Genomic DNA, 72,089 nt, shown 5'->3' with positions numbered 1-72,089 from the left:
AACAAATGTGAGCCAGTATGTACACTGTATAGATCAGATAGTGAAGGCATAAATGGCAGGCAGCGCATAAACACTGCGTAGCTGGACAGTGTAGCAGGCTGGTTATGTCTGCAACAGTGTCTCTGACTGCTACGTCTTACACTGTGCTGGCACTAGATACAATGTGTATCATTTACCCTTGTAGCGAGTCTATCGCTTAGATCCCCTCCCCTAGAGACACAGACTCTGAAAGTCGAGGCTGGACAAAGCATTCCAGCGAAACGTACGTCGGCAAGAGACGTACTGACGTCACAGGTGACGCCTCTCGAGACTCTCCGGTCCGTCACTTCCGCATACCGCTGCAAACTTTAGTATTCCTTCCCGTGTGAAGGACTCGTTCGGCACACAGACTTTCAGAGTCTGTGTCTCTAGGGGAGGGAAACTAAGCGATAGACTCGCTACAAGGGTAAATGATACACTTTGTATCTAGTGCCAGCACAGTGTAAGACGTTGCAGTCAGAGACACTGTTGCAGACATAACCAGCCTGCTACACTGTCCAGCTACGCAGTGTTTATGCGCTGCCTGCCATTTATGCCTTCACTATCTGATCTATTACAGTGTACATACTGGCTCACATTTGTTGTTACGATTATGACTTTATAGTACTAGATAGGGCTCCGGGCACAAGACGTTGTCATTAGACACCTTGGCAGACACTTATTGCCTGCCAATCTGTCTGACTCGCAGCACTGGATTTAGAATATCTATTCAGCTCCAGGTTTTTTTCCATCAGTTAACATGTGTGCAAAATTAGTTCATGTACTCTGTCTGACTCTTTGAGTCACTAGAATTGTTGTGGGTGTTTATGTAGACTTTACCTATGGTCTGCTAACGAAGTGTGTAGAAATTATCACAGCACCACTACTTTTCCCACTTACCTTTGGGACTACTATTGTGAACTTACCTTAGATAGTGAAGCCATTTAGGGAGCACCTATTATACTAATAGGACTTATTATTCCCACCCCGCTCCCATATTTTAACTGCGCCATTTGTTTAGGATCACCTCACATAGAGGATTATCCATATAACTTTATTTTATTTGAGGATTTCTCCAATTAAAATTGTTTTTTAAGTTACCCATCATTACATGTTACGATTGTCTCTACCAGGTTCATTAGTTACCAGTATCACCAGCCGCTGAGTGCTCTCATCAAAGGGGTCCTTTTCTCCCCAATTGTTCAGTCATTTCCCCTGATTGTAGCACCTGTGCCTAGGCAGTAGCGAGGGTTCCCCCTTCCCGTCCCCCTTCCCACCTACCCTGGTTTAAATATGTTTGTGTGTGATATGTATAAATACTCTTCTTTACAGATCAAAGAATCTATTGTTGGAGATATCAGACGAGAGATTGTAAGTGGACTTCTTGCAGCAGTTTCTTCTCCAGTTTGGTCCTTGGATGGAAAACCTGACGGAAAACTTTAAAGGAGGTAAGGATTTAACAATGGCAACAGTGGAAGAGCTAGGTACCTCCAACACCTTCACATAGTGAATCAATGTAAATAAAACACAACCTTTCTTATGACTGCAAATTGGAACTGCTCTGCTTTCTATAATGTGGACAACAAATACTGTTGAAGTTGGTTAAAATAGTCCTGTATTGGAACACGTGGAAGATTAAAAGGCATTGTTTTATTTAACAAATCTAATTTGATCCTTTTTTTTTGTTTGTGTTTTTACTTTTTTTTTTTTTACTGGATTTGGTAATGGTAATATCAAACAATGTAAAAGTAATAACAAATATTAAAGTCCTGGAACATTTGTGTAACAGTGATCATAACATGGTCTCATTTGAAATAAATGATCAACTAATAGATTACTTGGGTTCAACAAAGACCTTAAACTTTAGAAAGGCAGATTTTAATATACTGAGGATTAATCTACAAGTAATACATTGGGATGATGTTTTTGCAGGGAAAAATGTAGAAGATAAATGGACAGTCTTTAAGACATTGTTAGAAAAGCACACTTATCAGTGTACACCCTTGGGTAATAAGTATAAAAGAAATAAGTCAAAACCAATGTGGCTAAATAAACAGGTAGAGGAGGAAATGGACAAGAAGAGGAAGGCATTTAGATTCTTTAAGTCAAAAGGGACAGAGACATTGTATCAGAATTATAAGCAATGTAACAAAAATTGCAAAAGGGCAATCAAATTAGCAAAAATTGTTAATGAAAAAAGGATTGCAATAGAAAGTAAGATCAACCCTAAAAAGTTCTTTACCTTGATAACAAAAAAATGAGGAAAGAAAATATAGGACCCTTTCAGTGTGAGATGGGCAGGCAAATTATTGGAGATAAGGAAAAAGCAGAGGTATTAAACAAATTCTTTGCCTCTGTGTTTACCAGGGAAGAATCAATTTCAATAGTAGTGCCGAAGGAGGAAGCCACAACCTCCATATTAAGGAACAATTGGTTAACTGAGGAAGTTCATAAGCATCTTGAAAAAATATAGTAAATAAGGCACCTGGCCCCGATGGTATACAGATATCCAGAAAGGAGAATTGGAGCACAGCTACATGAAAAATATGCTAGAGAGTGTTTCCCAAAACAAGAGGTTTATTATGGTCAGAGCATGGTAACAGACCCCCACCGACATGTTTCGAGCGTGCGCTCTTTACATCCAAGAGTTCTCAAGGAGTTAAGTTCAGTAATAGCCAAACCATTACATTTAATATTCAAGGACTCCATTTCCACAGGCTCAGTACCACAAGATTGGTGTAAAGCAGATGTGGTACCTATATTTTAAAAGGAGCTAGATCACAACCGGGCAATTACAGACCTGTAAGCCTGACTTCAGTAGTGGGGAAACCACTTGAAGGTTTAATACGGGATAATATTCAGAAATACCTAATGGAAAACAAAATCAATAGTAATAGTCAGCATGGATTTATGAAGGATAGATCATGCCAAACTAACCTTATTTGTTTCTTTGAGGAAGCAAGTAGGAATTTAGACCAGGGTAATGTAGTTGATGTGGTCTACTTAGATTTAGCAAAAGCTTTTGATACGGTTCCACACGAGGTTGGTGTACAAAATAAAGCAAATTGTACTCAGTAATGTATGCACCTGGATTGAAAACTGGTTGAAGGACAGACTTGAGGGTGGTCATAAATGGAACTTTTTCAGGTTGGGCTAAAGTCGTGAGTGGAGTACCTCAGGGATCGGTACTGGGACCCCTGCTTTTTAACTTTTTATAAATGACCTTGAGGTTGGCATCAAGAGCGAAGTCTCCATCTTTGCTGATAATACTAAATTGTGTAAGGTAGTAGAATAAGAGCAGGATGTAATTTCTCTCCAGAAGGACTTGGAGAGACTGGAAATATGGGTAGGTAAATGGCAGATGAGGTTTAATACAGATAAATGTAAGGTTATGCATTTGGGATGCAAGAATAAACTGGCGACTTACACATTAAATGGGCATAAATTGGGGGAATCCTTGAAGGAGAAGGATTTAGGAGTGCTTGTAGATAGCAGGTGTAGCAATAGTGCCCAAATTCATGCAGTAGCTGCAAAGGCAAACAAGATCTTATCTTGCATTAAACGGGCAATGGATGGAAGGGAAGTAAACATAATTATGCCCCTTTACAATGTATTCGTAAGACCACACCTTGAATATGGAGTACAATTTTGGGCACCACTCCTTAGAAAAGACATTCTGGGACTAGAGAGAGTGCAGAGAAGAGCCACCAAATTAATAAAGGGGATGGACAATCTATCTTTTGAGGAGAGGCTAGCTAAATTAGATTTATTTACATTAGAAAAGAGGCGTCTAAGAGGGGATATGATAACTATATACAAATATATTCGGGGACAGTACAAGGAGCTTTCAAATGACCTACAGTAGAGGCAACGTTTATTCTAACATTTGCCGTAAACTAGCCGGGTTACATTCTGGGTATGTTCTGGGCTAGTTTGAGGCACGTTTAAGGCATTTCTGCATTGACTAACGACCCATAGGATTAACACAGCAGGGATCCCTGGCATTCCAATTCAGTTTGAATGGGACTGCCAGGGACCCCCGCTGTTAATCTGATAGGCCATTAATCAATGCAGAAATGCTGGGGCTAGTTTAAGGAAAGTTTAAGGCATGTATTCAGAATGTACCTGGGTGTTTCCTGGGTTTTTTGGGGAATTGCCACTGGTTTTTTTTCGAATAAGAGTTGCCTCTACTGTATTCATCCCAAGGGCAGTGCAAAGGACTCTGGGGCATCCCTTTAGGTTGGAGGAAAGGAGATTTCACCAGCAACAAAGGAAATGGTTATTTACTGTAAGGGCAGTTGAAATGTGGAATTCATTACCCATGGAGACTATGATGGCAGATACAATAGATTTGTTCAAAAAAGGTTGGACATCTTTTTAGAAAGGAAGGGGTATACAGGGATATACCAAATAAGTATACATGGGAAGAATGTTGATCCAGGGATTAATCCGATTGCCAATTCTTGGAGTCAGGAAGGAATTTATTTTTCCCCTTATGAGACATCATTGGATGAAATAACACTGAGGATTTTGTTTGCCTTCCTCTGGATCAATAAGGAAGTATAAATATAGGATAAAGTATCTGTTGTCTAAATTTAGCATGGGTTGAACTTGATGGACGTACTTTTCAACCTCATCTCCTGTAACTATGTAACCCAGATACAATTTTTTTTATTAGAGATTTGTGGACAACCTTTGGCTGTTTCAGCTCCCTTTACCATTGCCAATAACCAATGTTTTTTGTAGACTTGTGTGTATATTTAAAAAAAAAATATTATTATTTTTTTGCCGGAAAAACGAGACAGCACACAAAGGCAGTAGTTCAAAAAACTGTATTGAAATACGTGGCACACACCGACGTTTCGGTCCTCTCAGAGGGACCATTCTCAGTGTAGTCCCACTCGAGCTTCCAGTGAAAATATTTAATTATTCTTGAATTCATTACAGCAGAATCCATGTGTACATTGTATGAAAATGGAAGCGAAATAAATAAATACTTGCACAGTATGCTCCATGACGGGTAACCCAACAGGAAACTTATTGTGGACATACATGAACAAACTTTGCATTTTCAAAACGCCTTATACCAGCCATGTCTCTCTACCTCTTTTCTTTCCATTTTGGGGTTTAAAGTAGTTTTTTTATATTTAAAATCAAGACTGCAAATCTCAGAATGAATTTTGATAGATTAAATCCAGGACTGGACAAAACAGCACAGTAATTTGAATGCTGTTAAGTGATGGCTATAATTGGAATTCTGGTGTGAGGGGTGGGATTTCTTTTTATTTTTCAAATAAAAGGCTAGTTCGTCATTATTTTGCATTAAATGTGGTTTCCACAGATTACTAGTTGGAAACAGCACGTTCTATATTTTTGTTTCTACAAACAAGAAGGCAGTATGTGCTAAAATTCAGTATTCCCCCCCCCCCCCCCCCCCCCCTAGTATCTTTTTACCAAATTGCTAATCCCCATTCCTCTGGATACATTTTATTTTGTACTGTACATGCGCTGCATAATCTCAAAGCATCTTATTATTGTATATACACGGTTTACATACATACTGTATACATACAAAATATAGTCATACATTTTATTTTTTTAATATATTTCTTTTTTTTCCCCAAAGGTAGACGGAAGTCTGTATGAACCGGTTTCATTTTTGCCAACCCAAAATAATGGATAAACCTGGTCTTCGTGTAAAGTTAAAACTTCAGGAGAGAGAGATGCTGCTGAAATGATCGGTCTTATTTTACCATGCCTATATTCTTTGACCAATGTGTGTGATTTTAGGCACTTTGCTTAGCTTTTTGCCAGTAAAAGAACTGTGGAGGTTTGAAACCATATTTATTTTCGTCTACTGTTTTTTCCAGTTTAAAGATGTATTTTTGAAACTTGAAGATTTTTTCTTTTCTGTAAAATTTGACCCTTTCACTACTGAAGGGAGCGTAAAAATGTTGCAAAGTAATGTATTGTCAGGGGTGACGTAGCTAATTATAGCATCTGTCTAGCTTTAAAACACTGACCTCTATGAGGTACTGTATAGACTGCAATAAGTGATTAACTTAGAGCTTGCAGTTGCAACAAACGTTGTTATTTTTTTTCTACTGCTGTGTAGTGCCACTTTAAGCAACCCTTCAAAAAAATTGCTTATATTAACGTCAAAGCTGCTGTTTATTTGTGTTTGTTTTTTTTTACTTGTGTGGTAGATTCCATACGCTTACCTAAAACTACTTTTTAAGTTCTTACACTGAAAGCTGTATCATCGTACACAAAATAATTTAAGAATTTTATTTGCTTTCCCATAACTCCGCCTTTTTCGTGTGCCATATTTTAACACTATATAACTTTTTGTTGATCATATTTCCCTGGTGTTTAAGAACCTGTTTTCATTGTGTTTTTATGTCATAAGTGTTGACTGGATGGGAGCATGTGTTTTTTTTTTTTTTTTTGTGTGTGTGTAGCTTTGACCAGTCACAATTCTATTGTTTCTTCTTAAACACCATTTGAACCCAAACTAAATATATTTTTGTGGGCGATATGTTCAAACGAGGCATGTAATGGCACATTTATGGTTGGTGGTAATTGATGTTAAACCTGAGTGGTTTTGATCATTTGGAAATTTTTGTTTTGTTTGGCTGTACTTCAATCAGAAGAATGGTTGAATATAAATGTTATGTGGAAAGTCTATCAAACAAACTGTGTACAATTGTGTTATTCCATACACGAGCTGATTTCTAAAATATATATAAAACAATAAAGTATTTATTTTGTATATAAACCTTTCCTGTGTTCGCTTATTTAATGTGTGTTCTACAAAAGAGGGAGATTTACTGGATACTGAATCAATATTTGGGTGAGTAGTATGTAAAATGTGCAATTCCAATGGACATTGGGCATACTGACAAATCACAGTATCTTTCACATTTTCTTTCAGACATTAGACAGTTTAATTATGATATACAGGGTGTTGGTCCCTTGATTATTGACCATATTTCTTTTTATGATGAACACACCAGTTTTATTAGTGTAACTTCCCATAACGGCATTTATTAAAGCTGACCATATGAGAGGACCCAAAGGTTAGATGAGGTTATGTACAAAAATTACATTTACAATTACATTTGAAGACACTCCTGCAACAAATACTGTAAGACTGTTTTGCTGACTCTGTAGCAGCTCCGGATGTAACCTATTAATCAAAATACCATATTTACTGGTTAGCACAGTCAGTCATTATCTGATGGCAAGTCTTCACATATTAAATTGCATGTGTTAAATTGGTTAACAGATCATTATGACCTTTTTGTACCAGTTCGTTAATCTCCAAATGGTGTATTGTTCCACAAGTCTTTTTTTTATTTAGATTTAGAGAATCAAAGCTTGGAAAATATCAGGTGACTGTTTGTATGATTTCAATAGGGATAACTAACTGCACTTCACCCACAATATCCTTACATTAATAAGCAAGCTCTTGTTCTGATTTGTGGTATTGTGGTCTTGGCATTTAATGTCGCTTTGCTAGAAGCTATAGTTTGACATATGGGGAAAGCAAACAAATCTGTTTATTCACGCAGTGCATTGCTAATAAGATTAACCCTTTTTGGTGCCCCCCTTACATAGTCCGTACGTCATGGGGTCTGGCGCTCTAAGATGTAGTGCCTACTTCATGTCCAAAAAGTGCTTTATTTTCCTTCCACATCCTCTATTGCAGTCCGTAATAATAATGGTTTACTCCTTCAACCAGTTGAGGTAGGACAAGCACTTAAAATTTGCCCTATGTAACAAGGCATTTCAGGTCCGTTGTTATTGTACTACCTAGTTTTCTTTGTGTTTTTCACTTGGGCTGCTTTTATGCCATCCTGTTGGAAGCAGGATCTGCCATCTCTCTTTACCTTACCTGAATTATCACCGCCATGGTATGCTGCGTGCAATGCTGAGGCATCTTCCCCCTGGATCTTCTTTCTCTGCGGGCTGCTGGGAGTTCAGAGGCCAAAGTCACGACGCTGCTCGTGGACGCGGCAGGGATGTAACCACGAAGCGTGAGTTTTGGCTCCAAATCTATTATCAAACCTCTGCGTTGCTGCCAAGGTCCTATTCCAGGGAGGAAACTGAATCTGGATACCAGGTGTTCAAAGGGGCGCTTTAAGGGGGATATTGTTCCCTAGTGAGGTGAGTCACAGTATCTCAGCTCCATCTGTAGTTAGAAGGGACCTTAAAGCTGACCAGCCTCCAAGATGCTCAGGTTAAGCCTGGGGAAACTGCCTCAAGTCAAATTTTGCGCAGACTGCGAGGTCAAGCTAGCAGCCACTTACCCCAGGAAATTTTGCGCTGATTGTATTTTTTTTTTTTTAATGGATGAGGAAATCTCTGCACAAATGACTGCTTTCATTGACTCGATGAAGACTTTGCACTGTCAAGTGTATGGATAAGGAGTTTCCAGATTCTTTAAAGAGGCTTAGGTCACAGACTTCACTAGATCTACAGCCTGAAAGTATTGTTGATTTACTCAAAACAAGCATCCGTGAGACTTCCGGTGACGTCAACGGAGATGGTTGTATGAGAAGGAAGCTCCCGACACCTTCCCTGAAGCAGGCGCAATGCTGCCAAAGAACAAGCGAACCCAAAACTCGGTAACTAAGTTCTTTGCGCCCGCACAACGCCAGATGGAGCTGGCCGCCGAAATCCAAGATGGCGACGCGGACCCCGACCACACCGTGATAAGTGCGGAGCAGACCCAGTTTGAACTACCCGAACACGGACTACACAAAGATTTCTTTGAGGCCCTATTTAACAAGATAAGAAGGAGGTTCCAGGATTTGGCTTCAGCCATAGAAGGCCTCAGATCTGACGTCGATAACCTTGCCGCACGTGCTGACACCCTGGAGGCAAAGGTAGAGGCAGTCTGCCACACCCAATCGACCAGAGAGGACGAGGTGAACGGGCTTGGTCACCTCGTGAATGAGCTGAGGGATGCCCTCGACGACCAGGAAAATAGACAGAGGAGGCAAAACATCCACATCAGGAATGTGCCTGAAACAATCCTGCCGGATTCAATACAGACTTACCTGAGCAATATTTTCCTGAAGCTGGTGCCCGACCTACAAGAACATGAGCTGCTGATGGACCGTGCCCATCGGGCCCTAGGTCCCAAATCCCCAGATCCCAACCGCCGCAGAGATATCATAGTCAAACTGCATACCTACGCCACAAAAGAGAGAATCATGGCGGCTAGCAGAGGGGCGGGAGACATCCAAATAGGAGAAGACACTCTGCAGATCTTTGCTGACCTGTCCGCTTTCACAATCAACAAACGCAAAGACATGAAACCCTTAACTACAATACTGAGGGCTCAAGGCATTCGTTATAGGTGGGGATTCCCCTTCAAATTGGTGGTCCCCAGAAATGGCCGCTACTTAACCATTTCGGATCCAGATGATTCCCAAGAATTCCTTAAGGCTCTTGGAATACCCTCTCCACAAGCCCAACAGCCACCCCCCAGAGCTGCCAACAAACCTACCTCCACTGAGACTCCCCGTGCCTCGGAACAGCTGCCGAGCCAGAAGCAACACTAGACCTAACTAGCCTCATCTTCCATTATGGGCCGTCAAAGTCAACTCCCCCCCGAAACCCGCCTACAGCTCAAACTGCTGCGACAGACCTACGGAGGGCCGACAGTGACCTGAGGGAGGAAAGCTGCTAGAGGAACCCTCCCGATGAGAGCCCAGGATCACCCACCTACCTGATGTTTCTGCTCCCTTCAATCTCTGCAATTGGCGCCGCAGCACCGCATCCCCTGCGGAGAAACGCTGAGACGATCAGCGACAGATCACCCAGTGCACTGCCGACCAGATCTCCGCTAAGCCTTCCTTCCGCTAGTCCCCATCCCCCCCCCACCACCACCACAACCCTTCCCTCCCTTCACCCCCCCCTGCCCTTACCCCTGTCATCCCACCCCCCTCCCTATCCTCCCCCCTAGAATCCCCCCCCCCAACCTGCCTCTCCTGACCCTCCCCCCTTCCCTCTACCACTTACCAGAGCCGGGGACCCTCCTGAATGTTGAATATGCTACTAAAATGTGAAAACGCAGCCATAAAGCAAAACAGCCTCCCCTTTTCTCCCCTACCCCCCCACTCAAAGAGGCAAAGGAATATGTCAATGCTGAGTTCCGTAGAAGGTATTATTGTAATATGTGAAACTATTGAGGGACCAGGAAGACGCTGAAATGTATAGAACAAAAACCTGTTTAGATTATGTCCAAAAAATAACAAATGTAGAAAGAATTGTTTCATATGACTGCATACTGAGATCTGAAGAGTATAAGAAAGCTATCCCCCTTTTCTCCCCTTCCCCCCCACCCCCAGTCAGTCCCAAGCCCCTCGGCCCTACAAGACCCAAAGTCCACAAAGCGCCGCAAATTTAGATGAGAAACAGCTCTCCCCCCCCCCCACTAGGTCTCAAACAAATCCAGTATGTTTGTTTACACGGAGGGTGTCGGGCCATATACCCGGTTCCCTCTCCCACTCCAGGCTTGGTGTCCTGGAAGGATCTCCAGGGGTGTTTGACCCCGTCACCTTTCTCACTCTCGTGATTAAGGTTATTCTCCTTGGGCCTGACAAAAGCCCGTCTGCTCTTCTCTTCCCCATTGTGTCCACCCTCCCCCTCACTCCGCCGCCCTGAGACACCCTATCCCTTTCCCTCCACACTGACACTATGGACTTACGTCCTATGTCCGAAAAAGGAACTCTTGACATGGGAAATCCAAGAGCATCAGAGCCTGGAGCTCTGAGAATGCCCCCCATGGTACAATGTCTTCCATCAAATTAATCTCACTTAACGTCGAAGGCCTCAATTCAGTAACAAAGAGGAAGCTAGTCCTTCAGGACCTAAGGAAATCAAAGGGCGACATTGTTCTCATCCAAGAGACCCACTTCAATTCCCCAACCCCACCCAATACATTCAAAAGCGTATTCCCCCAGGCATACTTCGCATCCTCGCCAAGCAAAAAAAGAGGAGTAGCCATCCTTATAAGAAACGGTGTCTCTTTTGTTCTAGCCAAGTTACTCCCAGACCCGGATGATCGGTTCCTGGTACTCCAGGGCACCCTGTCTGGCACTCCAATCACACTTGTAAACGTATACGCCCCCAATGACAACCAACTCCCCTTCCTAAGAACCCTCCTGGAATCTCTAGAAAAGCAATCTTTATCATCCCTGATTATTGGAGGAGACTTTAACATGGTGGCCTCACACGCACTAGACAAATCAAACCCCGCCCCCACCCTCCTTATATCCTCTCCCACTCCATACACCATCCAATCCCAAAAGAAAGGTAAGAAATTTAGAGACATCATTGAGCAATACTCACTAGTGGATATATGGAGGGCTCAGCACCAGGGTCAGAGGGACTATACCTTTTTCTCCACCCCTCATCAGTCCTACTCGAGGATCGATTATTTTCTAGGTACTAGTAACAACTTCCAGGCGTCCTCCCAGTCAAACATAGGTCCAATCACCTGATCCGACCACGCACCAATTGAACTTAATCTATCCCTACCCTTTGTGAAAAGCACCCAATACAAATGGAAATTAAATGACTATGTTGAACTGTCCTGATACAGAAATATACGTCAATATACGTCAAAAGCTATCAATGTTTTTTCAAACAAGCTCCCAAAACCTCAATCTGCACGACAATAAAAGAAAATATCTATAAAATTTTATTCCATTGGTACCTGACCCCGGCACATTAGACCTGTGCTGGAGGGGATGTGGTCAAAAGGGGGAAATGGCCCACATTTGGTGGTCATGTCCGGAAATCCAGAGGTACTGGACCATGATCCAGAAAAAAGGGAATATCGGCGCCAATAATTGATTGTCATTTAAAGAAAATCCAAACCATGACAGAGTGCAGTCCAACTGAAGTCCTTAAATAGGTTGATGGTAAGGAAGTGAGCTGACAAATCTCATCAAAATGCAGTGAAATATAAAAAGGGAAAAGAAAAGAAACAGAATATGGTGCAGTATGTCAATGCAAACATAAAAACATGAACAGACTAACAACACATGACAAACAGAACAGATAAAAACAACACTAGCAAGGCTAAATAATGATTAAAAAAGCTATTTATTAAACAACTACTATAGCTGGGTGTGGGAGGGTGGCTGGCACACACCAATCCGGAGGGGAAAAATTGTAACCCTACTCACACGATGTTAGATGTATACAGGCAGTGGAACTGGATTCACATAGATGTTATGCCAAAGATGGCGACCGGAGCTCTCTCACGGGTGTCTCTACGTGGAGGGAATGGTGGGTTGGAGCGCACGAGTCACTCGAACTCCAGGGCTTCCGGGCGGATGTGACGTCACGCCCTAAGGTACTCCCGATGTCCCTCTCACTTCTCGTCCCCCACGGCTCAAACTGCTGCTGTGCAACGTCCTCCACAGACCAAAACTCAGCTTCTAAGATACAAAGAATCTTCCCGGCGCGTTTCGTGCGCATGCGCGCACTTCTTCAAAGGATGTGACTACCCCTAGCATGTTTGTAAGAAATACAGCAATTTCCATGAAGGATGGATCATCTTTTAAGGATCCTATGTATCTTAGAATAAAAGGGTCCTGCACAAGCAATATTTAGCTATTGGCAAGACATTGAAGCCAGCAACTGCAATGGCCTGTATCTCAAGAACAGTAAGAAATTGGATTTCTAACCTTGAAGATAGGATTGAGGACGAAATATCAAGACAGAAGTTTCTAAAGGACTTCTTGAATTTGAAAAAAAATCTTTTTTTTTTCTTGACACCTCAATGGATATTATTAGACTATTGGCAAGATTGTTTGCATAGTCCATATCTGTAAGAAGAGCGTTATGGCTGAAACCTTGGGCGGCAGATTCCTTATCTAAAAGTATGCTAGTTTCATTGCCTTTTTTGCATACCAGTTTGGTGAACCATTAGACAACATCTCCAAGAGGACTGGAAGAAAGGGTAATTTCCTTTCCTAGCAGTGATGAGTTCATTCGTCCTTATCAGACAACCAGGATGAGTTTTTCCAGGCTACAAGATCCTATAACTGCAGTGGGGTAGAAGGGCACAAACACACCAATCTATGGTGCAGATAATGTATTAATACAGTTAAGTCAAGTAGAGTTCCTTTCAGCAGGCAAATTTGTTCGTGCTTCTATCTCTGCCATCTCTCCATCTGAGACCGCTGCGGATGCAACTACTAGATGCACTGATCCTTCTGGGTATTCAGTGATTACTTCATGGAGATACCTCGGCGTCTCCTCTAGACACGCCCTATGTCTACAGGTATTGCAGATCCACTGTCCGCTTTCTCAGAGGCATGTGTATACGCCCAAGGGCTGGTAAGATACTATAACTGGAATTGGGTTTCTCTCCAATCGCACTCCTGTGGTAAGGGACAACCTCCCAGTAGGGGGACTACCAAGAAGCAAAATCACTGGGTCCCAATCCAGAGAACAGCATGGGTCAGTAGCAGGCTGGTGTAGTTTCTGTATCACAGGGCCCAGACCACAGCGGATTCCTGGATTCTACAGATTATAGCCCAAAGATATTCCTTGCAGTTCCTGAGGATACTAGGTCATTTCAGAGAATCCTATCGCTCAATCTGTAAAAGAATCAAACCTTAAATCAGGCGGATCAAGATCTGCTGGCCATTGCTGCAATTCAGCAGGTACCACTATCTCAAACGCAAAGGATTTTTTTCGGTTCCGTTTCTAGCGCCGAAAGCATCCGGTGGATTCAGAGCAGTCCTACATCTGAAGGAAGTCAATACCCTTCTCAATTTAAGCCACTTCAAGATGGACAAAAGACAAAAATACCCAATGCTACATAAAATGTGACAAAATGCATAGTTAAATACTTCAATGTTCGTATTCTCATGAGTAAGGGTCATTTTGGTTAAACCCTTTGGCCAAAGAGTTATAACCTGCAACCACTTCATGACATGACCAGTATGCAGGTTAATGCATGCTGGAATTGTGGGTTTATTAATTTTAATTAATCAACTGGCATCAGTAGTTGGAGGTTAGTGGCCCCTCCTCCCTCGGTATAGGCCTGCCGTACCCCACTTTTTAAGTAGCTGGTTTTTCCATGTACCTGTGCATTACAGGTCCACTGAGGGCATTTTCCCTCCAGCAGAGGTAAATGAGAATTTTCACAGGTAGTGTTTGGACCTGCATACTGGTTATGCTGTGAACTGGCTGCATGCTTATAACGCTTTGGCCAAAGGGTTCAACTTAGTGACACTTATGAGAATACTAACATTGAAGTATTTAACTATGCATTTTGTCACATTGGATGTAGCATTACGAAGCCAACTTTCAGCAGCTGTTCAATACAGCATGGGAGCTCAGCCAAGAACTGTTCAACCAGTTAGTTTGAAAATGGAGTCAACCAGACATAGACCTCATGGCATCAGCGGTCAACAAGAAGGTGCAGATGTACAGACAAAGATGGCACGATCTGAGGACTGTGGCCTGGGACGTATTCCCAATAATTTGGGACTTTCATCTTGGCTACATTTTCCATACATTCCCACTTCTACAGTGGGTAATAAACAAAATAAAGCGAGACAAAGCTTGAGTTCTTCTAATAGCCCTGTGTATTGGCCCAGAAGAACTTGGTTTGCAGACTTAATAAATTTTTCACTACAGGAGCCATGGGTTCTTCGACATCACCACCATTTTTGACTCAAGGTCCCGTTTGTTTCACTAATCGGTGCATTTTTTTTAAACTTATGGTGTGGTGCTTTAAAGGATGTCTTTGAGATATCAGGAATTTGCCAATTAATTTATATCAACTAATGCCTTCCCCAGAAAACATGTGACTTCTAAGATCTATTACTGAATCTGGAGGACATTTATACTATGGTATAAATTTAAGAAGGGTGGAACCTTTGCAACTGGAAATCCCTAGTATACTGGACTTCTTTTAACAAGGATTTCAAAAAGGTTTGAAACCAGCATCTGAGACCACTCTGTTATTAAAATTAACATTAAAACGGCTTCATTACCATAGGAGCTAGCCGCTAAGGCAATGAAGGGGTTAAGCCAGAGTACATGGTTTATTGGCAGTAGAGGGGGTGGGTGGTGGCTAGTTGCCTCAGGGTTAAGCATACCAGGAAGGTTGCGGGAAGAGTTAACTGCAAAAGGGCAGTACAAAGGACTCGGGGGCATCCCTTTAGGTTGGAGGAAAGGAGATTTCACCAGCAACAAAGGAAAGGGTTCTTTACAGTAAGGGCAGTTAAAATGTGGAATTCATTACCTATGGAGACTGTGATGGCAGATACAATGGATTTGTTAAAAAAAAAAGGTTGGGCATCTTTTTAGAAATGAAAGGTATACAGGGATATTCCAAATAAGTAAACATGGGAAGAATGTTGATCCAGGGAGTAATCCGATTGCCAATTCTTGGAGTCAGGAAGGAATTTATTTTTCCCCTTAATGGGGGTTTTTGTTTGCCTTCCTCTGGATCAATAAGGAAGTATAGATATAGGATAACGTTTCTGTTGTCTAAATTTAGCATAGGTTGAACTTGATGGACGTATGTCTTTTTTCAACCTCATCTACTATGTAACTATGAAACTATGTAACAACAGCAATTCGAGATGGCTATCTATTAATTCATTAATACTGTTAACTTGATGTTTTGCTTTTCTATAAACAAAGTAGATGGAATTTATAAAAGCGTCCTTTAAGAGGATTTTGGCCTAATGTGGGAACTGTAAAATGACCTTAGGAGCTCGTTTTGATTGATTTTCATAATGCCTAGTAAAAGTAAGTCACTGTCAATTAATATTACTTTGTTTGCCATGTTCAAAAGAAAAAAACCTTTTGGGTAAACATGAGGACACGCTAAAAGTAGTAAGATAAATATATTATACTGCACCGACACACTTTATTCGAGCAAATACCCGGTATGTACCTGGCAGATACCTGGAATGCGCCGCTCCTCACCTTTGACAAGCCCCGTTGCATTTGCCTTCCCAGCCTGGGTTCATGCCTGGCTGATGGGCGGCTGATCTGTTAAATGATAATGATTAGGATTTAATAGGCTGCAATGCTTCGCGTGTCTACCAGATGGCATAAATTCATGAATTGTAATGCAGTATATATATATGTACTGTGCAGTATTGCAGCCAGCGGGAATAAAATGCTTCAATCCCTGCTGGAAAATAACTCAATGCACTCGGGCAGAAAACAGTCACAAACCTCAATACACCCGGGTATACCCGAATTCGTGGGACTAGCCGAGCTCGAATAAAGTGTGTCGCCAGTGTAGCCACATGGCTAATCCTCCTCACTTTCTGATTTTGTCATTATCAAATATTAATGGTCCATCAGCAATACTCAAAGGGAGCTTATATTGCATTTTGAGAAGCCGGTTAGTAATGCACAGTGGATATATACCCTTTTTCAAATCCCAGGGCACCAGGCCATTCAAGACTTGCATTGCATTTTCAATTAGGCTCTGAGTGAATCCTTGGCATGTGCAGAAGCAAAACTGGTACACAATTAGCTTATTGTTCCTTTCAGCTTTGTGCGGAGAGGATCTAAAGGACTGAAGGAAAAAAAAAGCCAGCTTCAAACACTGCTGTTGATGTGGAATAAGGGAGTTGCTCAGTTCATGCAGCTACACTTGCTAACACGGAAATTACAGCTATTATCAAGTAGCACTCAGACACTTGAAGGCGTGTGCCAGAGGCTAGTCACTGGAACTGCTCCTCTTTTCCTGAAGTCTTTTTTTTCCACTTGCAATCTGCACAAAATGGAACCCAATAGTCCCAAAAAGATACAATTTGCAGTTCCATTATTTCAGAGTCAGTTGGATCCAGAGGCAGCAGAACAGGTAAAATCTATTATTATTTTAATATCTACAATATAAAGATGATCATGACTCACACATTGATATTACCCTAGTGACTTTATTTTGTAATTGTATACTTTAAGATTATTAAATGATTATATTGGCCTAAATTTAACGGATTAAGCATGTTTATTTCTGTCATTTTTATGACATGCCCGAACCTCAAGAAATGATTTTTATGGACTCTGTAGAAATACAGAATCTACATATTTTCTAATGTCAAACAATAAATGTAATGCATTTTAATATTATATAGGAGCTATTAGGCAATATTGATTACATTGTTGCAATTGGCATTTTTGCATGATGCAGTTCACGTAGGGTATTAAAATGTATCAATAATATTCAGTGTACAAGTCCACTATGGGCAGTTTCCTTGTCTGCGATGATGCAATACTTTCAGGTAATAAAGAAAAAAACATTCATAAATGAAAAAAAATCATAGATCTTAAATTTGATGTTAATTTTCCCACATTACTACAGTATTTATAAAATGTGAATCATTTTTTTTATATAACATATTTGAAACATTTTATATTAAATCATGCTAAACAGATTTAAAAAATGTCATTTGTGTGTGTGTGTGTGTGTGTGTGTGTATATGTATATGATTCAGCTTTTTTCTTCAATCAAACGCAAGAAAAACTAAATGAGATCTTCAACACTGACATCAGCATTTTTTGATTACCGATTGGTCTATACTGTACAAGACTGAAATATTTTGTTCTTCTGTGGTGCAGACTATTTATGCCACACAATGCAATACATTTTTGCTCTGAAGAGATGGCGATCTAATTCTGGTGCCACTGGGATATAAACTGACTTGCCCAAGGTCAGAACGCACTGGCAGTGAGTCTACACTATAATTTTGTAAGATACCCAAACCGGATCCCTGAATTCTCAAGAATTATAAAATTATTGCTAGCATTTTATATCTGACCAATGCCTTACAAGTGTGATGACTGATAATTGAAAAATGTGGAATGAAAAGTACAGTACATGCAGCTTCTAACTATTTTCAGATTATATTTATTTGAGGTAGTGAATGTGAAGGAACAAATAGTCGGTTCAATTCTGGTTAATGTGTGATGTAATGTCTGTGATGATATTTTTCTTTGACATAAAAAGTGAATACTATCTTAAAACATCTTAATAAAATGCAAAGATTATCATTTTATAGGGCCCTGTTTGGGGACTGAAACATTATTTTTTTTGTGCCCTGCGGTTTACAAATATCTACTTATCTACTTATCTACTTGACTTACCTGAGTGCTGCCCTTTGATTTAGTTTTTTAACGGTATCGTATATTTATCTATTGTTTTGGGGATCTGCACCTACCTGCATGACTTGCCAGTTGTCTCACACTAATATGAATATATATATATATATATATATATATATATATACATATATATATATATATAATCTCAATTCCATGATGCTAAAATGGCATGCCAATATCAAATTGCTGACACAAAACTTCTAAGTGACACTTTGTATTTGCTTTTCAATTTTTAGCAACCCACTTGTACTATAATAATGTTTTAGTTGACAATTGAAAGCAGTTTAGCACTGTGATTCTTTAAGCGCAGCAACAAATTTTTTTCTTAACCTCTGATGCATGACTTGGGCTGATAAAAGATCCAACATGCATTATGTGACATGAAGAAAGCTTTGGAGCTTATTCTTTTGCTACAGTACACAGTATTGAGAAACCAACTCCATGTCATCTCGAGATTATAGTGTAATGCATGTTTTCTATGTCTAAACCAGTGTTTCCCAACTCCAGTCCTCAGGGAACCCCAACAGGTCAGGTCTTAAGGATATCCCTGCTCCAGCACAGGTGGCTTGGTCAAAATGACTGAGCCACTGATTGACCCACCTGTGCTGGAGCAGGGATATCCTTAAGACCTGACCTGTTGGGGTTCTCTGAGGACTGGAGTTGGGAAACACTGGTCTAAACCAACTACATATGAGTTAGTTAAAATCCTGCATTTCTATGGAAAAATAGGTTCACAACTAGACACATGATGACTTGAGATGGGCAATTTTTTTTCAGATTTGCATCCACCTCCTGAGGTGCACGGATTTCTGCGGATCAGTCGTGCGAGTGCTTGACTTTCGATTTTGAGTGTCTCCAGTTGTATATATATGCCCTCAAAAATTAGGGAGACATGAGTGTGCTGATAAAAAAGCACACCTGACGTACCCAGCTGTGAGATATGCTAGAGGCTATGCCACATATATTCAAATGATTCCAACCCCACACTTCCTAATGTAATTTGCATACTAACTATATAGAGTTAATAAGCTTTAGGCTGAAATGGTGCATGACCAAACAGCTAGAACCCACAACCACTGCTTTTCTAGGCCACCGCTCTCACAGTGTGAGCTAAATCAGCTGATGGCTAGCAGTGTACCACTGTACTACTAGCATACCTCCAAGGGATATCTAATTTTTTGAGCGTAACCTTGAATGGACTTCAAGCCCAAAGTAATAATATGTACTGAGGGCTATGAGTTACTGAGGCCCAGTGAGATTAAAATACAGGTTTTCTGACACACAAGTAAAAACAAGTTGAAGCACAGCAAATAAAGCAGATGCAGAGAGAAAGTAATATAACAAAGTGACCTAGAGATTTGAGTTAGTAGTACTTCTAATCTTATGAAGAATAAAGACAGTGGTCAATATATACTAAGCAATGTTCTGGCATAAGACACATTCGATGCTGGCCATGGTGTCTTCCCGTGCCAGAAGGTGTCGCACAGCAAAATATTGCTTATTATATATGCTTCCCTATCCCAGAAGAGGGTAAAGTGTTTTGTACAGGTATGAGCACACAACGAGAAGTAGAGCTCAAAACTAAGTATACTGTCAGTGGTGCTAGACATTAGCTGGTTTGCTCACACTACTAGAGCTGTTGTCCTGAAAAACTGAGGTCGTGTGGGTTCAACTTCTTACCCTGTTGGGTCTGATACCATAATACATTCCTCACAAGGTGCCTTAGACTTGTCAACTCAATAACACACTGTGTGCTGTGGGAAGCAAGCAGAATCGCTTCCTGCAGTTTATAGGGTTTCATTTATTTTAAAATAAAGTATTTCAATTCAGTATTTGTCTGGCACTCTGGCAAATGGCACAGTGAATATTGTTGTCCCTGTTCTGTTATACCGTAGACACTTTTGTGCATATCCAATATGTGGCACCAAAATATGTTCTCATACCTGTAGTAGCTCCCTCCCCCTGGCTTCCTTTAAAAGCAGACCACTTCCACTTCTGGTTGACACTTTCATGTTCTTTGTGGAGCACACCTGAGATACCTGTGAGATATACTAATAGTTAGATTATCTCCACATAATACATGTGTGGGCAGTGAGTCGCTCAAAAGTATGATGTGACAATGATGCTACCAATCAGTTGGTTTAGCTCACACAGCTAGGGCTGTGGCCTAGAAAATCAATGGTTTGTTCTAGTCTTGTTGGGTCTGACACCATTCCAGTCATTAGGTTGGTGCCTTAGGCTTATCAACTGTATCTAGTTTGTATGGAAATCCTTTTAGGAAGTGTGGGCTGGGACTAATTTAAATATAATTTTCTTATCCATTAGCATTGTCCAAGCCAAGTACCTCAGGTGTGCTCCTTTTTCAGCACAGGCATGTCTTGCTAATTTATTTGGAGGGACGTTTGAGGGGATATATATGGAACTGGAGATATTACTACTGTAAATTGGAAGTCTCTCTATCAATCCCTCCATCCGAGTGCATATTTTTTAGAATCTAGCAACGGATTTCGGATTCAATATGACATACGAGTTTGGATTCTTAAAAACCCACCCAGATTGTATTCAATGATGGATTTGAATGAATCTGCTCGACTTTTGTAGTACCCAATTCGCAGACGGATTTTGTCTAAACAATCTGCGGAATTCCGGTAAACGGATTTGCACTGATTCACCCATCTCTAATGATGGCATGAAGTTAGGTTTACAATACCGTGTTCAATAGGAAATACATGTTATATAAAATTGGTCTTTTATGTATTTACCCTGAATGCTTGTGACAATATGTTTCATAGCAACTCACTGTTCCAAATTGCGGTGCAAATCTTAGGCACCCAGTGTCAATGTACATTTGGCTAACGATAAATGGGGATATGTAGCAAAGTCTCTCGGCTATAAAAATATGGCAGAAGTAGGAAAGGAAACAAACATATAAATCAAAGATAAAAATCCAGTTGTGTCATCTGGGACATTTTTCTTTAATATAGCTAAAGCAGATTTTGTGTTCCAGTTTTACAGCAGTGAAACTTCAGTAAATAAAACCAAAGTGTGGTCTATTTTTCATTATTTAGTGAATATAAGATAACTGCCATTACCTGAGGTTTATGCCCTTTTGTTTTGTACAGATTAGAAAGAGAAGGCCCACACCAGCATCATTGGTTATTTTGAATGACCACTCATCTCCAGGTTAGTATTCATTGCTATAATGTTGTGCCAAAACAACGCAGCCTATTAACCAATAAGACCTACATTAATACTGTAGATATGATGCAGTTCTGCTATTCCACCTCTCATATTAGAGGGGAAGTCCTTCTTGGCTATGGAAACATTTTATAAACTCAAAAAAGTAAGTCGGTTTCTTAATCAAATGTAATTGGTTATTGCAAACGCTTCATTTTATTTGTTTGATTGGAACTTGAGATTTGCTGTTTACAATAGAGACCTTGAAAAGAACACATCTCAATTGTTTTCTTCACTCTGGACCTACCAAGTCGGACAGGGCAGGTCCTGCTCAGCACGAAAGGATATGACATAAAATAGTGCTAAAGAAAAATGGAAGGACTATGGGTCCTGGCCCCCCTAAGCGATTCCACCTACCAGTGTCAGAAGACACCTTGGGGGCCCATTTACGGGAATGGGCTGTAAGGTCTCTTATGGAATAAGACCGCTTAGTAAATATAGTCTATACGTTTAAAATTAATTACAAAATTTGCATTATTATAATATATTAAATATCTTACATGATTTATCAATTTAAATATACCAGATATATTTTTTTGAAAACTATTTTTAAAGGTTTATTAAATCAAATTAAATAGTTTTATTTGGGATTGCTGTGTCTATAATAATCTAGCCCTTGCATTTGGCGAAGCTTTTCAATATGATACTTAGGGATTCCATGAAAACCATAAAATTATTCGTAATATGCAGTTGCACTCAGCGATAACCTGAAACAAAAGGATTTCAAAAGCTTGGACATAGCATTCACGTCCAATAAGCCCACAACTCAAGAAAAAATAAATCAGTCCAAAAATATATCAGTGATCAGTATCACAATAATCCTCACTCAATTTCGTTTCTAAAAGTTTCTGATAAATTTATAAATTGGTCAGTAAAAAAAACCTGACAACTGCAGAGCTAATGGCTGTGATTATGATAATCCATTAGACATTTCCTATGTCATACATCTGCTGTTACAGAAAATTAGGATTTATTATGTATTTTAGCCTGTCTGAGACTTCTAGTGTCATAAATTACAGTGTCATAAACTAAAGAAATCTGTATTCAGAATCTGGAGAAAATGTCAATCATTTTATTTTAGTTTTCATTTTGTATAGCTTCTACAATGTGCATTGGCTGAAGGAGTGGCTCAGTGAGTAAAGGCACTATCTCTGAATACAATGACACTGACTTTGAAGCAGGGAAGCTTGGTTCAGTTTCCATTGCCAGATTAGGCCTCACCTCCATCCCCACTGCTCGCGGCTGTGCACTACAGCATGTGCGGCATGAACAAGATACGTCCCTCTATGGGCCAGTCACTGCCTGCGCGCACATGCGGAAAGCGCGATGTGCGACCATCTTTGCCAAAAGACAAGAAATGTGTCTTTTGGCGCAGCGGGCGAGCACTGGCTACGCCACGGTGGTGGCTCAGCCAATGAGGGCGAACCAGCTAAGTGACGTCATGGCCACGCCCCCACCACGCCCCTGCCAAAAATCTTGTATTTGCTCCTCATGCTCTTCTCTGGACGCGCGTCCCATCGCGACCCTAGGACCGCAGAACGCAGCTTAAACTGGTGCACGCATGCGCGCACGCAGTGACTGGGGCCATAGCCTTAGATAAGTCACGTTATCTCTCTGTGCCTGAGGCGCCAAAGATAGATTTTAAGTTTTTCCCTGCAGGGACTGTGCCTGGAAAATTATAAGTACAGTCCTGTGTATTAGGCACTAGAGAAGTGTCAATGTGTGAAAATTCAATCCGCGGGGTTCCCCTGAATTTTCAAAGGAAATTCAAACTGCACATTAACGTTTGATGCCGGTTTGAACGTTAAGACATTTGAGTGGAGATTGCAATCCGCTTGAATTTTTTACAATCCATGGACCGTTTTTAAACCAATGTTCGAATTTGAATTTCATTAAGCACCTCCTACGTCCTGCTAGTACTCACTCAATTAATTTCACATAACATTGTGCTTTTGAGTTTTCACTGAGAAGGGAGTGGTGGTACTTGTGGCGGGTTAAGGGACAGGGAGGGTTAGTGGGTTAGTTAGCAGGCAAGCAGGGACCGTAGGAAGGGAGTAGGTACAGCAGCTGACAGTCAGGTAGAAAAAGATACTTTTTTTATTTTTTGTTATGGAGAGGAGTGGTGGTGGCAGCCACAAAAGGGGGGTTTCTGCTGGTGGCCCCCCTGTGAGACTGAGGGATTTCTCACCAGACTCAGCATTAAAGCAGACAGAACAGCTAGCGCAGCAGAGCACAGATGTACAAGTTGCTTTTTCTGGTGGTCGCAGTGGCACTGTGGCTGCGCTCCCTGTAGTTGCGTGCATGCCTCGGGAACCTGCTCCTACTGCTTGTCACCCTGTGTATGAGGAACAGGCTGTGTTTGAAAGTAGCTATGTCTTAGAGGAAGCAGGTAGTAGTGAGGATTTAGTGGCTATTGCCCATTTGTTTCAGTGAATTTCTGGCAGGGCACCCTTTGTCAGCAGCTTTCCTCTGTGTCATTGACCTCAGGTGAGTCTGTCTGTATGTTTAGTTACAGAGATTGATGATGCTTCCTGTGTACAAGCCAAACTGTTTGATCAGGTGTGCGAGCAAGATATGCAGCAGCACATGTTGGATGAGCATGCAGGTCAGGCCGGTGTCAGGGTTACTGGAGAAGGACCCAGTTCTAGCCTGTTATGGAACCCCATGACATTTTGAATCAGTGTTCCTGGATCGGGTTTCAGCCGCACAATCGGAGTCATCTATGCCCAGCACCTCTACTTCTGCTCTTTCTGTTCTATCTAGGGCAGTGGAAGCATCATCAGGTGTGGTTATAGGTATTCCAGAGGAGAGACCACAGTCAGGAGGAGTGGGTAGGGCAGCAGAGAGTGCTTCCAGCAGTGAGGAGGAGGTTAGGATTGCTGCAAGCCTGTCTGGGAAGGTGGTGCATCAGTTGATGTTGGAGAAGGTGAGGGTGACAATTGTGGTGGTGATGGTGGCTCTTCTGATGAGCTTAGTAAGAAGCGCCCTTGAGAAGGGGATGTAGAGGAATGCGGAAGTGTCTCTCGAAGAAGTCACAGTTGTAGTCCCCAGGTTTGTATTCCATCCTCCCCTTGCTTTCAGGCATCACAGGGATGCAACTCTTGCGCCCAGAGAAACCATGTCCATAGTGTGGGAATTCTTCAAATTGTCCCACCGTGGCTCGGTAAGTGATTCTGTGGTGGTACACTGTGTCCTAGGTGATGCAACGGTACACAGGGGCAAGAGTGCACTCTGATAATTAGAAGGAAAAAAAAGGCCAAATAATAGATCTTGCATTGAAAAAACAGCCTGTGGTAGACACAAGTGGTGGTGAATCTGGACATTGTGTGCTTAGATGTTGCCGTGCTGCTGGTGGTGTTGGGTCATCAAAACGTGAACCATAAGTGGTCAATGATACTAGTGATGATGACTGTGGAACTGGCATAGACTATAGTAGAGTGTGATGAGGAAGAAGGTAACATCAATGTATGTGCCACTGCTGTTGATGAGGATGATGGTGTTTGGTGATATTTATTAAATAATTAATATACAGGCATGTTAGTGCTTGCATTTGCATAGTCTTGTACAATGATCACAGTATCATCACTTACATCTGAAGCATTATCCCATCCATCATCAACCACATCACCATCAGTGCCACCACTTAAATCACAGTCTTTCACATCCTCATCACCAGGGCCCGACAAACTGGGCCAAAACACACTCACCCCCCCCCCCCCCAAGTCACTCCCCCCACCCCCACTCACATGACACTTACCTGTGGAGGAGTCCGGCTGTGGGATCCTGACGGCGTCTCCCTGCCTTCTGCTGTCTTGTCGCCTTTAAAATCATGTTTTTCTCCTGCAGCACTATTCAAAATGGCCGGGACACTGTGATGTCACACGGCACCGCGTAACATGGCGCCACGAGACGTCACGCAGCGCCCCGTTACCATGGCAACACGGCATCATATGACGCCGTGCGGCCATTTGGAATAGTACTGCAGAAGAAAAACATGATTTTAAAGATCAATACGGAGAAGACCGGGAGACACCGGGGGACACCGCCGCAGGTAAGCAGTCAATAGCGGCCACAATGCAGTCGCCCTGGGCGACCGCATTTGTCGAGCCCTGCTCATCACCATTATAATACTCATTCACAACAAGTGATATTTGAATGGATGAATAAGCATCAAGTCATCAAGTCCCTATGACTCTGCCTCTTCTTCATTTGACTGTCTTAACACAGTTCTTCAAAGCCTTGTGCTAGCAATGCCAGAGCTTGATTGGTATTCATGAATTTTTGTGATTGTGACAGGAATGCTGTGCCTTTTGGAGATGACTTGGTGGTAGTCACAGCCAGAATGGGACATTTGGTAGCGGCTGTTTCGCCACAGATGGATCCTCTGCCGCAGCAGATACGCCACTGGAACCTCTGCCGCCAGCCGCTTCTAGGAGAAAGTATATTTTAGTGGTTATGGTTTGGGGTTAGTTTAAGGGGGTTTAGTGGTTAGGGCGTGTTAGTTTTAGTGGTTAGGCTACTAAAGGGTTAGGGCATTGAGCGCTCTTTACCCCAATTTACACTAGGGACTTAGGGCAGGGGGGTTTGGGGGTAAGGGTTAAGCTTAGGGACTTACCTTAGCGGCGAAGCGGCCGGCAGTGATAGGTCCTGTCAACAGGGTGAGATGAGGAAGCGTCGGCAGTCATTTGGTCGCAGTGAAATTGGAATTAAGATGATATTAGAAATTGTTAATATAGTAATACCATTTTATAATTTTCTTCATCTAAAAGTAGAACACTGTTGTTTTCCCCAAGGAAGCCAGATATAGATATCCATTCTTTGCATGCTAATTATAGAACAAAAATATGTCAATGTAAGTCAGGCTTTACATCAATTTATCATGCCCCATGTTTGGAAAATGCTGACATAAGTGCACCAGGAATTGACCTTTTTGTGAGCATTATTTATTTTATTATTATTAATTGTGGGGTGTCACATGTACATTCAAACTAGATATAACCGGGTTGTGGATTATATGCTCCTGGCTAAAAAAGTAAGGCAAAGCTGGTTAAAAAAACTGCACCAAATGTATCAAAGCAAAAAGTCCACTGCTTCCTATTGGATCTTGTCTTCAAAAAAAGATGGTGTTTTTGCTTTTTTGCTCCATTTTTGCAGCTAGGAGACTTTAATACATAATACCTAATAACATTACAGTGGGCAATAATGTAACCAAAAAAATCCAACATACTGTATAAGGTACAGAAAAGAAAAAAATCACCTAAATTAAGCTAGTTTCAAAAAGGTCCAGCCAGCCTGTTTTAGTGTTTGAGAGGGCCACACCCTCCCAGGAGTATGTGAGGATTGCATACAAAATAGTTCCGGCCGCAGCAGTCAAACTTTGAAGTTCTCTTAAGAGCTGAATAAGACTGGGGCCATGGTATCGCAGACCGTGCGGGCGTGACGGAACAGATTGCCTTAAGGGAGTGTACCAATGAGGGCGAACCAGCTCCGTGACGTCACTGGCATGCCCCCCCCAGCACGCCCAAGGACGGCGCGCGTACCATAGCCAAAAAACACACCCGCTTCAAGGGGCTTGACGTCACGGCTGCGCACGCCTCCGCACGGGCGAAGGCACTATGGACTTGGCCTAAGAGAGCAAACAAACTTAGACATACTGTATGTATCATTTCGTGCAGTTGAACTACAGTAAAATGTATATCGACCATGCATTAGAAAAGTCCCTCCTTTTATATTTCCCCTATTGATAGTTGCTATCTATTTAATTTAATTATTTCAATATTTTATCTTTCAGTCAGAAAGTGCCTCATAACACCAACAAGCACAAATAAGAAACTGACTTATGTAGCACATTTTCCCCCACCCTAAGTGAGATCATAGAACTATGGTGTATTCTGGTGCGGTGCATACCTGTGAGGTTGAAGAGAAGGCCCTGAGAACTCCACAGTGTTATGGGAGGCATCAGGACAGGCTCTCAGTGATGATCTTTGATAGCGCTGTGCCTCCAGTCGGTAAGGAGCCTTTTGCAGCCAGGATGATCTGCACTGGCAACTCAGATAGTGACCCAGTCAAGTAACCACAACGTATAGTTCCACTGGGTCCTTATTAGCAGCATACAGACAGTCACAACAGGCACAGTCACTAAAGTAGCACCCACAGGGCTTGAGGCCCTGTTGGTCCCTTCACAGCTCCTTTACCCCCTGATGGGATAAAAGGTAAGTGCTTCCACTCCACAGGGGGAGGGAAGAGAGCTCCTTACTTCTGGGAGAGTGTCAACTTATGTACCCCAGGGGAGGGGCTTGTAACCCTGCCCCATAACAGGGCAGGTCTGCTACTGACAGGCATCAATCACATCACTGGTGTGTTGTTAGGCCCACCCCTGGATACAGCAATAGTGTATCCAGGCTGCAACAACAAGCTAGGCCTCCATCAGAAAGCTTATTCCCCACATTGTCTGTGTCTAACAGGACATACTCTTAGGGCCAAAGAAAAGATAATAGCCAGGGGTCTAGGCTACACATATTATAATAACTGTATTGTAAAATATATGAATCCGTTAAATGTTAATATAAATACATTCATAGTATGATCACAACACGGTATCTTTTCTTATCTACAAATGTTCCTGTATGTATATAACATGCTAATATTCTATATTATTTATTTTCAGGCATATCCATATTTTAAATATACTATTTATTTGTATACTTCCTATTTAATGTAATATTCTATTATCTTCCATTTTGGCAAATTGATTGCATTTTAAATCTCATTAAAATGTAAATGATAATAAAAAATTGCATATAGGCTCATATTTACTAAGCAGTGCTATGCCATAAGAAAACTTACAGCCCTGTAACTTAAATGGGCTATTAGGTATCTTCCCACTCTGGACCCTCAATATGTGTTCTAAAATTAATTTATTAGTAAATGAGTAAATTAGTAATTGAAATTCCTTTTAAATTAATTAATTTACAATGTAATGCATGTACTAAGAACAATAATGATGTGTAGGCATACTTGCACCTATGTGAATGTATAATAACTTCATTCATTTTTAGGTCAATAATTACTTTTGGTAAACGTTCTGAAATAACGTATTCCTAGGTGAGTCGGATTACTTTATAGAGAGGAGACAACTTGTTTCATTTATGTTCTCTGTGGGCATGCCCTTTATTCATAGCCTCTTTTGAAGAACATTAGATCTCAAGTTGACTCAGAAAGATAATACAATTAATATTTTTAACTGCTAAGCTGTTTGGGGGAAGAATTCGTTATATCGTGCCTAGCTTTGCCTTAATACAAACTGTATACCTTCACAACTTGAGTGCTGTTTCCTGATTTTGCGTAAAAACGGTATCATATTCATTTTCTATGGGACATGCACCTTTATGCTAATGCTTACCTTTGGAGTGCCGGCTGTCACATTTTCTCATTCTCTCTCTCATTCTCTCTCTGTCTCTCTCTCTGTCTCTCTGTCTCTCTGCCTCTGTATCTCTGTCTCTGTCTCTCTCTGTCTGCCTCTGTGCTCTGTGTCTCTCTGTGTCTCTCTCTCTCTCATGCTAATGGCTATGCAAAGTATACACGTGAAGTAGTTACTTACTCGGGTAGAATATACAACTTGTATTTACAACACAAGTTTTTAGCTTAACAAGGATCTTTTAGATACGTTTCATGCTTCTTTAGTAATGAATTATGTATAACTATAAATGTGCTCACTTAATGCTTGTTTTGTACACCTTGCTAAAGAGCATGTTAAAACATACAGGACACCTGCAAGCTCATATTAAACCCCCAAATTAACCACAACATATATATAAGCATATAAGTGTCACAGAGGAGTGCTACTGAGCATGGCAATATATATTTAAAACCAGAGACAGAACATGAAACACAGACGGAGCTCAGTGCACATCCAGTGAAACTTATACATGGTACAGTGCCTAAATATATATGTATAGATATCTATTAAATAAAATGGTCTTTTAGTTTAACATTTTGGCCAAAGTGTTGTAAGCCCCTGAGCCACTACACGGCAGACCACATCTCAAGGGTCCCTAACACTAATATAAATTCTTAATATCCTGTGTTTTACTCTGGTAATACTGTACCATGTATAAGTTTCACTGGATGTGCACTGAGCTCTGTCTGTGTTTCATGTTCTGTCTCTGGTTTTAAATAAAGAGCATGTTAGCATGAAACGCATTGGTGGTTCTATTTTTTCCTTTGTTTTTATCATAGCATAATAAATAATACTTTTATCATTATTACTGTTCACCTCTCTATCATTATTCTTGGCTAGTAGTGCACCACATTTTGCTACTTTTTACTACTGTAGGTACAGATGCAGCAACCACGAAAACGGCTACGTGATTTCTTAAAATAATGGCCGCTGCATCTGTATGAGCCTCAGTCTGAACCACAAGTACTGCATTACACACAACTCTTGGTCTGTGATATTTCTTATTCTGCCTTTTATAATAACTCTTTTGGCCCTATCCTTAAAAACCTATTCAATATGTATGAAATTGTGGAACAACTGTAAAATGCTAGAAATGCTGTTACTAGGCAGAGTATACCGTATGCACTTTATCATGTCTATATTATGGCTTATTGTTAAGTAAGATAGAGATCTATATTTAATATGTGGTGCTATGCAAGAAGATACCTCCTGGTATGGAAGGACACCTTATGTCCCAATAATTTGGATGGGCCATATTGGCCCATATTTACGAAGGATTCTTATACCATAAAGCAGCTTGTGACACTGGAAGACACCTAAGAGCCCATTCAAGTCAATTCCCTAGTTGTCTTCTGGTGCTAGAAGGTGCCTTATTTTACAGCACTGCTTAGTAAATATGGGCCTGCATCTTTAATGATCAGTGAAAAAAAGCATGTTCATTGAGAACTAAAATTATAAGCAATCGGTTAGCCTCCGTTTTTAAGTTATAGTGATCTAAACTGGAACGTATGAGCTTCACTTTATTCATAACATTTATTCATAACAGTAATCAAAGCCGAAGGTTCAGATATCTAATAATATCTTTGAAATAGAGGTTTGAAAAAAGAAAATCATGTCATTGCTAACCACCAGCTGCTTTAGCTCACACTGCTAGAGCTGGTATTCAGAGTAGTAGAGGCTGTGGGTTCTAATCTTGCTGGTTCTGACACCAGCACAGCATTCCAGTCACCAGGTACCTTAAGCTGGTCAACTCAGTAAAGTTGTTAGGAAGCCTTTTAGGACGTGTGGAATGTGACTTGTTTAAATATACTTTGCATAGCCACTAGCATATCTCCCATGGAAGGTTAGCTGTTCTCCGTTTTCAGCAGGGAGATTCAAGGGGATATATATACAACTGGAGATACTACTAAATTGGAAGTCCTTCTCCGACGGATTCTGAGGTATCTGCTTGGATTTTTTAGTATCCGATCAGCAGACGGATTTCGGTGTGCGAATCGGATTCGGTCTAAAAAACCTGGGAAAATCCGCAGATCGGATTTTGACAGGTTCGCCCACCTCTACAAAGAAATCTAGTTTGTGATAGTCCCACTCGCAGATCCAATCTTCGTTAGATCAATTTGTTACATATTGATCACAGCATTTACCAGAGATTTTGGCAATTATTCAAAAAACTGTGATAGTGCCTTCCTGTATAAATAATAGAATATGCTGCACACCACCACAAGAAAATCAATACATACAGTCCACCGGTGCTGCTGGTTCAAGGAATAACTATCCCAGGCAATACTCAGGAAAAAAGGGATCCAACGCTCTATGGATTTTGTAATATAAGCTAATTTATTAGTGCCACACAACGTTTCGACCTATATAGGTCTATCTCACTTCCTAGAGAAAGACCTATTTAGGTCGAAACGTTGTGTGGCACTAATAAATTAGCTTATATTACAAAATCCGTAGAGCGTTGGATCCCTTTTTTACTGAATAGTGCCTACCTGGGCACTATCACATGGAATGAACGATCGGTACTATTGCAGTTTAAAGAATAAACCCCTTTGACTCAAAAGCCTGTTAACAAATTCCTTTTACTCCTCTGTTACCAAATTCCTGACAGTCTCAATGGTAAAGAGAATGCTTTTGCATTTGGGAAAAATTGACAATTTATCTTGATTATTACATATGATAGATTTGTATTCACCAGCATTTGACTATCTAATCTTTGTTCATTTTAAGGAAGTTAAGATATTTGTTTTTTTTAAATGAGGAGAGAGAGAAATACTTTTCAAAAGTTTGTAAATAATTGCCATTTTGTTTCACTATGCTAATACTGTGTGTGTGTGTGTGTGTGTGTGTGTGTGTGTGTGTGTGTGTGTGTGTGTGTGTGTGTGTGTGTGTGTGTGTGTGTGTGTGTGTGTGTGTGTGTGTGTGTGTGTCATCAAAAATGTTTGTGTGTCAGAAAATTATTAGAAACTGCGTCAAATTTCTACTCTGTTTAACCTTATATAGTATTATATTGTATTACATTGTAAATCAAATACATTGATAACTAAAGGATTTTATTTATTTTTCAAGTGAATTTAACAGTTGAATTGCTGGAGGTTATTCGCTAAAATCTACTGGTTGCAGAACCAGGGCAAATCCAATTCAAAGCAATTACGCCAGATTTATCAAAGGAAAACTCCAAGGGGGTTATTGATTGAGGTTCATTACTATCTTATGCACCATATGCCACTTTATGTACCACTTACTTAAATGGGAGTTAATGACAAACTCGGTGACTGATCTTAATGAATTGCCATTTGGTGCAAATTTTGGCTAATAAAACCTCACCAATTGGGATTTTTGGGCCCAAGTTTGGACAATGTACAATTATTCCCTTAGAGTTAGGGATGTGCAATCATTTCACAAAGTGTGCCTTTTAATGAAAAAAAAGTAAAAAGTTTTCAGAACAGGAAGGGTTGCCCAATTTTATCAGCACAACCATTAAATGTTAATGCGCAGGTCACATGATTCATTACATACTGCACATTTTGCAAAATTCTTGTGAAAGTGTCAAAATCCTTATGAAAATGTTTTAACATTTTCATGCAAATTGAATAATCGAAATATTTAAAAAAATAAATTGCAAAATGTAAGAAATATTCTGCGAACTACTTTTGGATATACACTCGCATGTCCCTACTTTGTATGGCTCTTAAGAAAGTGATAAAGTATTTACATTTACTATAATAAATCTTAAGTCTCAAGCATGGAGTATCTAAAATGCATTTCCACACGCGGCGTAATAATGAGAATGGAAAAACATAGCACTTTGTACACTGCCAATTGATTTTCAATTAGATGAAAAGAAACTTGCATGCTGAAGGCCATAAAATTTCCATTTGTAGATCTTTTATATTGAGATTACATATTTGAGAACACTAAAAAAAAAATGAAAAGTTGCAAGATTTAAAAAATGCATGTACTACAATGGATATAAAATACCTTTAAGTTATATAGAAAGCATAGTCAGAATTCAAGTTAAATGTGGATTCCGTTTACTCATTTTTACAGCATGAGAATAAAAGTACCTTAAACCCTGTAGCCAATTTTAGCATGGTCCCTAAAGACCTACATATGCTGTACTGTGTGTCTTGGCATGGCACCAAACTTTTAGCTTTTATCCTTCCGCTTGATATTTTACAGCTTACAGATCAATTTGACATTTTACTGTAACTCAAAGGAAGTAGGTTTCTTAGAAACAGATGAAAAAAATAGGTCCAAGTCAGCATGGGAAAACTGGCTTTTTTTTGTTTGTTTGTTCTGAGAACCAATATTTATAAAGAGCATTGATGACATCGGATTTGTCAGGCACAAACACACAATTACACAATTTACATTGTATTGTATTATACATACTGTACTTGAGGGGTGTGGCAAAAACATACATTAGCAATAATTTGCCACGCACCAAACTTTGATGTTTTACTTTAAAATTGACCAAACACATGCCACCCCGTCTAATTCACTCGAAATGTATCTTTATTCCTCATATACAGGTAGGTCCAATAGTCACTAAACAGGGCTATTCCACAAGACGCCTTAATACACTCATTTAATTGATTGAACAATGCAGTGTTTTATGGTGCCATTGGAATAGCACATTTGTGTAAATATGGGCTATGATGTTACATTTATAGTATGTTATGCAAGGTTACATTTTTCAACTTCAAGGAGATTTGTGACAATTGGTGGCTTTCTCAAGTTAATTAATATAGACATGTCCACCAAAATGTTTCAAGAATTTGTTCCTTTTAAAAAGACTCTCTTCAATCTCAATTTTATAACCTACAAAACTGCTAAAAAAAAAATAACAGAAAGAAATTAGAGAGATGACTCGGTGGATTAGCTGCACATTTCTAAAAGTATTGTAGCCATGTATAAAAATGGTATACAGTTCTTTCTCATACTGGCAGTAAACCTGGTAAGTATGCAGGATTGCCAGGATCAATCATGGAGGTTTGTCCTCACACCCTGGTGAGGTGTCATATGTACACAAGGGGAGTAGTAACATGCTCTGTGTCCACCGTTAGTGACACAAGAGGTGTGGCTGTTTTCTGAGTCTATATAAGACACAGAACTGCCTAAAGTTAGGTTGTTGGTTGTTAGAGAGTGTTAATCAGTTATGAGTCAGTTCTGGAGGTCTGCAGCAGTAAAGGCTGTCAGATATAATTACTAGATTGATCTACACTGTGTTCAGGGATCTGACACAGATGGTGATCTCCCTTAGGGGAGAGGTGACCCAACTCTTTTGGAGAGGCAAGGAACTTCTGAAAGGGATGCACTACATGGAAATGAGCGGCTAGACTGACCGCTGTGAGGGGCAGTCTGCCTGAAGATGTTAATAAAGATGTCCAGTTTCACAAGACCCTTGCTGTGTATGTGTGGAGTCATTACACAGAAGGAGGCACCACAGAGGAGGTCCTCATCAGACACATCCCCCTGCGGCCGCAGATATCCTGATGAGGTGGAGGCGCTGCATCGGATGTGAGTAAGAGTCTGATCCCACTTCCTCAGATGCCTGTCGTGCTGATATCCCCATACCAACCAAACGGGAGACTCAGGAGTCCTGTAAGCCAGCAGGTGCACCACACGACATACATACATACATGTAATGGGGCCAGTAGACCACAGGGGCCAATGTGAGATTGGGTGGGGGCCCGTAAAACCGTTACAGTATGATTGAATTGAGATTTAAAATAATAATCATATGCGTCTCATGTTTTAGCATCTTTCTTATCTCAGTTTACTTAAGTCACTTTAATAGTCTTTCTATGAGCCTCAATGATAATTTGTTGAGTGTTTATTTCTATCTCTACAGCTGGCTCAGTACAGATGCAGCGGCCGTTATTCAAACAAATCACGGAGCCGTTTTCGTCTGCTCTGCTGTATTCCACGCGGCATTAACGCGGCCAATCACACCAGGAACCCGTGTTTATCGCTGTTGCTTTGTTTGAAGTTCATGGATTCTGTTTCTTTGTGTGCAATGAAATGAAATGAATGAATTGTAATGTGTATAGTATTGTGCTACTGTGCTACTGTGTCAATTTCAGGTGCTTAAAAACCAGAACACTAAAATGCCATTTTCTGCACTCGCCGGCACTCGCGTCTTACAGCGGTACGGTTGGAAGAAATCACGCGCCATGACATGGGTATTCCGAGGTATACAACGCGTGAAGTGTTCGAATAACGGCCGCTGCATCTGTACATACATGAACTTGTTTCTCTGTCTCGTAAGCAAATCAGTAACACTTTTAAGCAATTGTGTTATAAACTTATTAGATAACTGTTGTGAATATTTAGGTGGAATGTCATCCAATGTATTTATATAATGATTTAATTCAGCGAAACCAAAGATTTTGCTGTATCATCTTTATATTAAAGACAGAACACTCTAGAGTACATCAATTGAGATGCACTCACATTTGTAGTACCTATGCATATACAGTATAGGGCCTTATTCTATAAAGTGTGATAGTGCTGATCTGACACTACAACACAGAAAACAAATTGAGGCTAATCACACATTAATAAGGCCCATAAAGTGCATGTAGCATTGTGGAAGAATTTGAATACACTTGTCTTTTTAATGCAAGAAATATCAAAATAGGTACTGATTACCCAAGAAAATGCATTTGTTGGTTAGTGTTTCTTCCTACTGCAACTTTTCTCCAGAAATATATAGCAATTAAACAAAGGGAACAAGGTAGCATTAAACCTGAACTAAGTAATGGTAAACAAACAAAGCTTATTTCCTACTAAGGGTCACGAACGGCACACCTGTGACCATGTGCCTTGTGTATGTGACAAGTATTGATACACACAGCTGTCCAGCTGATTTCTGAAAATGACCAGAGATATGATGTGTGACAGATAATACCTCTTGCACAGATCTATCATGTTTTGAAACATTCTGTAAGATCAAGTTGACAGTGTGTGCAAAACAAGAAATGTGGTCAGTCTCTTTGTTGTTGTGCAAATACAATGTTTGCTCTATTATCTGAAATTATAAAGCTTGAGGAAAGTTCAAGAGGGGTCAGTCATGTTGCAATGATATTCCTTAGTTTGTCCAAGAGATTGAAACCAGTATGCTTCTTAGTGAAGCCAGCAATACCTAAGGCCGTGATTATACCCAAAAATGTGCGCGGCATCGCCAAAACAATATGCAAAACTCCTATGAAACTGCGCGACTGCAAAGGGGACGGCTGGGGAAGAGACAGAGGATTTTGTTTTTTTCTTGCGACGGCCGTGTCACGTGAGCGGTTCTGCCAATGAGGGCAAAACGCTCACGGCCACGCCTCCAAGCCTCCTCTGCGCCCCCTCCCCGGTATAATCAAGATGGTGCTCGGCGGCAGCACTGGGGGATGTCACAGAATAGCGCTGCCGCCTTGCAGCACTTGGTATAATCACAGCATAAAGCTGCTTTGTCTGTGAATTGCCTCTTTCCCTTAATTTACATAGTTACATAGTAGCTGTGGTTGAAAAAAGAAAGACATACTGTATGTCCATCAACTTCAACCTATGTTAAATTTTAAAATAGAGACTTACCCTATATTTGTATTTAAAGTATTTTGATCCAGACGAACGTAAACAAAAACCCCAGTGAAACATCATCCAATTATGTATCATAAGGGGAAAAATAAATTCCTTTCTGACTCCAAAAATAGCAATCAGATTTCTCTCTGGATCAACATATCTTTCTTAATTGCTTTGAAGTTTTGGGGGTGACTTAGTAATGCCATGGGTTACTTTTTAAATAATAAAGACGAGCGAAAGAGAGAATATATATTTCACAATTTCCAAATTTCCAAAACATTTTAATTCTATTTGTACACAGAAGACACATTTACTGATGGACTCATTTTTAGGGTGACAGTATTACTGTGTTTTATTTGACCAAAGGGGGATGTACTAGGCTGCTTAATAGGGAAGAATTAGGGGAATATGACGGGGGCCCAGGACTTAGCCACAGCCTGGACCCTCGTGAGTTGTTGAGTGAAGGGGTACTGAGGGCAATGGAGCCCTCGACTTAGCTATGGCCTGTTGATTTGCTGAGTGGATGGGGGCGGGGTTGTGGTTGCAGGCCCAGGACTCAGCCACCAGGTGGATTTTCTGTTACGACAACTGATTTTATAATAGGTCCCTATTCAGGCTCAGTGGGAATCGGGACTCGGTACAACTCAGAGCAGAGAGAAGACCCAGAGTTAGCTCTAGAACATCCTTTCACTCCCCTAAATGCAATGTTATCATCTAAAAGAGACGTTGGGAGATATGTTTTCAGGGGCACATATGGGCATTTTTATGACTTTAGTTGTTGATAAGAATATTTTTTAGGCCGCCTCCATTTGCCTGAACTTGGCTATACTTGCTTCAGTGAGAAGATTGGAGAGTTTCTAAAGGAGCAGTTAGGAATTAATAGTGAGCAGTTATAGGAACAGTCGGGTAGGAGCTATAGGTAGCTATAGGTAGTACTGTAGTTGTAGTAGATTTCTTGATGCAATATTGTAATGTACAGTACCACAGTTCTGCTGTTTCTTTGTGTCTGGGTGTAAACTGGAGTTTTTTGCCGTCTTTCAAGCTACACTTGTACAAACAAGATTGAGGGTACTACATTTACTGATGTAGTTTAGTTTATCCAAGAGAGATAGAGATATTAAGTACTAACTTTGCACCATCTTTCAAACTACACTTGTACAACCAAGAGTACCAAGTTTACTAATCATTTTTGGGGGGCCTAGTGTTACTGTTTTTTAATTTACACGAAAAGAGATATCAAATATGTCTTTGTCATTTTGTAAGCTACACTTTAAGTTTCCTAATTCTTTGTTTTATGATTTGTCACTTATTTTAAGCATTTTTTCATATTTTATGATGTTATTTTCCTGCTTATTTTTAGTTTTTTTCCCCCATAGGTTTAATTAAAAACAAAGAAAAAACACAATTTGTTTAGAATTAAAACCACATCCAAAACACCACACGATTGAGAGTTCCCACCCTTAATATCTATACACTGTATGTAAGTATCAGTTTAATGCTATTGCAAGTGTGATTAACTTTGAGTCATTTGTGTGAAAGTATGCTGCCCCTGCATGAATTTTTGTATGATAAGTTAAAAATAGCTTGGGAAAATATTTTATAGCAAATGTTTTGCATCAAAATAAATATTGCATCATTTAGGTCCTAGGTCAATTTAAAATGCCTTTTGTGTGTATAAGCATGGTTGGCATTATCTTTCTGGGTGGATAGAAATCTTTATTGAGTACGGTACCAAGAAAAATAGACGGAAACACAGTGTCTAGGAAGTAGAACAAGAAGCGTAATTGAAACTCGGTCACCGAAAGAAATCCAAAAAATAAATGACACGAGCGCTTCCTGGAATGTAACCCAAGTGAGCCACAAGTGTTACGAATTTCAGATGAACAGCCTGTAGTTTGAAGAATGTAGTAGTGGTTAAGTACCTGTTTTAAATGGTATAATGTATAATACTTCCAGAGGGGACAATGAAATAACCCAGTAATAGGGGAGTGGACACAAAAAAAAATTCTGAAACTTTGGGGGAAAATATTGGATATTAAAAAAAACTGATCATTTTTCTGGAAGGAAAGTGTGAATAGCTATCCATGGACATAAAATATGGACGGGGAGCACAAATGTTGTAGGAGATAGAAAGCATGACTGATGGATGGACACTTTTCAATTTTAGATGTAGAAGATAACATAATGTTTTCTTTCCTCACATAGAAATAGACGAGAAGAGGATGACCAGCACTCATGAAGAAGTAAGTTTGTCTACTATTTTGGGATTATTTACCCATCCTATCAAAGGTATTCTGGTTCAATCTTCCGTTGTCCGAGCTCTATGCTTGATGCTCAGGGAATAAGTATGAAATCCTTCTTCAGAAAAATGGATTAAAAACATAAAAGTGAAAAATTGCTTTATTAGATGAAAAATCTTAGAACATGGTTTGCGCAACCTGGGGGGCGTGCCCCCAAATGGCAGCGCAACCTTTTCTAAAGGGTGTGTGAACCAAGCCCGGTGCTTACAGAGACCCTGTGCTCTACTCCAGGGGAACGCAAACTGGGGGGGGCACGACAGTTATAGGGGTCCTGCGCTCTCCCCCCAGGCATTTAAATTAAATGCCAGGTGACCGCGCGAAGCCTCTATAACACACTAAGGCCAAGCTCACAGTGGTGTCTCGGGCACACGCTTCTGTGCGCACCCTCGCGCACACTCCTGCAGCCCCAGCGATGCGTGCGCTAGCTGCAGGGGATGGGTCGCGGCGATTGGGGTGTGAACCCACTCACGTGACGCTGACGTCACAAGACTGCAGCCCCAATTTTAATTTTTGTTGTGGCGGCAAAATGTAGCTGCGTCGGTGCGTGCAGCACTGCGGGCACTTAAAGAACTACCTTAGACAATCAGGTAAGAGTCCTTGAAGTGCATGTGGACACAATCGCGCACGTAGCGACGCCACCACCATGAGTTCGGCCTTACCTTCCATTTCAGCGACACAACCTTATGGTAACACGGCGTCAAATTATGCCGCTGCAACGTGACGTCACATGACTCCGCGTGTCATTTGATGCCGGGGCCGAAAGGGGGGTTGGGGGGGTCCGAGGTGCCAAAGAGTGCCGGCAGGGGTTTTGCGCACGAGGAAAAGTTTGCGCACCCCTGCTCTACCCCACAACGTTTAAACTAATTGCTGTGGGAGAGAGCAGGCCCTCTCTTACTGCCTCTTACCTTCTCTCCAGCTTTTCCTCCTGCATCTTCTGAGGGCAATGGCCCGTTGTGACGGAAGCTTTGTGACAGGCTATTAATAATACACCAAAAAATATATATAACTGGGTTGAACTGCTACGAGACTTAGATATGATAAAATATAATTTATTCCTTGATAAAGGTGAACACAAAAGATATACAAATAACAGGCAAAATATAGACACTTACTTAAAGATTATGACAAGAAAGCCATCAGGATACAGGATGGGCCATTTCTTCCATATTTCAGTTGACATCACAGCAAGACAGGCAGGTAATGAAGACACATGAAGGACATTTGAGTAAGGGGGGACTCTGACTTAAATACCATGTCAAACTCATCTCTTAACCCTAGATGCCGAAAAGGCTAGAAAAAGTCTTTGAAGCAGATTTTGGGCTTCCATTGTTTAGTGTGAAGTATCACACTTAAACTAGTCAGTTCCTGGGCCCAGCATAAACAATTAGGCAATTTAGCCTTTGATCACCAGGCTATGTAAATTCTAGCAGGATGTCCTTCCTGCTCATTACCATAACAGAGGGAGTCTGCAGTTTTCAGAACAGATTCAAAATCCCATATACACTGTAAATAACTTCATAACTTCAGTTCAGTAATACGTACTGGCACGCGATCCATATTAATACATTGCGTCACGCATGACGCTCCCAATGAGACTAAATATTACCGTGTAATACTAAAATCAAGAGAGATATTAATATATGTATCTTAGAATCTGTTAAACCTCAGGTGTCTGTATTCGTTAGTTGGGGCTTGGTCCCACGAATACACATACTGCACCGACACACTTTATTCGAGCAAATACCCAGTATGTACCTGGCAGATACCTGGAATGCGCCGCTCCTCACCTCTGACAAGCCCCGTTGCGTTTGCCTTCCCAGCCTGGGTTCATGCCTGGCTGACGGGCGGCTGATCTGTTAAATGATAATGATTAGGATTTAATAGGCTGCAATGCTTCGCGTGTCTACCAGATGGCATAAATTCATGAATTGTAATGCAGTATATATATATATACTGTGCAGTATTGCAGCCAGCGGGAATAAAATGCTTCAATCCCTGCCTGGAAAATACCTCAATGCACTCGGGCAGAAAACAGTCACAAACCTCAATACACCCGGGTATACCCGAATTCGTGGGACTAGCCGAGCTCGAATAAAGTGTGTCGCCAGTGTATGTAACTCTTAGCATGTTCAGTCGAGGACATCTCATAATATTCTTATATTTAATAAGGTCACTCATTCTGATCTCTCCTTGGGTCACCGCACCCCTGGCCCCCATCAATAAATCTCTTTGAAGCAGGGACCCCTGGGTAGTGGACATTTGTCACCTGGTGTTAGATTTCACACCCAATGCCCCAGACCTCCTGAATCAGAGGGTTTGTAAGTGTGAGTTATAACGCTCACAACCCACTCCAGCTTCCTAACCATTTGGTCGCTCTCCTGACCATTTGCATTTAGTAGGCAGGCATCTTTGAGGGTAATTTAAACAAAGGGCTAGAATCACTGTTTTAACATTAACCCTTTCCCTCCCGCAGCAACCCTAGTGTATGTGTGGGTGCAAACACTAGGATAACACAATACAGTTACACAGGGGAATAAGCATTTGGATATTGAAGCGAGGTAAATACACATTTCTGGACCTCAGTCCAGTTAACCCCTTGCTTCCCAGGTGAGGGTAGAGGGTGGCCAATTGGGGTGTAACCCCTTTAATCCCGGGCCAAATCCTCCCCATCGTCACACCCGTTGACATGACAGCGCAGTGTCAAATGGCAACATGTTGCCATGATGTCGCGACATTGCAGAGATGAGAAGATGCCGGAGAGCAGGTGGGGCATGACATTAAAAGCTTGCGCACCCCTGTCTTAGAAGATACATTTCCTTTTACATAATATTTGAACGTATACGCATGATGCATGCAATGCAAGATTTATTAAATACTGTATTTAAATAGTATTAAAGAAGGTATAAACATAAGTGTCAACAATTAGGCCCTTGAGTAACATAGTCCAATTGCTTGAGCCAGCCTTTAAGACCCATTGAATCCAAAATTCCAGAAGTGGTTGGTTTTGGATAGAAATCTAGAACAAACAAAAAATCTTACTGTACTCTCAGCAAAATTCCTAACTAAAAGCCAACTGCAGAGCCAAAGCTATTTTTAAATTGTGGTTCATGGTCCATATTTACTAATCAGTGCTTCTGGCACAGGAGGACACCTTTATGACCTATTCATTCGAATAGCCGGAAGGTGACTTACTATATGGAATATAACCTCTATTGTTGCAGAAAGCAATCTTTTATTCCATTATTTATTTTTCACTAACTACCAATGAAATGCTGCATTATTATATGCTGTGAAGCTGATTCCTGGTGCTGTAACTAAAGAGAAAATAACTCAAATCTTCTCTTAAATGGGAAAGTGGGCTTGTAGCATATTTAATACGGACCATAGCAGGAGTTGGCATACTGTACTATTACATGATGAGAGAGCACATTTTTCAACCCAGAAGGGCAGAAAAAGGTTATGGATGCGTTATAATGTGCCTTGATACTTCATTTTTTTCACACCAAATATAGCGACAGGGAGTTGAAGTCACACTCTGTTTTCTATAACGTATATGGAAACTATAACAACTTACAATTTCAGCTTTTAATATTTATTGTGTATGCTTTGTTGTATCATTTCAGCTACTTATCACAAATCAAATCCAAATTATTTTGCATCAATTAAATATCCAATTATTTTAGATGAACAATTATTCTTCCAATTGTGCAATTCTCTTTTTAGTTTCTAATAAATGACTCACATCTACATCATATTTTACAATTAATCATTTTTCTATTCATGCTTAATAGGCACTTAAGAGGCATTGCTTTTGGTGTCAGAAAACAAAACAAAACCAATTTGTCAAAAATAACATCAAATCATTTTTCAGAGTACAGTCAAAACTAAAACTCTAGGATTTATGCGCGCCTATTGCTTTAATGAATATAAATACATGAAAGGCACAGAATTAGGCATTCATGATAATATGTATCAGAACATGATCAGTGTACACTGCTATTCAAGTTAACAGCAGTTAACACTAATCGAGTTCCGATACCTGCTATCGCAACTTTGTGAATTCCCCAATGTATCAATGTACTTGCCTCCTGGGCTTCGATTTGAGATGTGCAACGTTAAGGTTTTATATTGTAAGATGTAGAGATAGGCAATGTGTCAAAATTCAAGCCTCAAATTCTTAGGGGAATTGTCCTGAAACCGGCCACCCTTTCTGCGAAATCCGACAAGGACTGGTTATACAGATGCAGCGGCCGTTATTCGAACACTTCACGCGTTGTATACCTCGGAATACCCATGTCATGGCGCGGGATTTCTTCCAACCTTACCGCCTTAAGACGTGAGTGCAGGAAATGGCATTTTAGTGTTCTGGTTTTTAAATACCTGAAATTGACACAGTAGCACAGTGCTGTACACATTACAATTCATTCATTTCATTGCACACAAAGAAACAGAATCCATGTAATTCAAACAAAGCATCCGCGATAAACACGTGCCTGGTGTGATTGGCCGCGTTAATGCCGCGTGGAATACAGCAGCGCACACGAAAACGGCTCTGTGATTTGTTCGAATAACAGCCGCTGCATCTGTACATTTGATTCGCCCGGAAGTTTGAGAGAGAGAAAGATAATAACATTGGAAAGACACAAATGCTCAAAAAGGAGCACACCTTATATACCTGAGATATGCAAAGTATATTTAAATGACTGACACCCCCTAAAAGTTTTTCCATAAGACATATATTGACAAACCTTGTAAAAAGTATACGGTGACCATGGTGCTACCCAGCAGCTGGGAGAGTGCATCAGTATATAAAACATGCACCGTATATACTGTAGCTCTTATAAGCATCACATGTGGACTAATATGAAACTGGACACTTCCACATATGTGTGAGTGAAGCACTTTATGTAATGTGATAAATGATGTGACGTAAGAGACATTTGTTAGAAAAGTTATACGTATTTAATGTGAAGCATATGCCATAAAACGTACTGTATGTCAAATACACGTGCATCCTTTTCACATTACGTATAAGGTTAAAAAAATGCCAATTACTGTAGGTATTTAGCTTAAGTTGTTACAACTCAATGCAAATGCATGTGTCTTTAAATATCTCATTGCAGAATGTGTCTCCCAAGCAGAGGAAGGAAAGCGTTTACACCGCACCCTCAATGACAGGTACTGTTCAGGTACTGTTCTGTTACATTGTATTAATGCAGTTTCATATCCTGTAACTGACTCTGTGTCTCTCAATTCGAGATGTGCAAAATGTTCGCAAAAGTTTACAACCTTGGCAAAAATAATTGTATTTTTGGTGAAATAAAATTCTTCGAAGAACTGCAAAATTCGCTTCAAATATTGGCAGTGTCACATGACCAAGTGCAAAGTATCACAATTTTTGCCAATTTACTTTAAAAAAAAAATGACATTTTCCTACATTTGCAAATTTTCTACGAAATCCCCCCCATAAAATTGTGAACTAAAATGCGGCCAGTCCACACATCTCTATGTTCAATGCTTATTTTTTAAGTTTCTTACTAACTTGTGCTTTTGCATTATAACAGTGGCATGTGGACCAGATTGCACATTTAGTGGAACAAATTAAGTAAATAAGAGGGATGGAGGGAATTGCAACAACTAATTTAAAATTAATCATAGCTGGATTCGTCATATATAATATTAACTAAATCCCTACATTTATACGTTCAAATTTTCAAGTTCTGTAAGTGTGGTATAGTTAGTTAGCAAAATATCACATTTATTAGAAACAACAATTACTTTGTCGGCTATACAGGTATATTCAAAATGTCTCATAAAGGGCCAAGGTTCTGAACGATGGACGGATGAGTTTGCATCCAGTTTAACCGTATTGTGTTTGGATTTCAGACAAGGCTGCTTCCAAATTCACCATCCGAAACAGCAACAGAGTTCAAAATGATTAATCCTCAGAATGATCTGCTCTCTCGCTGTTTTGCAGGGAGGGGGGGGGTGAGGGGGTGGAGGGGAAGATGGGGAGCGTCAAAGGGAGGGAAGAGGAGGAGTGGGTTAAAGGGGGGGTGGGGGAAGAGGAAGGGGTAAAGGAGGAGGGGTTAAAGGAGGGAGTCAGGGGGAAAGAGGAGGGGGAGGTTAGAGTCGGAGGGGAAGAGATGGGGGTAAGAGAAGGAGGAGGGGGAGGGGAAGAGATTGGGGAAGAGGTCTCATTAGCATAGGCTTAACATTACATTGCAAATCTATACTGCACATGTGACTTAAACATGTTAGCACATATACAGCAGTAGCGCAACCAGGGGGGTGCAACGGTGCATATCCCCCCTCAAGAAATTGTATCGCGCTTACAGAGGCCCAGAGTTCTTCCCCACAGCAATGAAACTGATTGCCGGGGGCGATCGAGGCGTCTGTACTAGAGGTCTTCCTGGGTGTAAAGTCAAGTTTAGCTATGACTTAAGGAACAATTATTTTCCTGTGTTAATCTTAACAGAGTTTAGTGTATTGGGGATTCTTATGATAATGGATAGTTTTCCTATCACTTGCATCCTATTATCACCAATGACCGTTATAGTAAATTGAACGAGTGAGCAAATCAAGTGAAGATATCAACTAGACTTTGTGGCCACTGTGGGTGTGCATTTTATTTGTCTGTTATTTTGTTCCTGTGTTCGCTCTCCACAGGCCAAACGCCTTAACTAATTCTAATAACATTTTAAGGGTACCTTTCTGCTATCCTAACTTATATCTGCCAGAAGTTTCAACCAAATCGGTGCAGACCCAATCTTGGAATGATTGTTTTTGTGAAGTGACAAAAAATAAACGGTACATCTCATCGACCAGATTCTTGATAAAAACACATTAGATTTATTATTTTGCAGCTCGTACAACATGTTCAGACAATTTGCTTGAACTATTTCAGAGAAATTAAATATTTAGAAAGCAAATAAATTGGTAACCATGATAACAAACAACCCCGTACAGCAACAACAACCTGGAGATTTACTTTGACATGTAGGTGGCAGTAATCTTTATTCACTGAATGATAGCTTTCTGATTGTTTTTCCATGGTATCTACTGTACGTGTCAGTATAACTATTCATACATCACAACCTTCTTGAGAATGTGTTTTGTTTGTTGCATTTAGTTTTTCAACTTTCGGACAGATTGTCATTGTTATATCGAAGTGTTTTGCAGTTTGTAATATTATTAAACTTGTTTCTTTCAAGTCACAATAATGTGAGAGTTCAAATGGTATTCAGTATTTATATTTTTGTTTGCCTTCAAGATAGTGCTTAATTGTTGTGACAAACAATATCAGGCCTTTCTGGACAATGTATTCAGTATTTACATTTTTGTTTGCCTTCAAGATAGTGCTTAATTGTTGTGACAAACAATATCAGGCCTTTCTGGACAATGTATTCAGTATTTACATTTTTGTTTGCCTTCAAGATAGTGCTTAATTGTTGTGACAAACAATATCAGGCCTTTCTGGACAAATTCATTGCCGGTGCCTCAACTGTCAGTCAAAACTAGGCTTATTTATAGACTCGTATAATCGTACACAATAGTGTGAGAATTACATTGGCCAGACATTAACATTTGTAAGTGATGTTTGAGAATTGTAGAACAATTTGATGGCAAAATCCACAAATTGATGGCGTTTCAATGGGGCCGGACCCGCTGCCAGGGTTTTTCAGGCAGACATGAAAATTGTGAGTAGAACTAGTGACGGAGCGCTAGGCCAGCACCTGGCGTTTCAGCCAATGAGGACGAACCTGCCGGGTGACGTCATGGCCGCGCCCCCGTCACTCCCTCGTCACTCCCCCGTCACGCCCCCCCCCCATGTCTTTCCCCCTGCAGCTCACTGCAGACCAGGGAACTCGACTGCACGCGCCGCCAGCCTGGCAGGCGCGCGTGCAGCGCAGACAGCGGGGCCGTAGCCCAAGGCTCATCCCACAACGCGGTATTAAATATAGAGTTTTTTCCTAGTGCTATGCTGTTTAAGGATGAAGGGTGAAAATATGGGTTAACGCAATGTTACTAACTTTAACGAATATTGTGTTCCTATTAATGTCACGGTAACTTAGGTTAATATCACGTTAAAGCAGCAATCTACCCCAGAAGCTTATATGATTTTAGTATCTGAACATGTCTTACTTATTTTTTTTCAATGTTTAGTGTTACAGTAAGTCATGGCAATCTCTCGCACCTGAGGTCCCCATGGTAAACTTTAGACTGCAGGGCTCTGGGGACAGATCCATGTTAACGTCCCAGACACTAAATATTTCAAATGCTTACAGTACATCTCCTGAATGGAGCATCAGATTAAAAAAATTGCGTTGGAAAGAGGAAGAAGAGATCTCTTAATGTTAGTAAAAAAAATAAAAAGCAAAAAATGAACTGCTGCTTTAAGTGTGGAGCTTAGTAACTGGGCCTTAATCAGCTTTCTTACTTGCCAAAATGCATCAGTATGTTTTCTTATTTTTTTCTTCAATTGCAATTAATATTTTACCATTACTGTGATCCCAGTGTGAGTCTTACAACATCCTGTTATCATTCTAATTCCTAATCTACAGTAAAAGCATTTGGCCATCTTGATAATGTATGCAGTATATATATGCTTTAAATGTATTACTTAAACATTAACCTTACTGAGAAGTTCCTTTTATACAAAGTTGTTTTTATTACTTTATTTTTCTTTGTATTTTGCTTTGTTGCACATGCAGGCAGTGATTTTATTTGTAGTAATGATAACCTTCAGTCCTCCAGCATGTTACATGACCAAATAGTAACAGAAAATGCTGATCAGCCAAAGAAACCACGACGGAAAGACACTCCATTTCATCTTGAAGTACCATTTATTCCAGGTAGGGCTCATAAAGAAATAGGTAATAAGTTCACAGCCACAAGAAAAGTGAAGAAGGCTGCTTTTCAAATGCAGATATAATGTTCTTTTACTAGTACAGTAGATATATTGATGTCAAATATACTGGTAAATATGCAAACAAGTTTTAAATGAGCCTGGTGAAATATTTTTTACAGCCCTATTAAAAATATTTATACGTCAAAACTACAGCAAGCTTTATGATGGATATAAAGCAAATTAAACAGGTGACTTCAGATCCTCTTTTGACACTCTATTAAATGTCTGTAAGATTCTCAAATTAAATAAAGAGGCCCGGATGAACATTGAGAAAATGGACGAGGAAGTAGTTATGGAAAATCTAAAACCACCCAAGACCCCTGATCAGGATGGATATTCAAATTTGTATTATACAAAGGTTTTCTCTTACCGGGTTCCCTACATCACCAAGCTCTGTAATTATATATTATAAGGTAATCCCATCCCAAAAGAAGACATTGCAAGCAAATATTGTGTTGATCCCAAAAGGGGGCAAAGATCTGACAGCTCAAATTATAGACCGATTTCCCTAATTAACACAGACATTAAGATATTGTCCAAAGTCTTGGCTAACAGACTTAATAAATTCCTGCCTAGTCTTATCCATCCAGTGCAGATAGCCTTTTTCCCGACAGGCAAGCATCTGAAAACACTAGACACATAATAATTTGAATACATATGACGAATACCGATAGAACCCACAGGCTAATGCTCACACTGGATGCAGCTAAAGCCTTTGACAGAGTTGATTGGTTCTTCCTATTTGGGATTCTACAAGCCTATGGTATTTTGTACCACACAAATTCCTGGTAGTAGCTAAACATCTGACTGTAATGATATGTCTTTCTGGTGATATTCACTTTAGACTCAATCACTGTGCACAATGGTATGAGACAGGGTTGTCCTCTTTCTCCCCTCCTCTTTGCTCATTATATCGAACTGCTGGCCTGCATGATCAGATTGTATCTCAGGTGTCCAGGTGGGAGCCTCCAACCACAACATGGCTCTCTTTCGGTAGGCTTTCTGTCCTCTCTCCATAATGTCTTTCATCTTCTGTCCAGTTTTGGAGCTCTCTCAGGCCTCAAGATTAATAACTAAGTTGGAGGGACTGGCTCTGTATTTGCCACATGACATGATTAAACTCATCTCCATGAATTTGGATTTCAGATGGCAAAAGTCCTAGTTGACATAATTAGGTATTAAATAAAATTAAAAAACAGTTATATAAAGCCAACTACCCCCACCTAATTAAAACAATGTCTAAAAGCTTGAAAGCATGGAACAAATTTGCTATTTCCTGGATTGGGAAAATTAACCTCCTTCCAAAAAATGTATTTCTTTTTTGCACTCTTCGCATCCCAATAAAAAATTCAGATATTATTAGTTTACAAAAGCAAACTTCTCACTTTATTTGGGGAGGAAGGAAACCCAGAGTACAACATAAGATCTTAGTTAGACCATTGACCTGGGAGGGTCAAGCTATTCCTTACTTTCTCTCATATTACAAGGCCGCCGATGTGAGCCAACTGGTCCTTCGGCATGCAGACAGAGGTTCAAGGGTCTGGGTTAATATAGAAAGAGAAGAATCCTTCTTTGTCTGGACTCACTCTTGTGGCTCCCCAGGGGTTAAATACTTCCCATCACCACCTCTAATGTGATTATTCTGCATTCACTTAAAAATTGGGAGCAAGATAACCTTAAATATGACCTTACCTCCACTGGTTCTTCCATGCTGCCTTTATTCTGTAACTCTCAGTTCCGTCTGGGCCTCAACAAACAAGATTTTACATGGTGGAGGGAGAAGGGCTTGCGTAGAGTTGAAAGTCTCATCCAACGATCTACAGTTATTTCTATAGATGGGCAAATTGTTTTTGCAAATTTGCATCCGCCTTGAATCGGGCAGTTCCTTTTGCTTGCCGATTTCCACAAATCAATCTTAAAAAGGCAAGGCTAACGTTTTTTTTCTATTATTGACAATCCCAGTGTCGGATTATAAAGAGAGAGCATGAGACTTTTTCAATTTAGCAGTGTTTCCAGTTGTATATATCCTCAAACCTTCCCCCAAATAAATTAGAGAGACAGGCTTGTTCTGGCTTGTACCTGAGGTACCCTGGAAGATATGCTAATGACTATGCAAAGTATGTTTAAATGAGTCATTTCAAACTTCCTAAAAGGATTTCCATTCCAACTATAACGAGTTGATAAGCCTAATGCACCTAATGACTGGAATGGCGTACTGGCATATAACCCTACTGGACTAGAATTAGTACCCACAATGACTGCTTTTCAAGGCAGGAGCTCTAGCAGTGTGAGCTAAATCAGCTGAAAGGCCCTTGCTTCGGTTTTAACCCGAGTTGTTGATCCAAAAATGAGTGTCATATACTCACTTTATATGTTACAGTCCTCCCCACACAGTCACATTTGTGCTTTCTCCATTGAAATGATTGACCATGACATGTCCAATTCTCTATGACTGATGTATACTCTCCCGCTTTCCCCTTATATGGCTCCCTGTACCTGCCCCCTGTTCCTCCTTACTACTTTGATGACTAAATTCCTAATCTGACAAATACCCTGATAAGTATAAGGTTTATATTCCCCCCTTCTTTCTCTTTTCCTTCTCATTATGCTGTAAACCACTAAACAAAATAATATGGGTGTGACAGGCTGGCCTTGTAGGTGACGTCAGTTAGGAGTCCACACAGTAGTTCTTTACCAACATAAAAGACTTTATTTCCAGGGCTGGGAAAACTATTTATCAAGGCACTTAGCTAGGCAGTGCAGCCCAAAATAAACCGGCTTTTAAAGTCCTTATCTTGGTAGTAGGTAAGGGTCCTAGCTGTCTCCAGGCAAGCTTCTGTTGCTGGCTGTGAAGTCCTGCTGTTCACAGGAAGTCTCTCTGGGCAACTACTGTCCTGTTTCCTTGCAGGCTTCTCTGTGATGCAAGGTTTTGAGTCCCTGCTGTTCCCAGGTAAATCCCTCTGGTAACAAGAAGCCTGGGTCAGTGCCGGGTGCTGGCAGGGCCGGCTTGATGGTGGTGCCCTCTGCTTAGAGAGCTACCATGCTATCCCCCACAATAATTAAACTGATTGCCGGGGGGAGCATGTGGCCTCTGTAACTCTCTTACCTTCTAGGGTGGCATCTCCTCATCCTGGCTCCCATCATCATAGCTCTGCCATTTGACGTCGCAGAGCCATGATGATGGGAGGCTGAGGAGATACTGCTGCAGAAGGTAAGCGCAGAGGCCCTGCACATTTCCCTGCACCGAGCCCCGAAAATATCCCAGAGGGTGCTGGGTGTGAATCCCAGGCAATCCTCCTGTGACCGTCCACTCTTGCTGGTTCAGGAACATTCAGGCAGCAACATCCTGCCTTTTAAACGCAGCTCAGGAGTTTATTTTTTTATTTTTTTAAATACCGTAGCAGATCTCACAGCTTGTGTGTGGTAAATAACTCCTTGGTCTTTTATGCAGAATCAAAAATCTAGTGCGTTTTTCTTACTGCCAGAGGTTAACTGTTGGTAAACTTCAAGCTCTCCCTGCAACAAAACTAGGACAAAGTTGGTTTAAAAATAAATCAGTAAGATTATTTATTAAGAAGTACAATGCTTCAATAGAACTCAATAAATCTGGCATTATTTGTTTTGCCATAACTTTGTCCAGACAAGAGCCCCAATAGCTATGCCTTCATTTTATCACTATTCTGGGGAATAATATTCAAATGTAAAATTATTTGTGACTTGACTGTATACAAATAAGATGCCCCAAATTATGTCATGCAGTACAGTCTATTGTATAAGAAAATTATATTATTGCTTTGCGTTTAATAAACACAAGAAATTTGTTTGCTCTGATATGGCGTGCCCTATTGCCTCTCATGCATCCCTTTTCCATTGAAAAAAATGATGCATAGATAGTAGTGTTAAAAAAAAAACAGTGCACCAATATAAAGTAAAATCAAGGTATTGCTTTATTAGTAAGGATTAACATATGGACTTTCGCCGTATCCAGTTAATATCGGGCCATGGTTTAAACTTCATTGAACAGTCACTGTATTGAAATGCTGTTCTTTTTCTATCTATCTCACTCTCTGCTGCTAAACAGTGGCAAAAACAGCACAAAATGTATCACAAGAATAGGAATCCCATTGAAACAATAAGGTTTTGCCAATGGCTTGTCCCTATTTAGTAATCAGAAGACTTAGAAAATTAGGAAAACATTGTGGTCTATTTTTCAGAGTGTTTTGAGATGCTGGATGTGTCTAAGTGTCTGAATAATCATAAAAGATTTCTGTCATTTGTATGCTGTATACGATTTACTATATATATTTTTTGATATATGTTTTCTCAGGGAGAGTTTGTTACCATAACATTCTGGAGGCAGTAGAACACACACAACAAAACATACAGAAGCAGCGGCCGTTATTCGAACACTTCACGCGTTGTATACCTCGGAATACCCATGTCATGGCGCATGATTTCTTCCAACCGTACCGCCTGTAGACGCGGGTACAGGCGAGTGCAGAAAATGGCATTTTAGTGTTCTGGTTTTTAAACACCTGAAATTGACACAGTAGCACAGTACAGTACACATAACAATTCATTAATTTCATTGCACACAAAGAAACAGAATCCATGAAATTCAAACAAAGCAACCGCGATAAACACGGGTGCCTTGTGTGATTGGCCATGTTCATGCCGCGTGGAATACAGCAGAGCACACGAAAACGGCTCCGTGATTTGTTCGAATAACGGCCACTGCATCTGTATACCCTGTCCAATTTGTATCTACTCTCCATGGCAAAATACTGTAGGCATTCCAATTATCTTTAAGGCCTATCCTAATTTTCTTCTTTAGCTTTATTATGACAAGTTACTATAAGTGCTTGTGTTCGTTACTATATATAGATACAATTTGTATCCTACTCATGTTGATACTTGATTGTGCTTTATTAAATTGCATCTGTTTCTCATTTGTTATTTGTAATTTCGACGTGATGACACACATGGACACTTTATAAACACTTTCAACCTAGTCTGGGGAGATTATGAAACCTTGAGGAAACTCAACAGATGAGTGAAATGGATAGGGTGATTCTAAATGAGTATACTGTACTTTTGAGATGTGCCTGCTTCTCTGTTCTGTTTGCTTTCACCAACGCAAGAAGCGCAATTTGCTTTACCTCCCCCCAGTGACATCACCGCTCCGGAAAGTCGGCTGATGAGTGAGCCGTTGCTTGTTGGACCGGAGCCCACGGACAGTCAGTCTTCAGACCCTAGGAGGTCTACATGCCTTTTACCTTTTGGGAGCATGTTAGTAGAGATGGGCGAAACTGTCAAAATCTGTTTCCTGGAATTTCCTGAGCTTGTCATTCAAAATTCGTTCCGCGGTTTAAATCCATGTAGATTAATCAAAAACCGCCATAGGATACAATCTGTTGGTGGATTTGCATAATCTAATCTGCGGATTCAACAATCCGTTGGAGGATTTTTAAGATTGTATTCGAAAATCCTCCAATGGATTGCGGATTCTGCGGATTGGATTGTCGATAAAAAAAAAATTCCCTGATCGCGAAAATCCGGGGACCACAGAATACAGTTTGTTGCTGTTGTTGTTACTTGTGAGTTGTGTCCCCCAAAAGATGGATTTCAGGGATTCAAATGTGCTGTGTAGTTATTAATAATCAATAAGTGGTTGTGCTTTTGATTGAATCCAAAGATTTATTTATTTAGCTAGAAGACAAGGGATGTGAGACTGAAGCAGTAGATTATCTCAATGGAGGATCTATTCTCAAAATAGGGAAAAGAGGATACAGGTTCCAAAGGAAGTCTATTACGAAAGAAAGAAAGAAAAACACGTCAATGGGCCATAAGGAACTATATTTACTAAGCCGTACAGGAAGGTGTCTTATGGAATAGCACTGCTTGGTAAATATTGCACTAACCCCATGTTTCATCAAGCTCTGATACGGGGTATCGCACCCAATCAGGCGTTAACTGTCATTCAAGTCAATTACCTTTAACAGAGGTCAAGGTGCGATAGCTCACATCAGGGCTTGATGAATCTGTCCCTAAATATTCCTTATTGACAGTGTACTAAACAGCATCACAACGGATATATAATGGCATACAGCAAAAAAATTATAACATACAGTACTTGGTACAGAAATAAGTAAAAAGAGGTTGATGAAATATATGGGCCATATTGTATTTCTATAAGATTCAATAAATCCACCAGAGATTTAATGAGTAAATTATTAACATTGTGAGCTGTTTTGGACTCATCGGGTTTAGAGTTCTTCATCTTTGTCTTATGTCAACAATCTAATGTGAGATACAAAGCAATACTTTAAACACTGACATTACAGGAGTGGATTCAAATTTGATATAAGTTTTTAATGGATTAACTGGAATTGATCCACCGCTTATAATGGAAATGTTCAGCATTAGAGGGTAGTTTAACTTTGATTTCCACGTGTGGTGTTCATTTTCCTTATCCATTGAATTTTTCATCTCTATACCACTAGATTTTATATGTCTATACAGTAGCAGGGGTTATTGCACCCACTGGGGCATTATGATGGGACATTCTGTGATACTGTATTTTGCGTCATCACTGCCATTGAATCCTATGTAAACGATATGATATTCTGCATTATAATGCGATATTCTGCGTTATGAGTGGGTGCAATAACCTTGGCTACATCTGTATATGTTACAGCTTTAAGTGATCAGTGACCCTATCATTGGGAAAACGTAATAAAACATAAGAAAAAAATAATGTTTGCCTTAAGGCAGGGGTGCGCAATCTTTCCCTGCTGCTCCCCTCTGCTTGCTTCCCTCCTTGCTTGCACCCACCTCCCTTACCTTGTCTCTGGCTCTACGACATCAAATGATGCTGCGGGGTCACGTGACCCAGCGTTGTCGTTTGACTCTGCGTTGCCATGGTGATGTGTCGCCGAAGACAAGGTAAGTGAAGTTGCAAAGGCCTCACACGATCCCCCGGCATAAATTTAAATGCCGTGGGTGATGAGCGCGGGGCCTCTGCAACCGGCACGTCCCCCAATTTGTGCACCCCTGCCTTAAGGGACTGATGTATCAAAGTCTCCCAGCTGCAAAAGTGGTGCAAAAAAAACCTGTTTCCAATTTATTATTTTATTTATAAAATGTTTTACCAGGAAGTAATACATTGAGAGTTACCTCTCGCTTTCAAGTATGTCCTGGGCATAGAGTTAAGATGACAAATAATACATGGTTACAATATATAGTTACATTAGTGAACAGGGTATACATTATATACAAGACATTGCATGCACAGTACGAGATAATATATATTATAGGCGTTTGTAACAGTTACAGACCAGATTAAAATGTGAGACAGCTTTAGTTTTGAAAGAACTTAGACTGGTGGTGGCTGTAAGAGTCTCCGGTAGATTGTTCCAGTTTTGGGGTGCACGGTAAGAGATGGAGGAGCGGACGGATACTTTGCTGAACCTTGGGACATTAAACAGTCTTTTGGAGTCAGATCTCAGATGAAAAGGGCTGCATGTGGTAGGGGTGAGGAGCTTGTTCAGATAGACGGGTAGCTTGCCCAGAAAGTAATTGAAGGAAAGATGAACTTTGCGCCTAGACTTAGGTGATGACCAATCTAGTTCTTTGAGCATTTCACAGTGATGTGTATTGTAGTTGCATTGGATAACAAAATGGCATATTGAATTGTAGAGGGTGTCAAGTTTGCTGAGGTTGGTTTGGGGTGCCGAGCTGTATACTATTTCCCCATAGTCGAGAATTTGTTCCTGTAAAATACACCTAGTTTGGCATAGGTTTTGGGTGGTTTTAGCGTTGGTTCTGATCTGGAGCTCAGTCATTGTAAGCTTTAGAAATGTAACCTGGGTCCCAAATACCATTGTTACAGTCTTGTCAGTGTTTAAAAACAGTTTGTTTTAGGAAATTTAATTTTCAAGTCTCAAAAAGTCAGATTGAAGTACGTGTTCAAGGTCGGAGAGGCTATGGCTGTGTGCATATAAGATTGTGTCATCTGCATAAATGTGTATTGAGGCTCCCTTACAAGCTGTAGGAAGATCATTGATGAACACAGAGAAGAGAAGGGGCCCCAGAACAGAGACTTGTGGGACACTACAGGTGATATCCAATGGGTTGGAGTTAGAGCTTGAGATGGACACGTTGGGATCTACCTGATGGGTAGGAATGAAACCAGTTTAAAGCATGCTTCCCTTTTCCAGTAATATTACCTGGCTATTGATGGCTAGGAGGCAGGAATATATTGTTGATAACCTTCCAGAAGTTAGCTGGGTTTGATGTATTCTGGTGAAGATTGTCAGAGTAATATTGTGCATTTGCTTGCCTTGTTTTTGCCTTGTGCACATGTTCCGCAGGCATCTGTAGTGATTAAGATCCTTGGTAGTGCCAGTTACTTTGTAGCTTTTCCACAAGGCATCCCTGAAATGGTAGAGTGCTATGAGGTCAGTTGTAACCCACGGAAGGTGGGCGCCCCTTACTCTTATTCTGCATAGGGAGCATGGGTATCACAGAGTTTTTAGAACTCGGATTGGAAATAGTTGAGCACAGAATCAGGGTCAGGAATTAAATCGATTCTGTACCAAGGGCAGATGGTAAGGTCAGCCAGAAACTGTTGTGGGTTAAAGTTTCTAAATGTTCTAGTGAGGAGAACTTTAGGGCTTCATTGGGGTGGTTTAATTTTCCTTACATAGTACACTATAGCATGATCACTGAAAATGTCAGGAAGGATGCCAGAGGATTGGATTCTGCAGGAATTTGAGGAGAGAATCCAGTCTAGCAAGAATGGTTGTGAGATTTCAGGTTTGTCTGTGTGGGTTGGGAAATAAGTCGCGTTAGGTTAAGTGACATGAGTTGTATCTCGATTTTGTGATTTTTAGGGTCGAGCCAATTGAAGTTGAAATCCCCAAGAACTAGCAGCTCACTCTTCTCATTCAGAGAGGAAATGGAACCAAGAAACTGGGTGATATCAGTCAGGTGTGGAGAAACTTGTGGGGAGCGCAGGTATCACCATAAACATGTAAGGGAAAGAATAACAAAATAGTGCAATATGTCTAAATGAATACAGCAATCTGAGCAGGAATCATGAATGGGAACTCACATTCTCCCAGTGGTATTACAGCCTGTATTTGGCAATAGATGTGGTGGGTAGATTCAGCAATGTGCAGGGGGGTCTTGCTTGTACACACTCCCTGATGATAGCAGGACGAACCCTCAATGGAAATGAAAATAAAGACAATTCTAGTGCAACACTGTATGTTCACTATGGATATATTGAAAAGGCAATTAGTATTGCACTTACATGATCAACATGTGCTTAGACACGTAAAAATTGATGCGCAGCATAGGTGTACTCCAGAAGAACTATGTATTAGTTAGTTTTTTTAGTTAGAGCAGTAGCTATTTATAATGTGTATTAGGATTTTAAGATATTTGTATTAAATAAAACAATGTCATTTTATATGTATTTCAAAGTAATATACATGGATATTAGTATGCACGGTTAGTCCCGCCCACTAGCCAATCACAGAGCACTTTTTCAGCCAATGGGAAGTGAAGAATTAACCATCCATCCAATCAGAGCCGAGTAGGGGCATATATACATGGCCCAAGAAGCTTACACTTCAGATCGGACTCCTGACGAAGCTGCCACGCCAGCGAAACGCGTTGAGTGAACCTGCAGCAGTTCAGAAGTGTGCCAGACCAGCTCCAGAACCCTTGAGGATCCATTCTGCGTTCGCCGACGAAACCGGAAGTGACGCGACGGGCCGAACCGGAAGTGACGCGACACGACCTCGGGAGGGGGGTGGATGGAGTACACCTATGCTGCGCATCAATTTTTACGTGTCTAAGCACATGTTGATCATGTAAGTGCAATACTTATTGCCTTTTCAATATATCCATAGTGAACATACAGTGTTGCACTAGAATTGTCTTTATTTTCATTTCCATTGAGGGTTCGTCCTGCTATCATCAGGGAGTGTGTACAAGCAAGACCCCCCTGCACATTGCTGAATCTACCCACCACATCTATTGCCAAATACAGGCTGTAATACCACTGGGAGAATGTGAGTTCCCATTCATGATTCCTGCTCAGATTGCTGTATTCATTTAGACATATTGCACTATTTTGTTATTCTTTCCCTTACATGTTTATGGTGATAGTGGGTGAGGGAGTGGGGGAAGTGGATGGACTGGGCGCTTCCTAAACAATATAGTAATTAGTGTGATAAGTGACACACCTTAAGTACACACAATAAACCTATCACCATATAGTGTTAAAAAATAAAAAATAAAAACAGTGTACAGCAGCAGCTCAACTTCCTCTGATGGGATCGTTCCTAATCCCAGGATGTGAAGTATTCTTTTCTTGGGGTTGAGGAGGAGTGCTGTATCTCGTGATATGTAAAAGAATATAAATATATATAGTGCAGGTGGTAATTCACTGCTTTAAACGATGTAAAACATAAGAAATGAACTCACAAAAATCGTATAAAATCACTGCATGTCAGAGATCCTTCTCTCTCTGACTGGAGCCCTTTATGTTACTGGAGTCTTTATCCTCTCAGTGAAGTGGGTGATATGAAAATAAAGAAAACCACAAATAGTGCAGGAGTACACTGACGAAGCTGTTGCGAAACGCGTAGAGTTAGAGAGATTCTGCGCCTGGAAGGACTGGCAAACCACTGCTAAGATTACTCCCATTCTGGCTTCCCGCCCTCACCCGTGACGCGAAACCGGAAGTGACGCGACGGCATAGATTGGCATTGAACTACACTGTGAGGGGAAAGTGAAGCACCGAACAGCAGCCTGCTTCTATCGGCGGTTCTCTCCACCATCCAACTTTATAATGGAAAATGTGAGTTTCCTGATTATCTGTGCATAATACATTTGTATAATTCATACTATTTGCACTATTTGTGGTTTTCTTTATTTTCATATCACCCACTTCACTGAGAGGATAAAGACTCCAGTAACATAAAGGGCTCCAGTCAGAGAGAGAAGGATCTCTGACATGCAGTGATTTTATACGATTTTTGTGAGTTCATTTCTTATGTTTTACATCGTTTAAAGCAGTGAATTACCATCTGCACTATATATATTTATATTCTTTTACATATCACGAGATCCAGCGCTCCTCCTCAACCCCAAGAAAAGAATGTTTATGGTGATACCTGCGCTCCCCACAAGTTTCTCCACACCATTCTAAATAGGAGAAAACTGGATCTTCTCCTAAGAGGGTTGAGCAGCAAAGTTTGCCATTTTTCTTAATATTTGAGCACTTTTGTAAATGATCACAATATTTGAGATTCATATATATATTTTCACCTTCACAAGTAGCGCCTCACAATTTTTGTTTATTATATGATATCAGTCAGGGACTGGAGAGGGGCTTTAGGGGGGCGGTAGATGCCAGCAACCAAGACAGGCTTAGAAAAGGGGAGGCAGATTTTGCCAACTAGGATTTCAAAAGAGGGTGGGCTTGGGGGGCAATTTAACAGTGTAAATTGTAAGGTGTCTGCAATATAAAATAACACCCCTCCTCCTCTCTTTGATCTATCTCTCCTAGAAATGGAGTATCCCTGAATGGTGATATTTGCATCAGGGGTTTTAGGGGTAAGCCATGTCACGGGAGACCAGGCCATTTACACCTTTTTACCAGGATCATGCATTGAGCAAAACAAGTTAATGAAATAAACGGTAAATTTATTCACAGGAAAAGGCAAACACACCATGTTACACAAACTACAGCAAAAAGACACACTTACTTGGGAATTGGGGTTGAAAAACTATACTTTCCTAGGTGTAGGGGCTATTCAATCCAAAGCTTTGCCTAAAAAGTCTTGGAACTGAAATCACCCTGCAGTTCCAAACGCCACAGCTCCCCTCTCTCTCCAAAGGGCTGGAATTCACTTGGTGCTTAGAATCTAAGAAAACTTGGGGAGACCTTGGAGAACACTGGAAAAAATCACACTTACCAATGATAAATTTGGTGTAGTTTTTTGCCCCACTTTTGCAGCCAGGAGATTTTGATACATCAGAAATTGTGTGTACATGAAACTAATATGGAACAAAATAATCTGCACCATACAGTACAGCACCATACAGTGTATGTATAAAAAGAAATCCCATAAAATAAGTAATATTTTTGCATTAATACATGATGTGCTGCATTTTGTTTTACCAATGAATTGCAATACATTTGTGGTGATATATAGACCCCAATGGGTTACGTCTCTCAGTGGAAAAAGTGGGGCAAAGATTAAATAAAAATTGCCCCATATTTATGAAAACCCCAAATACCATTACATAATATGGGGCCTTTTTCTTTGATAAATCTGTTCCAGTTTTGCCCTAGTTTTGCAGTTGGGGAACTTTCATACTGTCCATAACCATCTTTGTGTTTTAATGCACACTATTATAATCATGCAAGTCAGATATGGTAAAGATCCTTAATAAGTAAAGTATAGGAATAATGTTCTGAATTTATCTTCACAAAGAGAATAACTTGAGCAAAAGAATTGTATCTCGGAAGTGTACATTTTGTAAATTGAGTAGCTGGAGGAAAGAACATAGTGGGCTAAAGCAGAACAAATAAAATAGAGTTGCATTGTGAAAGGAACACAAAATAATAGCCTTGTGACAAGAAAGCTAGATCGTTGAGAACAATGTAACTTTTGATGAGCTATAAAGCAAGGCAGAACAATCAGACAAGTTACCATGCCAATGAAGTATCAGTCAGGGGCGTTTCACATTCTTCTGACAAATAAACCTCTAAAAGCTTAGAAAGGAGAACTGAGTGGTTTACTGCCAGCATCGCAAACAACACAAAGGTCAAAGTGTGGGATGCTGAAGACAAAGCATTAGATTAATTAAATGTTTTTTTAAAGAACCCACTATTCTCAAGGATCTACAGTATGTATCAACATAGTGTTTAGACGCACTGCTGCGTTTTTTGTTGCAGAGTTGCAGCATACTGTAAGTAAGAACAGTTTCTTACATCTGATTTAAGACTTACGCCACTTTCAAAATGGAGAATTTTTTTGAGTCCAAAATTATTGCACAGAGACGCAAAATTGGAGCAAGTCCCAAATCCGACTGACACTAGGTGCAAAATTGGAGCAAAATGCTTTGATACGTACCAGTAGGTGCAGGGCGAAAAAATGCTTTGTTTTTGCGCCAAAATTGCCTTGGTATCTAGATCGATCTGAGTATAATGAAAGTTAAATTAATTACCACTATCAAATGTAGATGTGAAAATAAAGAGACTTACAGGTTGCCTTGACATCCCACACAATTAAATAACGTGGCCATTGCTCATGTTGTTTGATATACAGACATACCCCGCATTAATGTATGCAATGGGTCCAGAGCATGTATGTAAAGTGAAAATGTACTTAAAGTGAAGCACTACCTTTTTTCCGCATATCAATGCTTCGGTACAGGTAGGGAGCCGGTATTGCTGTTAAAGACGTGCTTACAAGTGCATGCGTGAGCTGCCGTTTGCCTATTGGGCGAGGGGAATCAGTGCGTCACTACTACGGCGGTCTGTAGGGCAGAATAATTGTCCGTAATCGCGAAGCGAGCATACGGACAGAGTGGTATGGGGCTATTGAAAATATGTCCTTACTCGCAAGTGTACTTAAAGTGAGTGTCCTTAAACCTGGATATGCCTGTATTATATATGTATTATAGTGTGCTGGTTTTTCTCCAGTAGATCCAGATCTCCGAATATGTGATGTATTTTGTTTCTTCAGGTATTTGGAGGATGGAGTGTAAATTTTTTTTGGGGGGGGGGGGTTGTTTCAGTTTTTTGATGGAACCAATGTTTTTAAAGTTTGTTAAATAAACTGACAATATTTTTATTGGCAAGATGCACTCTTTTCTACTATTTCCCAATATTATCCATTTGACCAATCAGTTCTTGATGCACAGTAATTTCCTACATATGGATCTGGAAAAGACTGATCTGGTGACAGTTCCGGTGGTTTGGTGTCCCGTGCTACACTTCATGACTTCTTTCTCTCTCACTCTCTGCTCCTATTTGCTATAACTGAGACCTGGCTCACTCAGTCTGACACTGCTCTGGAAGCTGCCCTCTCCTATGGTGGCCTTTCCTTCTCCCACACTCCGCGCACTGATGGCAGGGGTGGAGGCGTGGGACTCCTGCTCTCCTCTCTCTGCCGTTACCGAACACTTCCTATTCCTCCATCTCTTGCTTTTCCCTCCTTTGAGGTTTACACTGTCCAGATCTTCTCTCCTCTCCTTGTCCATGTGGCGGTCATCTATCGCCCACCTACCTCTACTCATCCCCCTTCTGCTTTTCTCTCTCACTTTGAATCCTGTCTCTCTTTCTTTCTCTCCTCAGACTCCCCTGTTCTTCTCCTTGGGGACTTCAATTGCCACATTGATGACCCCTCTCTCCCTTGGGCCTCCCGCTTTCTTTCTCTAACCTCTTCTTTTGGCCTTCAACAGTGGACTGCAGCCAGCACCCACAAGGATGGCCACTACTTAGACCTGGTTTTCACTAAAAACTTCTCTCTCTCCGATTTCTCCATTTCCCCTTTTCCTCTCTCTGACCTTCATCTCATCTCATTCTCTCTATCTCGCTTCTCCCCTTCTCCATCTACCCCCCGGTTCGGCAGAAACCTGCGCTCTATTCACTTACCTGACTTTGAGTCCACTTTACGCTCCTCCCCCTCCTCTCTCAGCTCTGCTACAGACCCCGACAACCTGGTCAGGAACTACAACTCTGCCTTGTCCTCGTCTCTTGATCTACATGCCCCGCTTTCTCTCTGCCGCCCTCGCCCTTCTAACCCTAGACCCTGGCTAAATTCACACACGCGCATGCTGCGTTCCTCCACTCGTTCCTCTGAACACCTCTGGAGGAAGTCTCACACTCTCGCAGACTTCCTTCACTACAAATGTATGCTATCCTGTTTCAACTCTGCCCTCTCGCAAGCTAAACAAGCCTACTTTTCTGCACTAATCAACATGCACAAGTCTAACCCACGCCGACTGTTCTCTGTCTTTGATACTCTACTCAAACCACCCTCAGCTGCCTCTCCTTCCTCCATCTCCACTCAGGACTTTGCTGACTATTTTAAGGAAAAGGTGGAATCCATATGGCAGAACATCCCCTCTGTTTCTTCCTCCCATCCTACATCTCTTCCTAACTCTCCTCCTTCCTTCCTTGACTCTTTTTCCACTGTCTCAGAGGAGGATGTGTCGCTGCTGATCGCCTCTTCTCCCTCTACCACTTGCCCTCTTTACCCCATTCCCTCCCATCTCCTAAAACTTCTTGCTCCTACTATAATCCCTACGCTCACACACATTTTTAACTCCTCCCTCTGCTCTGGAATCTTTCCATCCTCCTTCAAACATGCAACAGTCATACCACTACTCAAAAACAGCAAGCTTGACCCTACCTGTCTTTCTAGCTCTTGACCTGTCTCCCTCCTGCCTTTTGCCTCTAAACTCCTTGAACGTCTTGTATTCTCTCGCTTGCTCCATTTTCTCAACACCTATTCTCTCCTAGACCCTCTACAATCTGGCTTCCGCACTTCTCACTCCACGGAAACAGCCCTCACTAAAATAACTGACGACCTCCATGCTGCCAAAGACAGAGGTTATTACACTCTGCTCATATTACTCGACCTCTCTGCAGCATTTGACACCATGGACCACCCTCTTCTCCTTCATATTCTCCATACTCTTGGTATTTGGAACAAAGCTCTATCCTGGATCTCATCCTACCTCTCCCATCGTACTTTCAGTGTCTCTTCTGCTAACACCTCCTCCTCCTCTATTGATCTCTCTGTGGGGGTACCCCAGGGCTCTGTCCTGGGACCTCTTCTCTTTTCTCTGTACACATTCTCTCTAGGAGACCCAATAACATCTTTTGGGTTTAATTATCACCTCTATGCTGACGACACACAAATATACTTTTCAACACCCGACCTTACACCTGCTGTACAAACCAAAGTTTCTGAATGTCTCTCTGCTATATCACCCTGGATGGCCCTCCGCCGCCTTAAACTCAACATGCTAAAACAGAGCTCCTCATACTTCCTCCCAAACCTGGCCCTACTACCTCCTTCCACATTACTGTTGGAACTACGATCATTCACCCAGTAGCCCAAGCATGCTGCCTGGGGGTCACACTCGACTTCTCTCTCACATTCGCCCCTCACATTCAAAACATTTCTAAAACTTGTCGCTTTTTCCTCCGTAATATAACAAAGATACGCCCTTTCCTCTGTTGCCCGACTCCTAAAACTCTGACTCAGGCCCTCATTCTCTCCCGTCTTGATTACTGTAACCTCCTGCTGTCCGGCCTTCCTGCCTCTCACCTGTCTCGCCCACAATCTATCTTAAATGCTGCTGCCAGAATCACTCTACTCTTCCTAGATCTGTCTCAGCATCTCCCCTCATGAAATCCCTCTCCTGGCTTCCGATCAAATCCCGCATTTCACACTCCATTCTTCTCCTCACTTTTAAAGCTTTACACTTTTCTGCCCCTCCTTACATCTCAGCCCTAATTTCTCGCTATGCACCATCCCGACTCTTGCGTTCTGCTCAGGGATGTCTTCTTTCTACCCCCTCTGTATCTAAAGCCCTCTCTCGCCTTAAACCTTTTTCACTGACAGCCCCACACCTCTGGAATGCCCTTCCCCTCAGTACCCGACTGGCACCCTCTCTATCCACCTTTAAGACCCACCTTAAGACACACTTGCTTAAAGAAGCATATGAATAGCACTGTGGATAATCCTGGACACATGATACATAAAGCTTGGCCCCCTGCATACGCACTTACCAGAACTCCCTCCTACTGTCTCTGTACGTTCTCCCTACCTACCAATTAGACTGTAAGCTCCTCGGGCAGGGACTCCTCTTCCTTAATGTTACTTTTATGTCTAAAGCACTTATTCCCATGATCTGTTATTTATATTATCTGTTATTTATTTGATTACCTGTATTACTACTGTGAAGCGCTATGTACATTAATGGCGCTATATAAATAAAGACATACAATACAATACAATACAATACACTTTGCACGTATGTGAGACTGATTCACTAGGATGACACCTAAATTAGGAAATAATTTACCATGAATTCCAAAGCTGCAGTTATATTGTCCATACTACTATAAAAAGATGAGAACAGTTTAATATATTTCATACAAAAGGTACAGCCATATTTAAAGCAGCTTTCCTATCCAAATAACATATATATATATTAGCTGATATACCTGGCGTTGCCCGGGATGTGAATCCGCAATTGGAGAGTGTATGTGCAGCGGTGATTGTTTTTTTGGCGTGGGGGGTGTGCGGTAGGGGGGGGTGGCGGGGGACTGCTGACACGTGACACCGGACGGTCCGCAGGGGTGAGAGATGGGGGATGGGAGGTGTGCAGGTAAAATGGGATGTGTCTGCAGGGGTGAGAGGGTGGGGGTGTGAGAGGGGGCTGGGTGTGAGAGGGGGGTGGGTGTGGGGTAAAAAAAATATGTAAATGGCACAGATGTGTAAATATGCTTTTGTATGAACATTTGCTTTATTTGAAAGATTGGAGTTGTGTGATTAGAGCTGCAATATTTATGGTAAGCATAGTTTTCATTGTGAAACCGTTAGGGTGGGGTGACGGGGGACAGCTGACACGTGGCACCGGACATAGCGGTGAGAGTTTTGGTGGAGAAGGAAGGTGTTTTGCCGGTGTTGGTTGGCGCGGGACTATGTGCAGCGGTGAGTGTTTTTGGGGTGGTGTGGCGGTGGGGGGGACGAAATGCGGCACCGGACAGTGTATGTGCAGCGGTGCTTGTTTTTTTGGAGGGGGGGGTGTGCGGTAGGGGGGGTGGCGGGGGACGGCTGACACGTGGCACCAGACGGTCCGCAGGGGTGAGAAGGGGAGGGGGAGGCATGCGGGGGAGGGGGTGTGCAGGTACCTCAGGGGTGACGGTACCTCAGGGGTGAGAGCAGGCGTAGAGGAGGGAAAATGTCATTGGAAAGCATATTAGGTAAAAACAGTCACCAGGGGGGTGGCAGGGTAGGGCTGACACGCGGCAGCAGATGGTACCTCAGAGGTGAGAGCAGGCATACAGGCAGGAAAATGTGCTTGGGTGAGAGTCAGAGGTGAGAGCAGGCTGCTGTCCCAAATCTCCAAGCTAAGCATACCCCCAAAGCTGAGTGAGTGTGCCGAGTGTGCTTGTGTCCGTGACGTCACAGTGGGGTAGGTGGTGTCTGTGACGTCAGCGAACCCCGCAGGCCAATGACAGCCGTGGGGGGCGGGCCGTGGCCGGCCAGACGGACCAATCAGATTGGCCAGAGGTGGAGCGACGGACCAATCTGACTGCCCAGAGGCACAGCAAACAAACAATGTTTTCTGTTTTATTGATATAGATAGATATATATATTTTAACAAAACATGTGTGTATATATATATATCGCTGTTAACAAAGATTTAAAAGCATAGCATGGGAATCAGATGCAAAGCCAGAGAAACCATTCACAGACATGTTTCAACCTTAATGGGTATCATCAGTGTGAAATTGGTTGTTCTGCTTAAAACGTGATGGTAAACCCTACAGTCTTGAAAATGCAAAGCCAGCAGCGCAACCAATTTCACATTGATGATATCCATGCTACCCATGATACCCATGCTATATATGCGGTGCTTAAGGGGTATTATATATGTATATATATATATATATATATATATATATATATATTTTACTGTAAATGTATTCATGCATTTTGATCTTTTTCACGACAAGTGCATTTTCCTTAATATTAGTTCGCGTTTTCATTCCTTTCTTTAAGATGTACTGTAGATAGAACTTTCCAAATGAATTTGAACGGCCTGATTGACTTTACAAGAAAACAACACAATAAATGATTGATTTTTAGAAGCGAGACATGACAGAAAGTCTGGCTGGAAAAATAAATGTGACTTTAATTTGATCTGTCTATTCACAGGGGTTAAGCAGATAAAAAGCCAGAATGATTCTTCCTTCCCCGAAGAAGAAGAAGGAGAAAATGAAGGTGAGGAGGAGTGTGATCACTGAATGAATATCACCAGACATGTCGGAAGGTTTTTTTTTTTTTTGGAATACACAAACTGCAAACCATTCTGCAGAAACAGTCGTGTTCGACGACAACATCTGGAGGCGTTTTATATCTACAGAATACATACTGGGGTTTATTTTAGAAAGGATTTCTTCAGTGGATTAAAGAGCTACTATCCACAGCACCACAGCATCATAATCAAATACAATATGAGAAAATGAAATTATTTGACATTTCATCCCTATCATGCATTCCTGATACTGATCTAACTTTTATTACTATTTCAGCTAAATTGCTAAATGATTTTTGCGATCAAGATAAATCTTCTGTAAATAGTACTAATTAAAAAACTTCTAAATAAATAAACATTTAGAGAAAGCTGAGACTAAGAGAGTTTTCTTTTTGTACTTGAATGAATGTATATGTGATTTGTCATTTGAATATGAAGCCTACATAGAAACAAAATATTGAAAGATGAAGTCCAAGTTAGTCTGCAAATATTTCCGATTTACAATTGTAACGACTTTTTCCCCCCCTGGTAGTACAGTACAGTTAATCCTGTTCCAGAAATATTTCACAATAAAATTGTTTTTATGAGTAGAGATTGGGCGAACGTTTTGCTGAAATCCGAATCCGCCGTTGAATGGTAAGTTCCTTTCCGCCGTGGAATTCCACGGATCAGTCTCAAAAAGGCAGATTCAGTTTTTTTTCCTATCACTGAAAATGTATTTGACAGATTTGGAATCCGAAGCTGCAAATGGAATCCGCAAACGGAATACGAATCCGCAAACGGAATACGAATCCGCAAACGGAATACGAATCCGCAAACGGAATACGAATCCGCAAACGGAATACGAATCCGCAAACGAAATACTAATCCGCAAACGGAATACGATTCCGCAAACGGAATACGAATCCGCAAACGGAATACTAATCCGCAAACGGAATACTAATCCGCAAACGGAATACTAATCCACAAACGGAATACGAATCCACAAACGGAATACGAATCCGCAAACGGAATACTAATCCACAAACGGAATACGAATCCACAAACGGAATACGAATCCGCAAACGGAATACGAATCTGCAAAAGGAATTATTATTAGAGGAGCAGTATATAAATAGGGGGCAGCATCAAGTTTAAGTTATTGGGTTGCTTGTAGGCAAGGTTTGGCTGTGGATTGATTAGGACTGCTGCTATTGTAGTAGTATAGGTCAAACATTTATATATATTTACTTAACTTAATAAAACTTGTAGCTTAACCATTAACCTGTGATTGACTGAACTGACCGATTTCTGTGTGTCCAGTCCACTCCCTGGACTGTGGCCTTCCTGGGCTCAGTGACCTTGACTTCTGTACTGTTTTTGTGTCTATTATATACATTATATAGCAGTTATTGTTGTTCATCTGAAGTTGTATTTACCTAATTTTAAGACCTGCTAAGGAACAGATGATTGTTATTATGTCCTGATATGTAAAACCATAGAATTCAAAGAGGGTGTACTTTTTCACACAACTGTATAATACATTTCATCAAGTTACTTTATCTCAATATTTAGCTATGTCAAACAAATGTTTTGTTTAATTGATAACCAAATCCTTTACTATAGATTTTTTTTAAATTGTGAATCATGGACAGCATTTTAACCTAGTTAAATCTACCTTTAAACGCAACGTTTTTAGATGTGATATTGCTTTTTCAAGAAGAGGCATTTCATGAAAGTGTTGGCATACTGTACAAAATGGAAATCCTAAGTGATAATGGGCCTGTAAGAGACGTGTGCAGGGGTATGCAATGGAGACCGTTTAAAGTGAAACTAAAATGAGGCTTTATTGCGCCTGTCCCTTTAACACAGCAAAACATATGAAAATAAGCCAAACAAAAAACCTACTTATTATGTCCTGATATGTAAAACCATAGATTTGAAAGAGGGTGTACTTTCTTTTTCACACAACTGTGTGTATATATATATATATATATATATATACATTCTCTCTCTCTCTCTCTCTCTCTCTCTCTCTCTCTCTCTCTCTCTCTCTCTCTCTCTCTCTCTCTCTCTCTCTCTCTCAGATATGATGAAAGAGAATAGAGATAGAATTGACAGTGAGTGGTGTTGATTTACTCTTGATGCTGCTTTTGCACTTTGCACAGTGTTATGGGTTATTGATTTGCGTGGCTGGGTGCTGCGGCTGCTGCTGTTGTTGCTATTGAACTGAAAGTGGAAATGATCTAGCATCTCTAGTAATGGAATAACAGTAGCTGCTCACCTCAGTGACCTGAGATCTGCACTGGCTAGTAGACTAGGTGCAGAAGAATGAGTGAATGAATCTTTGTTGTTATTAATATTATAATATTATTATTACTATAATATCAATATTAATACATACACACTATATGTATACATATACACTATACCCCTGAAGAAGCGGAAGGATCCGTGAAACACGTAGGGTGGAGTTTAGCCTTATTCCCACGCATGTGCCCATAGGAGTAGCATCTACGTGCACTCTATCCTCATAGAGGGACCCTCCATGCTATATCACTCTTTACCCAGAATAAGTCTGCGGTTACCATCAACTCTCGCGAGAGAAGCAAGCAAGCAAGCATCCGGGACATCAGAGGTTACCAAAACAAGTAGAGGGAAGCCAGACAATCGGACGCTCTGTCGGCTAACTGGACGATCCATGCGCCCCAGCAGGTCTGGAGAATACACCACTAGGACTCCAGAGATGGCCATCAGCAACGAGAAGCGATTTCCCTGCAATTCAATCATCGCTTGTTGGACTTACCGGCCCACTACCCCTTTAAGGACATTAAGCAAGCTCCAGCAGGCACCACCCCTGTATCACTAATTGGACACAGAGCCTGATGACACTGCCTTCACTGACTCACTGCACTGCATGAAGTGGGGAAAACCCATGATTGCTCCTGGCTACCTGCCCTTACCCAGGTATTACTGCCAGGAGGCGGGCAGACCTATAGCCCAAACCACACAGGGCTACATAGATATTGATGAAAATTGAGCACTATACAGTTTAGAGAAATGTCATAGGTTTGCGTGATTCGTCTGGGCTGGTGCTGTTATCTGGGGGGAAGGGAAATGGGACGAGAAAGGGGATACGAGTGATTTACAGAACTCGAACAAGAAAGCCCTTAGTACAGGAAAACAGGATGTTAGAAATCCATTTATTATATTAAAATGTATGAATGAGAACTTATATCAAGACAATTGAATGAAAATATGTTGTAAGGTTTAGAATTCATATGCAGACAAAAGAGATGAGTTTCAGTAAAGGTTTAATGCATAATAGATGTTAGTAGTTGGCTTAAGGATAGGATTTCAAGGCCTCGTATGAAATTTGAGTCTGAAGTAGTTTGGAGTTGCTTTGTCTGAAGAAACCCACAAGGAGAAAGGGGGTGGAGTTAGTGATCAATAAGTATAGTTGTAGTCTGCAAGAATCTATCTCTCCCCCAGAATCTCTCTCTCAAGATCTCTCTGTAAATAACATCAGCAGCATGTGAGTGAACAAAGGTTTCTCTATCATTGCATCTGAGCACGTTGTCATCATTGATTGAACTTTCCTCTGTGAGTAACATTGTAAGAATAAACTAACTTTGTCTGCTGAACAACAATCTTCTAAAGTATTGGAATCTTTCTGTACATGAAATAATAAGTGCAATTATTATTTAACACTGGAGTAAAACAGGACTAAAAGAACTGGAAGGATGATGCGGAGAACAACACATGGACTCCCTCTGCCGCATAAGGAGCTAGCAGTAGGAGTGAGAGACTTTTATTTAAGTGAATACCGCTATGACACAATTTCTTCAAGTGCTGTAAGAACATGCAAACCCACTCAGTAATGCAGTGAACATATCGAAGTTTAGTGAATAGGCCCCTAAAAGTACAAGATGCGTTGTATGGGGCTGAGGAGATGAGGGCAGTTATTTTGCAAGAGATGGGATTAAAATATGGCTCAAATCTTAAAATATTAAAGTGTTGACATCTTTATGAACAGGATCCTTTTAGAGGTACTTTCAAAGCATTCTCTGGAAGATTCTGCAAGGTTCAGGGGGTGTGTCTGAGAAAGTATTCCACCAAAGAGTGAGTTTATTAAAAATTACGATATCCCGTGATAACCTCTACGCTAAAGTATAATCTTCAGATATCTGTAATCGTTGCAAAGAGATGGATGCAATGAGACCACACTCGACATGAGCAAGAGGTGCCAAGGACAGATATCCATTTGTCACTCAAATGTAAGAGCAAGACGGTAATAATTAGTCTCGTTGTGTTCATCATTATCGCCTGCATCTATTGATATGACTCACTTGTGTCTAAGTATTAGAGAAAGGAAGTTCTGAGTATGTTTATATATCTAGGCACCTTTTAAACGTCTTTTCAGAGCAAGGTTTTTTCGACGTCGTAAAACCGTCAACATAGCAGCTGATTTAAAACAGGGATGGGCTTATATTGTTTCAATGGGGAAAAAATAGTACATAAGTCTTAGCAGGGTATTATGAAAATCAGAATTCCACAGAGGTGTGTTGGGAAGAAGTGGATTTTGATTTTACTACGCCAGTGACCGCTCTGGGGAAACCCCTGATATATGATAACGTAATGTATAGGGATTTCTGTTTTATGTTTTATTCTGTTATTTTAAGAAACTGTTCTGCATTTACGGTAATTGTATGTTCTTGCAACGTTATTTTTCTATAATCTGAAGCACTGTGTATGTATGTGTATACACACACACACACACACACACACACACACACACACATATATATATATATATATATATATATATATATATATATATATAAACAATTCTTTAATAAGTAATGCTTTGGGGCTCTGAATTAACTCTTGTACGCTCTGGAGAGAGTATTTACAATTTCGGACAAATTTTACTACAACAGAATTTTGTGTGTTAAGTGCATAGTTTTTTTTTTATATTTAAACAGGGACCTGTGACTCTGGCTGATAAATTAATTTACATATTTTGCAAAATTTCTTGGGTGGTGGAAGCATATAGATTTGACTGCAATTGAGTAAGGGGCTAATATTAATGCATTGAAAGTACCTCGCGTAGGAGAAAGGGAGTTGGCTAGAGTAGCTGTGTGTATTAGCCCTGGTTGTATATCTAAGTCACATGTTCACTTGTGTGGTTTTCGTGACAGATGGTATATGGGGACAGACTGAGGGGAGATATTGTCCATTTGAGGGACCTTTGCGAAGGTGAAAAGTGGGCCAGCTTGAAAGCTGTGTATTAACCCTTGTCCCATATGCAGGTCACATGCTCACAGGTGTGCCATACGTGACACCTTGTATG

General features: G+C 40.8%; 2 protein-coding genes across 9 annotated transcripts in view; both read left to right on the top strand.

The window, feature by feature from the left end:
• Positions 1-6,773, top strand: part of ITPRID2 (ITPR interacting domain containing 2) — an 89,432-nt gene extending 82,659 nt beyond the window's left edge. For all 4 annotated transcript variants that reach the window (XM_075608904.1, XM_075608905.1, XM_075608903.1 and 1 more), the window contains 2 exons: positions 1,351-1,466; positions 5,645-6,773. In XM_075608904.1, coding sequence (XP_075465019.1) covers positions 1,351-1,461 — 111 coding nt within the window. In that variant the 3' untranslated portion in view covers positions 1,462-1,466; positions 5,645-6,773. The remainder of the gene's footprint in view (positions 1-1,350; positions 1,467-5,644) is intronic.
• A 9,747-nt stretch (positions 6,774-16,520) lies between these two features.
• Positions 16,521-67,125, top strand: PPP1R1C (protein phosphatase 1 regulatory inhibitor subunit 1C). Of its 5 annotated transcripts, XM_075606768.1 has the most exons (6): positions 16,529-16,888; positions 21,312-21,372; positions 38,663-38,700; positions 43,881-43,935; positions 47,472-47,612; positions 66,658-67,125. In XM_075606768.1, exons 1-6 carry the CDS (start codon positions 16,640-16,642, stop codon positions 66,744-66,746), a joined length of 633 nt encoding a protein of 210 aa, XP_075462883.1. In that variant the 5' UTR covers positions 16,529-16,639; the 3' UTR covers positions 66,747-67,125. The 5 variants fall into 5 exon arrangements, with proteins under 5 accessions (XP_075462885.1, XP_075462883.1, XP_075462887.1 ...); XM_075606771.1 differs by lacking the exon at positions 47,472-47,612 and having other exon boundaries at positions 16,530-16,888; positions 43,881-43,946; XM_075606769.1 differs by lacking the exon at positions 47,472-47,612 and having other exon boundaries at positions 16,544-16,888.
• The last annotated feature ends 4,964 nt before the right edge of the window (positions 67,126-72,089 follow it).

This window comes from Ascaphus truei, chromosome 7 (genome assembly GCF_040206685.1).
Source record: "Ascaphus truei isolate aAscTru1 chromosome 7, aAscTru1.hap1, whole genome shotgun sequence".
NCBI lineage: Eukaryota > Metazoa > Chordata > Amphibia > Anura > Ascaphidae > Ascaphus > Ascaphus truei.
The sequence above is the reverse complement of the archived record's forward strand: the minus strand, read 5'-3'. Positions and strand labels throughout refer to the sequence as shown.

Coding starts and splice junctions, on each gene's coding strand:
- PPP1R1C (XM_075606768.1), top strand. CDS start 16,640: ATGTGGAATAAGGGAGTTGCTCAGTTCATGCAGCTACACTTGCTAACA. Junction 38,701..43,880: donor TGACCAGCACTCATGAAGAA/GTAAGTTTGTCT, acceptor ATCTCATTGCAG/AATGTGTCTCCCAAGCAGAG. Junction 47,613..66,657: donor TGAAGTACCATTTATTCCAG/GTAGGGCTCATA, acceptor GTCTATTCACAG/GGGTTAAGCAGATAAAAAGC.